At 41.1% G+C, this 71,107-nt stretch overlaps 1 protein-coding gene across 1 annotated transcript; it reads left to right on the top strand.

Annotated features, from left to right (window-relative positions):
* Nucleotides 1-17,634: 17,634 nt before the first annotated feature.
* Nucleotides 17,635-28,579, top strand: LOC145399718 (glutamate receptor-like). Its single transcript, XM_080272265.1, has 5 exons — nt 17,635-17,750; nt 22,078-22,237; nt 23,606-23,871; nt 24,968-25,105; nt 28,516-28,579. The coding sequence occupies exons 1-5, from the start codon at nt 17,635-17,637 to the stop codon at nt 28,577-28,579; spliced, it is 744 nt and encodes a 247-aa protein (XP_080128391.1).
* The last annotated feature ends 42,528 nt before the right edge of the window (nt 28,580-71,107 follow it).

Below are 71,107 nucleotides of genomic sequence, written 5' to 3'. Positions count from 1 at the left end.
TGATGTAAGTATAAGTGGCTGGGGAATGACTGGGAGAAGGAGGGAGATGAGAAGACAGAAAGAAATCAGTAGGATAGAAGTTATGGAAGCAATCAAGAAAGTTAAATTGGGGAAAGCCACAGGAATTGATGGAGTGTGTGGTGAAATGTTGAAGCATGGGGGAGAGATAGTAGTAGAATGGATGTGGAAAATGTGGAGATTGGCCTGGGAAGAAGGTAGAGTTCCGGAGGACTGGAAGTCAGGTATAATTATTCCCTTGTACAAAGGAAAAGGGGAAAAAGAAGTGTGTGGTAATCATAGGGGCATTTGTCTTATTAGTATAATAGGAAAAGTGTATGGTAAGATACTTATTGACAGAGTTAAGGAAATAACAGAGGAATTAGTTGGAGAAGAACAGGGAGGCTTTAGCAAGGGAAGAGATTGTGTAGTTCAGATATTCATTCTTAGATCTTTAGTGGAAAATTTTCTACAGAAGGGAAAGAAGTTGTATACGGCTTTCATGGATTTGGAGAAAGCATATGACAGGGTGGATAGACATGGGTTGTGGAAAGTATTAAGATTATGTGGAGTAGATGGGAAGTTGTTGAATGTTGTGAAGAGAGTTTATGATGGTGCTTAGGCTGCAGTGAGTGTGGATGGTGAACTAAGTGAATTTTTCTCTTTCAGGGTTGGGTTCAAAAAGAAATGTGTCATGTCTCCATGGTTGTTCAATCTGTACATGGATGGGGTAATAAAAGAGGTACAAGGTAGGGTAGTGGATGTTGGAATGGCCCTGGTGAGAGAGGATGATGTTTGGAAACTCCCTGTACTGTTGTTTGCAGATGATACTGTGTTCTTGAATGAAGACGAAGGGGAGCTGCAAGGCTTGGTGGATGAGTTTGGGAGAGTGTGTAAGAAACGGAATCTAAAGGTGAATGTAGGGAAGAATAAAGTGATGATCTTTGAGAGAGGTGAAGTCAGTGAATATAGAGTGAGGTTGGATGGTGAGGAATTGGAAAATGTGAGTACGTTTAAGTACTTGGGTAGTGTGATGAGTAAGGATGGAGGTTTGGAGGGTGAAGTGCTTGAATGGGTACAGCAGGGAAGAAAGGTTGCTGGTTCCTTGAAAGCAGTGATAAGAAACAAGGAAGTGAGTATGGAAGTGAAAAAGTTACTACATGACAGTATTGTGATACCAACTCTAACGTATGGAAGTGAAGCTTGGACGTTGTTGGAAGGGCATAAGTCAAGAGTGAGAGCAGTGGAAATAAGTTATATAAGAGGAGCCTGTGGAGTCACATGGAGAGACAGGCTGACAAATGAGGATATAAAGGAGCGTTCTGGTGTGGATATGGATGTGATAGGAAGCGTTCGGATGAATACACTGAGGTAGTTTGGCCATGTGGAGGGGATGGAGGATGAAAGACTGACTAAGAGAGTGTATGTGAGTGAGGTGGAGAGGGGGAGAGGGAGGGGGAGGCCGAGGATGAGATGGAGGGATTGCGTGGAGAGGTATATGAGAGAGGGGTGTGTGAGTTGGGAGCAGGGCATTGAAATGGTGGGGGACTGGGCGACTTGGAGGCGATTTGTTTGTGGCCACCCCAACGGGATTGAGGCGTTTTGCAAAATATATATATATATATATATATATATATATATATATATATATATATATATATATATATATATATATATATATATGCAGTATATATATCTATCTATTGCCAGACGCCTCAATCCCGTTTGGGGTGGCCACAAACAAAACGCCTCTACGTCGCCCTGTCCCCCGCCATTTCACTGCCATGCTCCCAACTTACACACCCCTCTCTCATATACCTCTGCACCCCATCCCTCCCTCTCATCCTCGGCTTCCCCCCCCCTCTTCCCCTCTCCACCTCACTCACATACACTCTCTTCGTCAGTCTCTCACTCTCCATCCTCTCCACATGGCCAAACCACCTCAGTGTGCTCCTCATAACGCTTCCTATCACATCCACATCCACACCTCAATGCTCCTTTATATCCTCATTCGTCAGCCTGTCTCTCCATGTGACTCCACAGGCTCCTCTTAAATAACTCATTTCCACTGCTCTCACTCTTGACTTGTGTCTTTCCAACAACATCCAAATTTCACTTCCATATGTCAGAGTTGGTATCACAATACTGTCATGTAGTTACTTTTTCACTTCCATGCTCACTTCCCTGTTTCTTATCATTGCTTTCAAAGAACCAGCAACCTTTCTTCACTGCTGTACCCTTTCAAGCAATTCACCCTCCAAACTTCCATCCTTACTCATCACACTACCCAAGTACTTAAACGTACTCACATTTTCCAATTCCTCACCATCCAACCTCACTGTATATTCACTGACTTCACCTCTCTCAAAGATCATCACTTTACTCTTCCCTACATTCACCTTTAGATTCCGTTTCTTACACACTCTCCCAATCTCATCCACCAAGCCTTGCAGCTCCCCTTCGTCTTCACTCAACAACACAGTATCATCTGCAAACAACAGTACAGGGAGTTTCCAAACATTATCCTCTCTCACCAGGGGAGGTACCCTACCTTGTACCTCTTTTATTACCTCATCCATGTACAGATTGAATAACCATGGATACATGACACATCCCTGTTTCAACCCAAACCTTCAAGGAGAAAAATTCACTTAGTTCACCATCCACACGCACTGCAGCCTTAGCACCATCATACATGCTCTTTACAGCATTCAACAACTTCCCATCTACTCCATATATTCTTAATACTTTCCACAATCCTTGTCTATCCACCCTGTCATATGCTTTCTTCAAATCCATGAAAGCCGCATACAACTTCTATCCCTTCTCTAGAAACTTTTCCACTAAAGATCTAAGAATGAATATCTGATATACACAACCTCTTCCCTTCCTAAAGCCTCCCTGTTCTTCTCCAACTAATTCCTCTGTTCTTTCTCTAACTGTGTCAATAAGTATCCTACCATACGCCTTTCCTATTATACCAAGAAGACAAATGCCCCTATACTGTATATATATATATATATATATATATATATATATATATATAATGTAGAGAGAAAAGAGAATGAATCAGCTCTCTCTCTCGTTTAAAAGTGACAACCTGGACACGTACGACTTGGTTGTGCAGCAAGCATTTTTCACGCAGCCAAGGAAACAAATAGTCTGACAGAGAGAGAGAGAGAGAGAGAGAGAGAGAGAGGGAGGTGGGGGTCGGGAGGGAAGGAGACGAGAGAGGAGAGAGATGAAGAGGAAGGAGAAAGATGGGGGAAAAAGTGATTAGAGGCTGGTCCCTCTCCCTTCCCCAACACCCAACCCACTCCCCTCCAATACCCTTCCCCCTCACTGTCTGTCTGTCTGTCTGTCTCTCTAGACTGATGACAAATTTATGAGTAGCCATGGCCCGACTGCCCAGTTTCTTTCGGAGCCAACTGTGCTTATCAGCAGACGATGCAAGAGGCAGGGGTCTCACCATAGCAACTACAATATGAGTAAATGGAGGGTCAAAGGCAGGAACGAGAATGAGAGGCGATTTGGTATGCACTGATTAGGCTTCCCCACCAGGTGGCAAGTATGGCGGCATGGCATGAACTGGGCTACATCTGCAGTCATGCGCGGCCAGTAGAACTCTGCATGTACACACTCCAGGCTCTTCTTCATGCCCTTGTGGCCTGAAAAAGGGGTACAGTGAGCCAACTCCAACAATTCCTCCCTACAAGCACTGGGGACAGCAATCTGATGACAATCCCACACTTCGTCGTCAACATTAGCATCCAGGGGATGCCAGCACCTCCACAATACTCCTTCCTTCACTTAAAACCAACTACCAGTTTTTGACAGTGCAATCTTTCAATGTAGCTAACTTCAGTTTCTAAATCTTTGGGTCATGTGCCTGCAACTCCTTCAGTCTCTCAACACTCACCTCAGCGGGAATGGGAGAGTTAATGTCGGGTACCTTCGTGAACGTATCTTCCAGAGGCTAGCAATTGTTGGAGCATATCTCGTCCGTGTCCTTATTCACTGTCTCCGGGCAAGTTTTCACTTCTGTCGCAGGATCACCAGACACCCCTTAGCTGAGTGGTATGTTGTCTGTGGGCTGCTCTGCCTGTGCCATGGACCTGGTCACTGCACACGTGGGAAAAACATCCACGTTCTCTTTATAAACCTGTATGAGATCATCAGGAACAGACATCTCGGACAGTACAGGGACAATACACTTATTCTCACCCGCCAAATCATTTCCCAGCAACAGGTCAACCCCTTGAAAAGGGAGACAGTCAACTAGTCCAAGGCGTGCTGGCCCATCAAACAAGTTACACTTCAAGCCTCCAGTCACAACATGGATAATCGTTGTGCCAGTTACACCTTGAATCAACACAAGCTCCTTAGTTCAGGGCTTGCCTACAATACAGTGAAGCACCAGTGTCACGTAGAATTCTCACAGGAAATTCAGTTCCATCCAACAGTACCATGCCAGAAAACAAATATGGAACAAAGGAGGAGACAGGGGCAGTGCTGCTGTCACCTGGACAAAGTCTCCAGAAAGTAAAGTGGCATTAGGAACGGGCACAGGCATACAAGCTCCCACCTGCAATTCAATAGTGGGCTTCTTATCCCCAACCTCTGAAACAAAAAGATGAGAGGAGGAAGAAACATAAGACTCTTGAGCCACCTTAGGCCTGTAGGGCAAACAGAAGTCACCACTGGTCCACCTCGAACAAGGTTAACAGACTTAGATGGAACATTCTTCTTAACCCCTTAAGTCCTAATCACATCAATTGATGCGATTTGAGTTTTATGCCAAAATGCCTAATGGCATCAATTGAAGGAGGCCTGTAAAAAACTGCAGAGCACTTGCTCCACCCCGATTATGACGTACATGGCTTCAGGCCAATGAGAACTCGCCCCTGGTGTGGCGTGAGGGGGGGATCGGACCAACCCGGGCAGTGGGGTGGTACCCCCCTCTCGGCCGCCTCCATGCCATCCTCTACTCCACTCCCTCACGCCCTCCTTGTCCCCCATCACTCTCCCACCCCTCCACGCAATAGCATCTCTCCTCCCACAACAACCTGCATCCCTTCCCACCCTCTCTTGCCCCTCCCTCCCTCCTAGCCTCGTCCCTCCCCCCAAACCCCACCCCATCTCTCCCTCCTTGTCCCTCGCTACTCTTCCAACCCCCAAGAGGCCCCCGAGTGTCAGGCCTGATGTACGTACCTATTTCATATTATTTCTACTTCTTTCCAAATTTTTACACCTCACTCTGTTCATTTCTCACTTTGTACCTATCAGTTTATGCACATACGTAGTTAGGGAATGCTGTATGTTGTACTACAAACGACGCATCCTATTTTTTTTTTTTTTTTCATTCTCCCTACCTGCCCAGATTAGCACCTCTGAGTAGTGTCCGTCTGTGTTAGTTTCGAAAGACTATGAGGCCTTGTAGGGCTACTCCCCACACCTGTTTCATCTCTCCACACATACAAACACACCCGTTTTCATGGCTGGTGTGATAAATTCCAATGAAATGGAGAGTTTCCACAACAGAATTTGGTTGTTGCTGAAACTGTAATGCTAAGTTTGATGAAGTGAAATGATGTGATAATTGTAATGGTGTGATAAATGTGCAACGAGAAGTTGGGAAAGTGAAAAGAGAAATCGGAAACAATTTTTTTTTTTTTTTTTTTACCTTTCTGATGCATGCTTTATAGCATTATTCAACTTTATTTTGATGTCCTTGATGGTTATAAACATTTATTTGCGTCTGTGTTAGTTTGGGTATGACTATGAGGCCTTGTAGGGCTACTGCCCACACCTGTTTTATCTCCCCACACCTACATACACATTTGTTTTCATGGTTGGTATGACAAATCCCATTGAAATGGAGGGTTTCCACAAGAGAATTTGGTTGTTGCCAAAATTTTTCTCCCCAAGTACCACCAACGCCTTGTAGGCCTACTCCTCACACTAGTTATCTCCCCACACCTACATACACACCTGTTTTCATGGTAGATGTTACAGAACACAATGAAGTGTTTTCTCCATGTGAAAAGCTGGTTATTTCCAACCCCCGTACTGTACCTATGTGCCTACTGTCCACAGCCTACTTTATCTCCCCACAGTCTAGTAATCTCCCCACACCTACATACACCTGTTTTCATGGTTGGTGTGACAAAACACTTTGAAATGACCTGTTTCAATAAGAAAAATAGGTACTTATCAAAATTTTCAGGCTTTCGATTGTTTTCGAGGGGTAACTATCATAAACTTTTTTTGAACTTTGACCCACGATTATGCGGTAACCATTAGGCTTACGGGGATACGGATTGCGTTGTCAGGTGTGTAAATTCTTCCTCTTTAGCCAGAACACAATCAATTTGCCCCTGGTGAAAGTCGCCAAAACACCCTCGAATTGCGGTTGTGGGAGGTACCCTGCCTGAAACAATTGCGGTCTTAAGGGGTTAAAACACTTTCCAACATTGTGACCTTGACGCATACAGTTAGTACAAAAGTGACAAAGGCACTTGGAAGAACTAGATGAGATATTAGAGGGTGCAGAAGAGGGATTATGTTTGGAATTACTGGCTAAGTCTGGCTTGCCTGAGTGTTGGTTGCTCTGCTGAGGGGTATACTTCTTAGAGGGAAAATTCCTAGAGAAATCCTTAGGTTTAAGACCATATATGTGCAATGCATATTCATCAATGATGACAGCTGCTTCAAAGACTGTGATAACATTCTTGTCTGATAAATGAATCCATAATAAATTCACCATCTAATTTATCCATGAAATTCCCAAGGATTACATTATCCCTCAACCTTGTACAGCTTGAGTTATCACAACTTGTCACATTTTCACTGCGGATCCACTTATGGAAAAGTGTCAGTCACATGTCTAGCAGATTCAAAGTTAGACTCCTGAGGGCACTTCTTAACATTCCTAAACCACTAACGGTATGCCTCAGGTCTTAGTTCATAAGCGCGTAAAATTGAACTCTTCAGAACTTCATAACCTAAGCATTCTACAAAACTTAAACTCTCAAACACTCTGAGGGCCTTGCCTTTTATGAACTAGGGTAGGTGATCAGTCTTTAGACCACTTTTTCGCGACAGCAATTTCTTCAAAACGGGAAAAGAACTCCAAAACATGGGTCTCGTCAGTAGGAGGTACTAATTTAGTGGGACCACTAGGGTTGAAACCTGAGAAGGAGTGGAAAGAATTTGCCTGGCCTCCAGAGGGACTCATAAGGTAATAAAGTTTCAATTGTTCTAACTTTGTCTCTTCTCTGACCAGTTCTGTTTTTGCCTGCTGCTCCAACTTTGCCTGTTCTCTAGCTTGCTCTATCTTTGATATCTCTAACTCTACCTTCATTCGCTCTAACTGAGCCACGGGTTTCCACTTAGCTTGCTCAGATTCGACATCCTGGAAATATATATTAAGGAGAGGGGAACCCCGATCTTCTAGATTATGCTAATGGGAATGAAGCTCTGACTTTACAACACCCACAAGCACAGGTGAGGAATTTACATAGGCATGGGCATCCTCCTGCAAAACAGTATAGAGAGGAGCAGTGGGAGAGCTGAGGGTTATTTACTCCATGACAGGTAAAACTTCAGGAAGCGGTGGCTCAATCGGTAGAGAGGTGGCCTGAAGTCCTTACGGGCCCAGGTTCAAATCCCTGCTGGGGCAGAGAACAGTTCAAGGATTTGAATTTCATGAAATCAGACTTTACTGATCAGCCAGAAGACCCACCGACATGTAAAAATACCCCTGCTAATGGCAACACTCCTGTCCTGTATGAGACAGCCCTAGCATGTATTCAGTATGGACGGTGGGTGTTAGCACCGAAGTGGTGACATATAGAGGTGTATGGTATGTAGAATGATTACTGGGTCTTGGGAGCAAGCGGTAAAGCCTATGCCCAGAGTAGGACCCATAAAAAAAAAATAGTAAATATACGGCACTCAGGGTATATGACAGCTTACAAAAACTTGGCTTAAATTCTACAAAACCCAGAATGGATAATCCGGGCAGGAGATTGCCACTCTGTTACGACGAGGTGCGTGAAAATCAAGATAAAGTGCACAACTGAAATTGGTAGAGTCAAAGACGGGATTAATCACATCAGGTCGTAAGCTCAAAGAGGGGGAAACATTAAAGTCCAAACAAATAGCAATGATAAAATGGGGGAATGAAATAGGCAATTTAAAAAACTTTCTTTATGTAACTAAATGAAAGTTACAACAACATAATCATACAAGTCAGAACAGGATTGTCGAACTAAGACTTGCAGAAATTATCCTAAGTTCCAAACATCTATAATAATGGTATACAAGAACACTGAAACTAGCCTCTGAGATCTTAAACAGCTGGAGACACAATAAAAAGTATAAAACTGAATATACAGACTCTTGAAATTTGAATAAAATGGATGACTTTAACAGGAATAACTACAATGACTTAAAATTAGCAAAAATGGTACACATTCTATCCATTTCTCCTTTCTCTAAAATCTCCATTCTAGGAGATTTCAATGTTCACCAGCATTTTGGCTCTTCTCTCCTTTCACTGATCCACCTGGCAAAGAAGCCTACATAATTTCCGTTGACCTAAAGCAGCTTGTACAGCACCCTACCCGTATCCCTGACCACCTTGGAGAGACCTCCAACATACATGACCTCTTCCTTACAACTAATCTTTCTACGTACACTGTTAATCTTTCTTCTCTGGTGGGCTCGTCCGATCACAACCTTATTACTTTAACCTGTCCTATCTCTCAGGTATAGCTTACGGACCCCCCAAAGAAACGTCGACTGTGGCACTTTGGAGCTGCGGAGTGGGAGGCCCTCATGCAGTACTACTTTGATTTTCCATGGAATGATTATTGCTTCCTTTGCTGGGAGCCATCTGAGTGTGCCTTGAGCATTATGGAGGTTATTCTCTTGGGCATGGAAGTATTCATTCCCATCTCATATCCATTGACTAATGCATGAAAGCCTTGACTTAATCACACTTGTTCTAATTACTGTCCACAACATTGAGAGGGCCTAAAAAAGGTACCTGAGCCAGCCCACTCCTGAATTTGATCTCTTTTATGTTACTGTTTGGAATTGCACTAAGTCTGTTCCTCGCTATGCTAAAAATAATTTTATTCATACTAAATGCTATGAATTCTCCAACTCAAATTTTTGTTGCTCCTTCTGGCACCATGCCTAAAGTCTTTCTATCAGCTTTTCCCCATCATCCTTCCCTCCTCTTTTCCACTCTGATGGCTCTGTAACAATTTCTTCTACTGATAAAGCAAATCTCTTCACTCAGACTTTCTCCTCCAATTCCACCTTAGCCTTGACGATTCTGCTGGTGTTCCTTAATCACCTCCCCCCCCAGACATCCTCATGGTTGACATTAAAATTTCTTCAGCTAATATATTTTCTGCCATCACAGGTCTAAATACTAACAAGGTATATGGGCCTGATAAAGTCCCTCTTGTTGTCCTGAAGAACTGTGTGTCTGTGCTTACACCCTGCCTAGGTAAACTCTTTCGCCTTCTTGCTGGAAGTTTGCTCTCTTTCAGCGAGTCCCAAAGAAGGGTGACCATTCCGAACCCTCTAACTATAGCCCAATTGCTTTAACATCCTGTGTCTGAAAAGTTTTCGAGTCTACTCTTAACAGAAAATTTTTTAAGCATCTTTCCTATCAGAACCTTCTTTCTAATCATCAGCATGGGTTCCGTCAGTGATGATCTTCTCACCTACCTTTCAGATTCCTGGTCACCCTCCTTTCGGGACTTTGGCAAAAGCTTTGCTATTGCACTTGACATCTCAAAGGCCTTTAATCGAGTTTAGCATAAATCTTTAACTTCCAAACTCCGCTCTTGCGATTTCTATCCTTCTATCTCTGCCTTCATGTACAGCTTTCTTTCTGGTTGTTCTATAACCACTGTTGTAGATGGCTATTGTTATTCTCCTAGATCAGAGGTCGGCAACCTGTGGCTCAGGAGCCGCATGCGGCTCTTTAACCCACCTCGTCCCGTCGATGTATGGGTACGTTGCAACATTTTGCATTTGCCAGTCCCGGCGACGAACCGGTACATCATGCAATTGCAAGGTCCCCAATTTTCAATTTTGGTGGGTGATTTTTCGTACGTATACACGGGACACCTTCCTCTATTCCTCTACAAGATGCCAAGCAGGGACAATGCCTTAAACTGCATAACCTCCCCCCTCCCCCCCTCATGCCATTGTCTCAGCAATTCACCTGTTACCTGTGACCTGACCAGTAAAGATATTCAGGGGCCAGAGTGATTCCCCAATCGATGATGATGTGGAGGACAAAGTTTATATAGCATTAGAAGAAGAAACAGTCAGAAATAATGATCAGGTAATGTGGCAAAAAAAGGTCAGGTATGGTGATTAGTTAGTGAGTTAAACAATGCTTATAATGCCTATATTACTGCTTGAAAACCAATATACTCTCATACTACATAGAAATTTGTACCAAGTAAATAAATAAATACCGTTTATGAGTTGTGTGAAATAGTTACCCTCTCATAGAACTCGTTTTCTTTGGTGCCAGCATGTTAGAAAACCCAGTCAGGTAAGGAGGAGCTCCTACCTGGATCGAGTATTTCAAACCTCAGGTGAGCGATTTCTCTATGAATTTTTGATGTTTCTCACCAAAAGCGGGAGGTTTTAGCCAAAAAATTTTTTTTTCGAAAACACCTCGGGATTTGGGGATGTCGGATGTGCGGAAAACCTCGGGACGTGACAGGTTAAGGACACTTTGCGGCTCCGGGAGCTTCATAAATAATCTTTTATTCTTTCAGAATGAAGACATCATATAACACATGCAAGGCAACATTAGATTGTTAATTTAGTTTTGAAACGATCTATACTATAAGCAGATCAAACAATATCGCCGCAATGTTGGGTTTAGATTTAGATATACTGCAGATTTCGGTTATGAGACAATTTTTTGTATTGCGGCTCTGAGAGTATTACATTTTTATTAACCTTTAAAAAAAAAGGCTCTTCTAGTTTTGAAGGTTGCTGTCCTCTGTCCTAGATCTATCAACAGAGGTATTCCTCAGGGCTCTGTCCTATCACCAACTCTCTTCCTTTTATTCATCAATGACCTTCTGCGTTATACTCCTAACCCCATCCACTCATACGCTGATGACTCCACCCTACACCTTTCCATTCAGTTCCCGCAACGTCCATCTCAGCAGTAACTGTACTTCAACAAACAAGGGATGGGGCTATGGCACACCTAATGTCTGACTTGGCTCGTATCTCTGACTGGGGTAAATAAAATTTTGTTGTTTTTATTGCAATATTCTGGTTAATCCTGCATCATCCTTGAACATGCATGGGGTTTCATTGACTCGGGACTTATCTTGGAAAGATCATAATGCATCTTTTGTAAAATCTGCTCCACGAGATTAGGTGTGCTAAGCCGACTCCATTCCTTCTTTACCCCTGCACAGTTGTTGACTTTATACACGGGTTTTATCTGCCCCTATGTAGAGTACAACTCTCATGTGTGGGGAGGCTCCCCACATACAGATCTTCTCAATAGGGTGGAGTCAAATGCTTTTCGTCTCATTAACTTTCCTCCTCTTACTGGCTCCCTTTAACCTCTGCCTCTTCGCCACACTGTTGCCTGTTTATCTCTTTTCTATCACTACTTCCATGGTCAATGCTCCTCTGAACGGTCTGCTTGCATCTCTCCACCTCTAGGATGGACGTGTAGCACCCATCTAGCAGCAAACTCTCATCCCTTTTCTGTCCAACTCTAATGCAGAGTTAACCGTTACTCCATTCTTCATTTATGCATCAGGTCAAGTCTAGAACTGTCTCCTTCTGTATATTTCCTGCTAGCTACGGTCTCCAGTCTTTCAAATGCAGTGTGTCCAGAGTGAAGGAATTCTTTAGTGATTCTCATGCAATACACACAGAGATGATCGAGGGAAAAAAAAAAAAAAAAAAGGGTAAAATTATATACATTTATTTACATTAATAAATAAACACCAACAGTTCAATAGAAACAATATTAAATAATTCCCAGGTCCCTGCCCATACTTAAAGGAACGCAAGATAAACCTCGTTAATACATCCCGGGAGATTTAGACAGAGTCCTCCACTGGAAACTAAACAAATAACACCAGACATGGGATTAAATAAAAGTTGTGGCCGTGCATACACCAGATATATCCTCCGTTGTGGAAGGGGTGCCAAACAAAAGACACGGCCTCAGTAGGGGAACTTGGCGGAAAGTTTAGTGCCTGGACACAAAGTATAGAGCCACATCTCTGGGAACTTAGATGACCAGTGAATCTCTTCTCCTAATCTGAATGGATTCCTCTCCGGCCCGGCCCTCGGCAGGAGGAGGATCCTCAACCAAAAAAAAAAAAAAAAAGCAACAACAGTGTAAACAACAGAAACCATGTACATTTAAATATTTAAACAAAACAAAATATACATATATACACCATATATATAAAAAAAATATAATTCAAGTACTAGTCGTACCAGCCAAATTATTAAAAGTATAATAAAGTATCCATTTACCTTGTTGGCTGGTGCTTGAAAGTAGAGTGAAGAGAATGCCTTACCTACCGTCTAATATAGGGGCAGAATGAGGCCTCAATACCCCAAACAACACAGCAATGAGACTTCCAAAAATTTTACAAAGAGTTTGAACTATCTCAGTAACTTCAAATGAAGCTTTGGACAAATGAAGCATGAAAAGTGAGTAACAACTTTTTTTAACATATGTACACATACATTTATATCTATATTTATATATAAATATACACATACAATAATTACATACAAAATAAAATCCGAATGAGAAAATTAACATACAGTCTAGCCCTTACATGGCTCCCCTCCTAAAGTATCTATCCCGAAGGGTAGATACCTTTACAAAAACTCAGAATTAACTTTGTACAAGTACACCTGACGATTACAAGAATAATTATAACAAAACCCAGATTAAATTAAGAATCGACACCGATTTTGATTACGTTCTGACCTAGGAAATGGTGAGCCTCCTAAAATGTACGGATGCCCGGGGTAATTAGTGCCAGAGACAAGGCCAAAACTTACAAAATCGAACACATGAAAAATAAGGGAACATTATGAAGCCCAAAGTTAAAGAACACTGTCTTTCGAAAACCCTCTTGTAGCTTACCACAGGACCAGTTTAGCCATCTACTCTGCTTAGGAAGTCTGCACCGATGTTATCTTGTCCCGCAATATGGACTAGTCTAAATTTATAAGGTTGTAAACTTAGTGCCCACCGCTGTAGTCTGCTGTTATTGCCTTTAAATTTTCTTAAGTAAATCAAGGGCTTATGATCCACTTCTAGGATGAATTCTGTTCCCTGGAGGTAATAGGTGAATCTTTTTACTCCACATATTATCCCCAAACATTCTCTCTCAATGGTAGAGTATTTGCATTCTCTATCAGAAAGCTTCCTACTGGCATAGGCAACAGGGAATGGCATGTTGTCTACATATTGGAGCAGAATTGCACCCAGTCCATAATTGGATGAGTTAGTTCTCAGGACAAATGGTGCAGAGAGATCGGGAAGTTTAAGAACAGGACCTTTTTCTAAACCCAACTTAAGTTTCTCAAAACATTCAGTTGCTTCACGACTCCATTCTAATGGCTCTTTTACCCCCTTTTTCAACATATCTGACAATGGGGAAGTTAGGGAGGAAGCATGATCTATGAAACTCCTGTAGAACGATATCATACCTAGGAACGACCTTAGGGTTTTCTTAGTCATGGGAGGAGAAACATTTAGTATCGTCTGAACTTTGTCATCAATAGGTTTTAGGGTCTTTCCATCTATCACAAAACCTAAATACTCGATGGACTGGAACCCAAATCTACACTTTGTAGGTTTTACAGTTAAACCATGCTCACGGAGACGTTCTAGAACAGCCCGTATAGCTCTAATATGATCTTCCCACGAGTTAGCATAAATAAGTACATTATCAAAATAAAAGGAGACATTATCTAACCATGCTAACACTATGCGCATTAGTCTGATGTAGGTGGCACAAGCTGTAACTAGACCGAATGGTAGTCGACGAACTCCATTAAACCTTTATGTGTAGGAAAAGCTGTTACAGGTTTAGCTCTTTCTGTAAGAGGGACTTGATAATATGCTTTGGTGAGATCCAGTTCAGTAAAATATTTTGCCCCAGTAAATTTATGCAAATCGTGCTCTAAATTACACATTGGTTCTGCATGGAACTCAGTCACAGAATTGAGAACCCTGTAGTCAATGGCCATCCTATAGCTACTATCAGGTTTTCTAATCATAACCACGGGTGATTAATGAGGTGACTGCGAAGGTCTGATAATTCCTTGCTTAAGTAGATTTTCCATTTCCTTTTCAAAATGTGGTTGAAGGTGTACTGGAAGTGGATATAACTTTGGTTTTAGTCTCTCGGTAGTACATAGGGAGATATCATAACATATGGTATTAGTACACCCAGGGAGTTCTGAAAACACATCTCTAAATTCCTCAGTGACATTCCTAACATCCTCTTTCTGTTCATGTGTTAATTCATTGCATATCTCCAACTCTTTATTTTGTGTGGGCGAGCAAAGATCTTGAGAATAGTAAACTTCTAATTAAGTGTCAGTGTCATCTCTCTCCACACACATTTAAGCAACCAAAGGCTGATCGTTAAAAGTCAACCGTGTCAGCTTGTCCAGAACATTAGCCATGGATACCTGGGCTCTACGAAAATACTGCTTTAACAGGTTAGCATGGTACAGTTTGAGTTTACCATTTTCATTTATCAAATAGTTAACTTTATTCCTACACTCTACAACTTTATAAGGTCCTTTCCATGCCAGAAGTAATTTTCTGTTGTCATCTGGGAGCAAGACAAGAACTTCATCTCCGGGCTTATATTTCCTTTCTTGAGCCTTCACATCAAAATAAACCTTAAACTTTTGAGAACTGACAGCAGCATTGTGAGCCGCAATCTTAGCACAGTCTTCTAATTTGTCTTTTAACTCAAGTATATATTGATAAAGTGGCCTATCATCGTTCTTCACAGTTTTGTCCTCCCATAAGTCCCTTAACACTGACAAGGGTCCTCTAACCTGCCTTCCATAAAGCAACTCAAAGGCGGAAAATCCTGTGCGATCGCTTGGTATTTCTCTCATGGTAAAGAGTAAGGGAACTAAATACCTGTGCCAATCTTTTGGTCTATCTTCACACACTTTTCCAAGGGAAGCTTCTAAGGTCGAGTGAAACCTCTCTATCCTACCATTTCCACTAGGGTGATAGGGAGTGGTAAACAGGGGTTTGACGCCTAACAGCCTATGCAATTCTTTCATTAGCTCTGATTTGAATTGTGCCCCATTATCTGAGAGTATTTCCTTAGGAATTCCTACCCTGGAAAAGATAGTTATCAGAGCTTCGGCTACAGCTGTGGAAGAAATGTCTTTAAGGGGCATGGCTTCAGGGAATCCAGTTGCAAAGTCAATTAGGGTAAGTATGAACTGATGCCCTTCCGATGATGGTGGATTTAAGGGGCCTACCAAATCTATTGCTACCCTAGAAAAAGGTTCAGTCATAATGGGCATTTGTTTGAGTGGTACTGGTTTCACACGTCCCTTAGGGGCCATGCGTTGGCACTTATCACACGATCGACAATAGTCTCTGACATCAGATGCGAGACGTGGCCAGTGAAACTGCTCTTTAACTCTGGCTTCAGTTTTCCTGTGAGAGAAATGATCTGCTAAGAGACCCTCATGGGCTGCAGACAAGACGAATTTCCTACACTCTAGAGGAACAACTAGAGTAAGCTTTCCTATCATACCAGATTTCTTTGATTTTACACACTTACGGTATAACAGGCCGTCAATGTCATCATACTTAAATATACTCCCATCCTTTGTCTCATCCTTTTCACCTGACAAGCACTTCTTCCTGACCGTCTCTAAGCTAGAGCACTTCTGTTGTAATTCTGAAAACTGCTCAGGGGTGACATTCAAGGGCTCTATAGAAGGTACTACAGGAGGATGGAGTTTCTTGTTCCTTGTGGATCTGGTCTGAACTGCTTGTATCATCTCTCTTTTATTGCCAGAATTCATGGGAGAACAAGACTGTCTGTTTGGTAAAGGCTCAGAGGAGTCACTCGAACTTTGCGCCTCAGTATGTTTGATAGGATAAGGTGGCATATCTGTAGGCAGGGGAAGGTTAGTTGAACCCTCGAGTGAACTATTAAAATCAGGATTACGGGCTCCAAGAACGTTCCCTATCATGACACTACAAAACTTAATGGGAGGCCTGATTACATCTGCCCAACCTTCATAGTAAGGGCAACGAAGGAAACACCTAACTTGAGGGAAGCTATTAACCCTACCTAGGTAATCCGCAATTTCCACCTCCTTACAGCCTGTCACATCAACATCAGGAAGAGCTTCTTCAGACACTATAATACAGGTACACCCTGTGTCTCTAAGTATGGTAGATACCCAAGCTCCATTGACAGTACCTGAAGCCATGTGTTTGTAAATATTGTTATTTCCAAGGCAAAATCCTATTTGTTGGGTGCTAGAGGAAATATTACTTTTAAACCTTAAAGGATTCTTTGGGCAGATAGGGCGAATATGGCCTCTGTCACCACAACCATGGCAGATCACATTACTATAGTCAGGTTTCCCTCTTCGATTTTGTGGAGGTTTACTAGCTCCGGAATTTTGTGGAGAACTTTCACTGGGCTTAGGTTCGTTGTTCTGCTTCCTCGGTTTAAATACAGTCGAGGAGGTCTTAGGAAATGCACGGTGAGCCGATGACCAACTGTCTGCTAATTTAACAGCTTTGTCTAAATCCTTGACATCATTTTCCTTCAAGTAAGTCCGCAACTCTGGTGATACTGAGGATATAAGCTGGTCTAAAATGATAAAGGACTTTAAACATTTGAACTCTTTCTTTACATCACAGGCTTCTACCCATTGATCAAATAAACGTCCCAGCTTGATAGCAAAAAGATCATAAGTTTCACCCTCCTTAATTCGAGCCGATCTAAACTCATGTCTATAAGCACCTACAGTCTTATGGAAGCCTTTTAATAAAGCCTTCTTTAGTAATTCATAGTTACTGGTAATCTCATCAGATAGAGATGTATAAATGTCAACACATTTTCCACTAAGAACACTACCTAACCTAGCAGCATAAGTATCTTCAGGGATGTTAAGCAATTTGGCAATCCTCTGGAATCTAATCAAATATGATCCGATATCTTCCCCTTCACGATATATAGGCAAGGTAGGCTTAGTGGCATAGTCGGGGTGTTCGATGGGCTTACTAGAATTCGCTTTTAATTTACCTAGCTCTAACTCATGTTCTCTTTCTCTGGCCCTTTCTTCTACCTCTAATTTCCTTCGCTCCAGTTCTCTTTCGGCTTCTCTTTCTTTTGCTTCATGTTCTCTAGCCTTGTCTCTTTCTTCTGCTTCAAGTTTTTGTCGTTCGAATTCCCTTTCCCTGGCTCTTTCTTGTCTAGCTTGATTTTGGGCATTAATAACATATTTGGGTATGTCTTCTCCGACGAGACCCAACATTACAGCCTGTTTTAAGAATTCCACCGAAGTATCCATATTAGCGTTTTAATGACTCTACAAAAACTGTTAAACCCAGCTCAACGAAAGGTTGTCTTTGCTAGACACCTCTTACCAACAGTTCAAGCCGGGGGTTTGTCACTTCTGGGCCCCAAGGACAGTGACAGGTCTGATCTGTTTACCAGACCCTCAAACTTTCAGTAAATATATATTCAAATTTTTGATTTCCTCGACCTCAAGATGTGAAAAGCACGAGAATCCTACTCACTGCGCCAGTTTTGTGAAGGAATTCTTTAGTGATTCTCATGCAATACACACCGAGATGATCGAGGGAAAAAAAAAAAAAAAAAAGGGTAAAATTATATACATTTATTTACATTAATAAATAAACACCAACAGTTCAATAGAAACAATATTAAATAATTCCCAGGTCCCTGCCCATACTTAAAGGAACGCAAGATAAACCTCGTTAATACATCCCGGGAGATTTAGACAGAGTCCTCCACTGGAAACTAAACAAATAACACCAGACATGGGATTAAATAAAAGTTGTGGCCGTGGATACACCAGATATATCCTCCGTTGTGGAAGGCGTGCCAAACAAAAGACACGGCCTCAGTAGGGGAACTTGGCGGAAAGTTTAGTGCCTGGACACAAAGTATAGAGCCACATCTCTGGGAACTTAGATGACCAGTGAATCTCTTCTCCTAATCTGAATGGATACCTCTCTGGCCCGGCCCTCGGCAGGAGGAGGATCCTCAACCCCCCCAAAAAAAAAAAAAACAACAGTGTAAACAACAGAAACCATGTAGATTTAAATATTTAAACAAAACAAAATATACATATATACACCATATATATAAAAAAAATATAATTCAAGTACTAGTCGTACCAGCCAAATTATTAAAAGTATAATAAAGTATCCATTTACCTTGTTGCCTGGTGCTTGAAAGTAGAGTGAAGAGAATGCCTTACCTACCCTCTTATATAGGGGCAGAATGAGGCCTCAATACCCCAAACAACACAGCAATGAGACTTCCAAAAATTTTACAAAGAGTTTGAACTATCTCAGTAACTTCAAATGAAGCTTTGGACAAATGAAGCATGAAAAGTGAGTAACAACTTTTTTTAACATATGTACACATACATTTATATCTATATTTATATATAAATATACACATACAATAATTACATACAAAATAAAATCCGAATGAGAAAATTAACATACAGTCTAGCCCTTACATCCAGGCATCTTGAAATGATCAGATCTTGAATTTGGCTCTCTCATATATTTTGTTTTTCTCTTGGAAGGAACAGTTTTTGGGCTCGTGGCCTTTGTTTCCTTATTCCTAGCATAAAAAATAATCTTATATAGTAAACTATTGTAATATCACTAAGCACAACCTGATATGTATAGCACGTGATGACACTCTTAATTTAGCCCCTAAACTACTAATAGGATCGATCGATCCTTTTCCAGAATTTGGCTTGATGCCGAATAGGATCGATAGAGGAGCCTTTGTAAAAAACTGCAGACACTAAGCTTCGGCCCGATTGTGACGTATATCGGTGCAAACCAATGAGAACTAAGTCCTGAGTAGGGAGGGGGGAGGATCCGGGGTCTTACCCATAGTGTGGGAGGTGATTCCCCCGCCGCCCTCTCGCCACCTTCCTCTGTCCCAGTACCTTTGTTCCCTCTCCCCCTCCCTCGCCTCTGATCACTTCCTGCTCCCTCCCTCTCCCTCCCTCATCATCCTCCATCACTCAACAGTGGTCCCCGACCTTTCCCCCTCTCCCTGTCTCCCTGGGGAGAGTTATATCCCTCCTTTCCATCATCTGCACCCCTGCACTCCCTCTCTGCTTTTCCTCTTTGTCTTGTGGTGTCTGTCTCCCACTTCTACACCCCCATACCACCCCTCCAGGCCTCTCCCCACCCCACCCCCAACTCCCACCCCCTGTAGTATTTAATGTGTTGTGATTGAAATATTTCCTCCCATAACGGATTTATCTGGTTTGTCAAAAAATTCAGGTGTGTAGAAACTTCGTAGCTTCTTGTAGTTTGTTTTGTAGATCAGTTATACATATATTAGACTCGTGGGCAAGTGGCTGTTATATGTGAGTAGTTTTGTAAGTAGGTAATCTTCGTTCCCTTTTGTCATGACAGGAGAGGTAAAGATTAGTATGGGACTATTTTTATTTGTCTTGGAAATATTAACAAAGTCTCTCACACACAAGTGAAGTATAGAGTAGAGTCCCGCTAGCTGCCTCCCTGTCTCACTTTATCTCTCTCTGCCACACTCTCGCCCTTGTTGCTAGCCTCCTTCTCCCTACTACCTGTCGGTTGTATGGCTCGCCCCTTTCTGAGCTCTGATTCCTACATTCTCGTTTAGCAGGGGTCGTGTCACGTGTTCTATACTGTCGTGGAAGCTTCTAAAATAATGTATGTCTGTGTGTATGAAGTGCTTCCGGTGCACGACCAGCGTTCCTTCACTTAAAGGGTTGCAAGCTAATTTCCTTTTCCCACACCTTGTCTGGGGCTCTACCAATCTATCTGTCTACCTATCCATCATGCTATCTGTTATGATTCATATTTATAATATGGAGTCCTAACAGGTGGCTCAGCTTGTAGCACGCTGTGGTAGAGTGGCATCAGTGCCTGACTTCCCTCTAGAGGTCTGGGGTTCGATTCCCGGTCAGGAGCGTAAAAAAACATTTGTACACACACGTGTAATATATGTTTCCCCAACTTATAATGACACTTGTGTTGTGTCTGGGATAGATAAAAACTGCTCTGTTACTTGACGAGTTGCGTGGGGCTGAGCAATAAACATAATGTGTTGTGACAAATGTATCCTCCCATAATGGATTTACCTGGTGTGTCAAAAAATTCAGGTGGCTTAGCTTTTATCATGCCGTGGTGGAGTGGCATCAGTGCCTGACTTCTATCTAGAGGTCTGGGGTTCGATTCCCGGTCAGAAGTATAAAATACATACATACAATATATATATATATATATATATATATATATATATATATATATATATATATATATATATATATATATATATCCAGACAACATAATCCCGTTAGGGGTGGCCGTTTGTCTTTGAGTTAGTTGTTTTGCCGGGATGGGGCATTAACCTTTTGCCAACCCACTTGTTGTATTCAATATGGACGGTGGGTATTAGCGCCTAAGTGGTGACATATGGAGGTGTATGGAATCTCGGAGGACTACTGGGACTTGAGAAGGTGTTATGAAGCCTATGACCAGAGTCGGACACATAAAAAAAGGTAAAATGAGCGCGCAAAGAGACTCGTGGCAGATGATCCTTCCCGCCTATCCCCGGGAATGAGAAAGAGTATATATATATATATATATATATATATATATATATATATATATATATATATATATATATATATATATATATAGTATATCCGCGATATATATATAATGTAGTTTCTGAGACTTTGCAACAGTAACATCCAGTCATATTATAAACATGGCAGGTATACAGGCCCAAGTTTCTAATATCTTAGTCCATATTATGTAACTGTTGGTAACTGATTTATGGCCTTGATGACAACCCTTGATGGAATAACATTAGTCTGCCTCTTGACCAACTACATCTATGTGATCACCACATATTTACTTAATTTACCTCTTCAGCACTTTTGAACACTGAACCACTACCAGTCATGCTATATAAAATCATAGCATTACCATCAGTAGAATGTAGTATGATCTTGATGTGTTAATAACTGAAGATATTCGGGTATGTAATATTATGAAGTGTACCGTATCAACCAGCAACTGACAATGGATACCCTAGCTTCGGGCTCCTACACCGTAGTGACCGTACGTGGAGGTGCCATCGGAGTGTTATTTATTTATTTATTTATTTATTTTTAATGTCTATTTCTTGTGGATCATCTGACTTACCTAAATATCACTCCCAGAGAAATGTATATATATAATTACTTACTTTTTAAGTCCTTTTCATGAATTTTGCAGGTGACACATCTGGTGGAGGTTCGGAAATCATTCATGACAGCAGTAATTTATGGTGTACTCCCAAATCGACTTCAAAGGCGAGTTAAATTTATAGAACTGAATTTAGTAAAGCAAAACATCATGATTGCATTGTAGACTGAACTTTGATCTATAAAAGGGTAACAACCTGCACTGCATACTCAATGCTCACATTTCCTGAGGAGTTAATGATACTCTTGCATTCAAAAATATTAGTACACAAGTGGCTTGTTGCCAAATGTAGTGTTCACGCTTTTGGTATATGGAGCTTTTCCACTTACACTGATGATACGTGGACCAGGGTGAAGGAGAAATAGTTCCACATCCAACAAGCAATGGACACTACAATAGACAACACGATTACATGTGTATCTTTACCTATGAACGCGACTGTACACATTTACATGACACTGTGCGGTCGCATCCCATGTATTTACAGACTTTTCAAAGAAAATTTTTAGGTGGGATTTTACCTATGTCTTCGAACAAAGTGGCTTGTGCTTTGTTATGGCCACCCCAGTCATAACACCCAACTGGCTGAGCTTCTACTACCCACTTGGCGGCTATGTGTGGATCACCATCCTGGTCTCGACACTGGCTGTCTGCATCACACTTGTCCAGGTGGGTACGGATCGAGAAAATGCTGTTGTTGGTTTTAAGGTCACAAGATCATTTGGACGTGAATCCACGGGAATGAGAGCTGAGGTTGCTCTTCTGTAGTCCCCAGTATTCCTTTGAGGCTAAAGGAGGGAACTGAAGGGCATATGTATAATCACACAACGAAGCCCATGATTTATGGTATACAAATACCACACGTGACCGTTTCCTTCTTCGAAAACTGGAAAACGAAAATGACTGCAAGATCCATATTAGGACACAAATGATTCCCTTTTTTTGGTTGTACAAGTCAGTGTTGCTAGATTTAAGGTCAGAAACGTGGGAAAAGATAATGTCATATGATTCAACAGAGGAGCTGAATGAGAGCAAAGGTAAACTTCAGGATTAATATTGCTAAACCATATACTTAGTATTATTTGTGTAAAGTAATGCAAAGTTTTCTTGGGTGATGGAAATGACAGCAGGTATGGAGAATGTGAAAAGCGTGGTTGTTAGATGGGGAGTTTGTATGAATGCGATACATACGAATTTGGGATTTTAGTAATGTTAGAAGTTTTTGTTCAAGTACGAATTAGTACCATGTGAAGCACTGTATAGAAAACTATTTGATTATACGAAAAACAGTGTTTTTAAGTTATGGCAGAGAGAATCTAACTTTTCTGAGGGACACATTCTATTGCAAGGGAAGAGGAAAATTGTATAATGTCGGGGATCAGGATGATGAGCAAAGATGACAAATGAAGCGTAGTAATAGTTCCAAATAGTCAGTATGCCAGTCAAGGTTTCAGATCATGGTTAATGAGGAAAGGGAGAAAGTAAAGGATGCAATGTTTACTGAGAAGACGCAATAAAACAAAAATATACCTAAAGCTGTTATACTCTTATTTCCTTGCACATAGTACGGCCTGATATGTTGGCTTCTGAGTGTACCATGGCAGTTCAGAACTTAACAGCATGACAACATAATTTGCAGTTTCATTATTAAAGAAATTACTCCCTTCCACGGTATATTATTACTGTATCCAGACGGTATTGGAAGGATGTATGGACGAATGAATATAACAGTGAGCAATGTGGCGTGGAGGTTCATGTAGGAAATATACAGAAGCATTTTCAGGTGGTCCTTCCATATGAAACTATTGGAAAGAATGAAACTTGACTAGGTTAATGTATGAGAGTGGATCTTCTTGGAGGAAGTGAGCAACAACGACTGGAGGGACAGGTTCAGGGTGTATATAATGGAAGGCAGGGTCACTAATGGGCTAGGAAGAAAATGCTGAGAGATCGTTCCATCAAATCTACCGCAAAAGGAATTTGATGTCATACCTGTAAAGAAATTACATGTGTTCAACAGTTCACATTACTTCCCAGATTACAACTACCAAGATGTGGCAGAGGCGTCATGGAGTCCTGAGTATTGGATCTGTGGTAATGGAGGCTGTGGGCTGTCTGCTAGGTCAGGGACTCTACGGCCGCTTGTCAACCAGCCATTCCAACCACATCCTGGTGGGCATCTGGCTCTTCTTTGGTGTGGTGATGGGCACAGCATATCGCGGCAGCCTCATCGCCTCCCTCACCGTTCCCAGGCTGCCACCAAGGCCGGAGACTGTAGAAGAACTCGTCAAAGCCGTGGATAGGTGAGAATTGGTTAGTTTACTGTATGTACATTAAAGCTTTTTGGGTTATTGATGAAAATGCAAGCTTGGACGAATGAACAGGGAAATGGGGATTTTATGGCGCGTTTAACATCTGTGTGATACTGCAGGTGTCTTTTTTAAGTCTTCTCACCACACACTCGAACTGAGTCCATTTTCACTGATTTTCCACAAGGAGAATGAATGAATCAAGGAAAGCATACGTGGTCACACATCATGTCACGTCCAAAGCAGCCCCTTACTTTAACTCCTCTCATCCCAAGGATAATAGTCCAACCTTCTCTTACGTCAAGGATGACCCTAGTGGCACAGAAAATTAGACTGCAAAGAGCATGCATAAAAATGAAATGAAGCACAACCTAGTTTTCAGCCTTTTAATGCCTACCATGGAAATAGTACCCTCTACCCAAAGGCTCAGTTCAGACTGTCAAACAACTGTACACCTAAAAAAAAGCCCGGGAACTCATATTTACAAAGCAGCTGTTCTATAAGGGTAGCCTACCAGTTGACTTTTTATGTAGGGATAGCTCAGATGTACTCATAAGCTTTAAAAAGTAAAAATCATTCGTAACTCCACAGAACATTATACCGGTATGTATATCTAACCTTAATTCTCGTGTATGTGTACGTAAAATATAACTCACAATGTAATAAAAATACCATGGTTAAATATTAAATCACAATTCGATATCTTTTTTACATTATTTTTGTTTTCTTTCATATGCTTTAGTTTCTTGGTCGTTTGAAAACCAGGGCTAATACCTTTTAGAGGAATTCAGCCCTCCTATACTCTAAGAATACAGACACACTTACTCTGTTTTTATATATTGCCTCTATATTGCAGTAAATAATGTGTTAATAAATATATCATTCCGATGATCACTGTCTGCAGAACCCGTGGGACCTTTATGAATAACACTTAAATTCTTAAAAATGGAATGTCTGCTCCTACAAACGTGTAAAATGTCTAATAAATGATATAACTGTTGACAACCTCCATTAAAATTTTGCAGAGATACACAGACTTTAAATGACCATTGTATCTCTGAAGCTGATATTACCTCATCCTCTTCTGTAGGGTGACGATGGAGTCATTTGGCGCTGATTATAAGAAGTTTTTCTCCAACTCCAACTCTGAGGCATACAAGGCACTAGGGGCTTTAATGCACATGGGAGGAAATTTGATGGAGGGACTCAATAATACTCTTAAGAACAGGTGAGTTTGGTAGTCCATGGAACTGTGTTTGATTGGTCATAAGTATGTACAATCGATCAAAAACATATGGCTCATGACAGGGTCGATGGTATCCAAAATTACCAATATAGAAAGATTGTAAAATCCAAAGAGAATTAATGTACTATTGTCTGGATCCGTATATATTAATAGTAACCAAATGAAATGTCAAAAGCCAGTGATATATGACATTGCCATCAGACCTGGTGTACAAATGAGGTTAAATAATCGAGTATTTTCCAGTTGGCATCATCCGTGTTGTCAGGTTATTTAATGTTTAATGTGCAGAGACAGTTTTTTGATCTTCTGTACGTACTTTGGTTGAATACTAACCCTTCTCAGTCTTCTCAAACACAGTATCATTTATGAACTTTTTTTTCCCCTGATAGGGATATTCATACACTTTAAACGCTTACGAAATCTACCACATCATACACTTCAAAATCTTTTGTTTTTAATCATTCTCAAAGTTTTCTTGGTCCAGGCATTGCAATATAACCATTGTTTTTTTCGTGGGAGGGTTGGCAGAATCATGCAAGGAGGATGGAGGAATGTTTGAAATGTATTTTGGGATGTGGCCAGACAAGGTGACAGACACACTGCGAATATTTCGCCCTCAAACTCTGAAAGCGAGTACTGTATGTTGCTCGTAGTCGTACTGGGTGGTTTATATGGCACTGAGGAAGTTAATGCGTTCACTTGTAAGAATTTTGATGTGGGCAAATAATGTTTAAAAAAAAATGTATTCAGTGGGAAATGTGTTAGACATTCTCCTTTTTATTGCCATCTCTCCAGTTAATTACATGAAGCTATGGAGAACCTTTTTCAATAGGAATGGTTGGAAATAGCCTTGAAATACCCTTTCAAATAATGGCCTCATTAATTCGTGGGTAGTAGTCAATGAGTATATAGAAAAAGTTTATCCTCATATTATCTCCAGATGATTATATTTAGCTGCGGAGGGATGTTTCGAACTCGAGAGGGTTAGATTTAGCCTTCGGTAAACCTTCTTCATCAATGAAAGTCTATCATAAGCTGACTATAATCATCAGGTTGTAGCGAGAATAAACTAAACAAGGCATCACCGTATTGAAAGGATGAACTAATTCAACCCGATGACATACAGTGTACCCCGAAATAAAATGCCACAATTCTGAATGATATATATATTTTTTTTACTGCAAGGAAGAAGGAACCAAAGGCCAGGAGCCCGCGAGCCGTTCCTTCCAAGAAAATAACAAAAACAGTACGAAAGTGAGCTAAATTCAATATCTGTTCATTTCGAGAAAGACTGGAGGTCATAGGAAGTAGGAAATACAGACAGAGGGAGACAGTTACAGAGTTGACCTGTTGCTTAAATGAAGGACTGGGAGTAACGGTTAACTCTTGCATTAGAGAGTTGGACAGAAAAAGGGATGAAAGTTGTTGCAAGATGGGTGCTACGCGCCTGCTGTAGAGGTGGAGGGATGAAAGCAGACAGTTCAGAGGAGTAGTGACCATTGAAGTAGCGATAAAAAAGAGATAAAGATGCAACAGTGCGACGAAGAGACAAAGGTTGAAGGGAGCCAGTAAGAGGAGGAGAGTTAATGAGATGAAAAGCCTTTGACTCCACCCTATTGAGAAGAGCTGTACGTGGGGAGCCTCCCAACACATGAGAGTTGTACTCTACACAGGGGCGAATATAACCAGTGTTTAAAGTTAACAACTGTGCAGCAGTAATGTAGGCACGGAGTCAGCTTAGCACACCTAATCTCTTGGAAGCAGATTTTACAAGAGATATGATATGATCTTTCCAAGATGAGACCTGAGAGAATGAAATCCCACGTATGTTTAAGGATGATGCAGGATTGCTGGATATTATTAAACATTAGTGGATACTCCTGTGGATGATTTTGTCGAGTTGATAGGTGTAAGAACTTAGTCCTTGATGCATTAAAAATAACAAGATTATGTTTTACCCCAGTCAGAGATTCGAGCCAAGTCAGACATTAGGTGTGCCATAGCCTCATCCCTTGTTTGTTGAAGTAACTGCTGAGATGGACGCCGCAGGAACCGAATGGAAAGGTGATGGGTGGAATCATCAGCGGATGAGTGGATAGTGTTAGATGTATCGCTTAGAAGGCCGCTGATGAATAAAAGGAAGAATGATAGGACAGAGCCCTGAGGATCACCACTGTTGACAGATCCAGGAGAAGAACGATGGCCGTCTACAACACCAGCTACAGTACGACCAGAAAGCAAGCTATAGATGAGGCAGAGATAGGATAGAAACCTTTAGAAGCTAGTTTGGAAATAAAAGATTTATGCCAGACACGATCGAAAGCTTTTGAGATGTCAAGTGCAATGGCAAAGCTTTCGCCGATGTCCCGAAAAGAGGACGACTATACCTCATACCAATTACTTTGGCCAGGCATGTATGGTAACACTGTTCTGCCCGAGACTTTGATTGGCTGGAGGTGTTTGTTCGATTTCGTTCTTGCCTTAACCGATACACTCTTTATTAATAGATGTGATACTGAGTTTTTCGACGGGACAATCGTCAAAAGCAATATGAAATCCGCTATATACTTAGCAACAATGAAATTTTCGCAGGAAGATAGAGATAATGAGTCAACAAAGTGTTACATTACAGTCCAAGCCAAGGTCAGCATTCGAACAATTCCTTTACGTTCCAGAAAATCAGTAAAATTACAGAATATCAAGGAAACCTGCTTAATCTAAGCGTTGCTATAACACATATTTAAATTATAAGATCAGTCCGCACCCTTAAACCGTGCCACAACTCTGAATAATTAAAAAAATTCAAATGAAAATACGAGTTCTGCGGGGAGGGAGGCAGCTCAATCGAACAGCCACTGAGCGACAGCTGAGTGAAAGCGGGACGCAGAAGTTTTTTTTATTTATGCTTACCGTTTTTCTTTATCATGGAGAGCTCTTTGCCCCCCTTCCCTTACGACAGCATGCTCTCTCGTCATTCAGTCAATGTAAGTGTTTATATTAGGCGTTTGAGCTTTTATATACTGTGATAATAGAGAAGTTTTAATGAAACAATTATCCTTTAGCCTATTCTGATGTTTAGCGATGTTTTCAAATTGAACTAAATTGACCGAGTTTGAGTGTATCATGAGAGAAGTCATTACTAAATCCTTCAGTGCGATGCTGCCTTTCTAACTTAGTTCAGGCTATCTATAGACGATTTTGTTTTAAGGAAAGGTGGTGTAGAGGTATACTATAGAGGCGAGTAAACAGGCTAGATATTTTTACCTTTTAGCTATACATCGCCCCTTAGTTTCGAAAATTACTTCTCTTGACCATAATTATTTTAAATGACATCGTATCGGAAAGGTTATGATTATGTTTCCGAGTTTACTTACATGTAGGTTTGCTGGCAGGTATGTTTGGGCACGATCCAGCCTGGCTGTAACAGTATGCCTGGCAAAGACAGACCGTCGTTGAAGGACAGAGTTAGGCATCGGTATGCACCCACCAAGTACTTAGCTCAAGCAAGGAATATCATCCACAATGTCCACCAGTATTTTGAAAGTGAGGGATCATGTCTAACTGCTGCACATGCCGTTGAGAAAACGTCAGATGCAACTGGGGCTTCTGAAAGGACCGTCAGGAGGATTAAGAGTGAAGTTTTAATGTCACGAGATGGAATTATACACACACCACCTCCACGTTCAAGACTCTCCACTGTGGTAGGACAGACCGATGACTTTCAAAAGGACTGTATCAGGAGGGAATTACTTTCCTTTTACGAGCGAGGTGAACTTCTATCATTGACGGAACTACTGAAGAGGGTCAAGACATCACCCATATCCTTCAATGGATCAAGGACTTCTCTACACAGAGTTGTGAGGCAGATGGGCTTCAGATACAAAAAAGCAGAAAGTGGGAGAAGGATATTAATGGAGAGAGAAGACATCGTAACTTCAAGAAATGCGTATCTGAGAAAAATAAAAGGTAACAGAGATAGTTCTCATCCTCGCCCTGAAATCTACCTAGATGAGACTTGGATTAACCAGAATATATGCGTTGAGCGATGCTGGACTGATGGTGATGGGGTAGTTGGGCCTAAACTTAAGACAGGGAGAGGAGCTCGATTCATCATCCTACATGCTGGTGGCCAAAATGGTTTTGTGCCGGGAGGACTCTTGATGTTTCGATCAAAGAATGGAGCAAAGGGAGATTACCACGAGTCAATGGACCATCAACGGTTTAAGCAGTGGTTTCAGGAACAATTACTTCCAAACATCCCAGAAAGATCCCTTATCATAATGGATAATGCTTCCTATCACTCAAAAACCATCAATAAAATGCCAACAACCAGCAATAAGAAAGGCGATTTAATTGAATGGTTGTCATCTGCCAATATCACATTTGATCCATCTCAAACAAAGAAGGAACTGTATTTTGTCTGCAAACAACATAAAGGCAAACAAGAATATGAGATAGACCAATTGGCCATGGAAAAGGGACATATAATACTCAGACTGCCTCCTTACCACTGTATGTTCAATCCTATTGAATTAATATGGGCACAGCTGAAGAGCGAAGTAAAGATAAAAAAAACTCAAACGGAGATCAGTCCCTGAAGAGAGTTGAGGAAATTACTCTCGAGGCTATGAACAAGATTACCCCTGAAACTTGGCGTAGTTGCATCAGCCACACGAAGAGAATCGAAGATGAATACCGTGCCAAAGACATCGCACAAGACCATTTGTTTGAGGAATTTGTTATTAACATAATTTCTGATACAAGTGACGAGAATGAAAGTGAAGATGACGCACATGGAGAAAGAGCTTAATATAGAGCACGAGTACGTAGCCTACACATTTTTTCAGAACATCCAATAAATCACGCTCTCGTTTTATTTTTGTATTGATAACCTATTATGCCTGTTGTTTTAGCTTCGTATTTGTGTGTGTGTGTGTGTGTGTGTGTGTGTGTGTGTGTGTGTGTGTGTGTGTGTGTGTGTGTGTGTCCTTTGAGAGAGAGAGAGAGAGAGAGAGAGAGAGAGAGAGAGAGAGAGAGAGAGAGAGAGAACAAAAAAGAAGATGAAGGTGGATATGATTATTTGTACTGTACATAGGCTTGCAAATAAACTGGACAGTGACGTATATGTTATTAAATTCACGAGTAGTAAAAAGTGGAAATACCCTGTACTATTTTACATTTTAAATATGGATGCACGGGACTAACATCGAATATGAAGTAAAAATGAAAGGAATGGTATAGCCTATCACTTCATGAAGAAGTTCAGAGGGGAGAAATTTTTCTGCATCTTTCGCATCCTCATACTTTCTAAATTAATCAAGTAATCAAATATCTATAAAGTAAACAAATAGAAAACTTAATATAATTTGTACGTGAGAGGGTACATTTGTTATTACCACGATGTATAGTTCGTCTAGATATCGTGGTTATTACATTACGATAACCAGTCAGGTTAAGATCTCTGAAGTTTAAATAGTCCGCCTTCACTCAGCTGTCGCTCAGTGGCTGTTCGATTGAGCTGCTTCCCTCCCCGCAGAACTCGTATTTTCATTTGAATTTTTTTAATTATTCAGAGTTGTGGCACGGTTTAATGGTGCGGACTGATCTTATAATTTAAATATGTGTTATAGCAACGCTTAGATTAAGCAGGTTTCCTTGATATTCTGTAATTTTACTGACTTTCTGGAACGTAAAGGAATTGTTCGAATGCTGACCTTGGCTTGGACTGTAATGTAACACTTTGTTGACTCATTATCTCTATCTTCCTGCGAAAATTTCATTGTTGCTAAGTATATAGCGGATTTCATATTGCTTTTGACGATTGTCCCGTCGAAAAACTCAGTATCACATCTATTAATAAAGAGTGTATCGGTTAAGGCAAGAACGAAATCGAACAAACACCTCCAGCCAATCAGAGTCTCGGGCAGAACAGTGTTACCATACATGCCTGGCCAAAGTAATTGGTATGAGGTATAGGAGTCTGAAAGGTAGGTGAGAAGATCGCCAGTGGAGCGTCCCTGACGGAACTCATACTGACGATCAGAAAGGTCATGGTAGGAAAGATTTATTAAAATGTTTCTGTTAATAATAGACTCAAAAATTTTTGAGACACAGGATGTTAATGCAATTGGGCGATAGTTAGAGGGTTGGTAATAGTCACACTTCTTTGGGACTGGCTGAATGAGAGCAAACTTCCAGCAAGAAAGGTACAAGTTGAAAGACAAAGGCAAAAAAGTTTACTTAGGCAAGGTATAAACACAGAAGCACAGTTCTTGAGGACAACAGGAGGGAGCCCATCAGGCCCATATGCCTTGTTAGTACTGAGGCCAGTGATGGCAGAAAATACATCAGTTGAAGAAATTTTAAAGTAAGCCATGAGGAAGTCAGAGGGGGGAAGTGATGAAAGAACAGCATCGGAATCGTCTAAGGTGGAATTCGAAGAGTAAGTCTGTGCGACGAGGTCTGCTTTATCAGTAAAAGAAATACCTCCAGCAACATCACAGTAGAAAAGAGGAGGGAAGGATGATGAGGTAAACTTGTTAGAAAGGTTTTTGGCAAGGTACCAGAAGGAACGGGAAGAATTGGAATTGGAGAGTTGAGAGCATTTAGTACTGACGAAATTACTTTTAGCACAACGAAGAACAGACTTAGCACGATTCCAGGCAGAAACATAAAATGCTGTGATTCAGGGATGGGTTGGCTTTGGTACCTTTTATAGGCCCTCTCCTTGTTGTGGACAGCATTAGAACAAGCGTGATTAAACCAAGGCTTTCTTGCATTAGTCAAAGGATATGAGAAAGGAATGTATGCGTCCATGCCCGAGAGAATAACCTCCATAACGCACAAGACACACTCAGTTGACTCCCGGCCATGGAAGCAATAATCATTCCACGGAAAATCAAAGAAGTACTGCCTGAGGGGATTCCAATCACCAGCCCCAAAGTGCCACAAGCAACGTTTCTTTGAAGGGTCCACAGGACGTACTGGAGCGACAGGACAGGTTAAGGCAGTAAGGTTGTGACCAGAGGAGCCCAACGGAGTGAAAAGATTAACTGAGTAAGAAGAAGGATTTGTTGTAAAGAAGAGGTCAACCAGTCAGAGATACGAGTAGGGTGCTGTACAAGCTGCATTAGGTCATTAAAAATAGAAAAGATGTAGGTTTGTTCACCAGGTGGATTATTGAAAGGAGAGGAAAACCAAAGGTTGTGGTGAACTTTGAAATTTCCTAGATTGAAGATGTAAGTGAAAGGAGAAATGGATAACATGTGTCTCATCTAAAAATAAGACAGACAAAGAATTTTTCATAGCAGAATAAGGGGATACGTAAGTAGCACAGACGTATTTAGGTATACAAACATGGATCCCATTTTAACACTTCTGGAACTACAGTCATTGATGACCTTTTGGGAAATATTTTTTTTCCCCATGGTCCTCCTTATATGGTTTACAGTAACCGTAGCTAGGTAAAGGTCCTCAGTAACTTTAGCTTTGTAGTGGTTTAGAATTGAAGCCATGTAGATCAGCATTCCTTAGAATTCATCTATCATTTCTCAAAGTTATGCCCACATTCCAAAATACCCTGTATATATATTTTGTTTGTCTCACACCTGCCAGACGATTACAGTCAATTTAGCACAACTTCCTAGAACTCAAGTTTGTGAGAGCTATGTCTAACTTCTTGCGCTGAAAGGTCTCTAAGGTAAATAAAGGTGCTAGAGAGGGACACCTTCATGTGGATGCACGGATATAACTGAGCTGCTCCACTGTCCTGTTACATAAATATCTTTCGGCTCCCTCCCTGTCTCCTGAAAAGAAGAGAGTTGGGGGGGGGGAAATCTTAATCCTGCAGTCCACAGGGATCTCATTTCAGACGAACCTGGCTCCAACCAAATAAATTTGGCTAGAGCTGGGAAGAACAACAAACAGAAAAGGGTGTCATCATATAGGAAAAAACTTAGGATGTATGCCTATCGACTCTTCGGGGGTCATTAAAGCAGACAGGTAATATTTTACTAAGTTAAAATCTTCCGGTATATTCTGTTTGTTACTGGCCGCTGCCCAGCCACTTATTTGGGGTTTGACCTTTTGAAGTGACAATGTGAAGACCTGGATTTTTTTTACCAGTAAGATGGAACGAAAGGCTAGGAGCCCGCAAACAATTGCTTCAAAAAAAAAAAAAAAAAATACAACAGTGAGGCAAATTCAAGATCTGTTCATTTCGAGATGTTTGGACACACTACGTTTGAAAGACTGGAGATCATAGGAAGTAGGAAATACAGACAGAGGGAGGCAGTTCCAGAGCTGACCTGTTGCATAAATGAAGGACTGGGAGTAATGGTTAACTTTTGCATTAGAGAGTTGGACAGAAAAGGGATGAGAGTTTGTTGCTAGACGGGTGCTACGCGCCCGTCGTAGAGGTGGAGGAATGCAAGCAGACAGTTCAGAGGAGCAGTGACCATGGAAGTAGCGATAGAAAAGAGATAAAGAGGCAACAGTGCAGTAAAGAAACAGAGGCTGAAGGGAGCCAGTAAGAGAAGGAGAGTTAATGAGACGAAAAGTCTTTGACTACACCCTCTTGAGGAGAGCTGTATGTGGGGAGCCTCCCCACACATGAGAGTTGTACTCTACACAGGGTCGAATATAACCCGTGTTTAAAGTCAACAATTGCAAAGGGATAAAGAAGGTAGGAATCAGCTTAGCACACCTAATCTCTTGGAAGCTGATTTTACAAGAGATGTAATACGATCTTTCCAAGTTAATTCCCGAGTGAATGAAACCCCAGGCATGTTCAAGGTGTTGCAGGCTTGAGCTGGATATTATTAAACATTAGTGGGTACTCCTGTGGAAGATTCTGTAGGGTTGATAGGTGCAAAAACTGAGTCTTTAATGCATTTAACCCCTTAACTGTGGGGCGTCACTTTCGTGACGCTCGGCCACAATGGATCATACCGCAGGGCATCACTTTTGTGATTTTGTGTTATTTTGAATTATCCCGGGCTCTCAAGTGGTGGCTTGTATCATCTATCAGTACTGCCAATGTCCAACACTAGTCTGCACTCCAAATCTCATCTGTACTCCCATCCATTGTTGACAATTTAGCGTTTTACCCCCTTCGTGACTCCCCTCCCTACCTGCCCTCCATTACCCTGTCCTCTCACCTCCCACGTCGCTCTGCGCTATGCAAATTTCCCCCGGATTTTTCCACAGATTTCATCCATTGAAATAAGCCCTATGCCCTATACTTATACAAAATAATATATACCAAAAAAAAAAAACAGGTAAGTGATAGTGTTATACACCAGAAATTGGCTAATTATCACCTGACAAAACCTCACGTGCATTCATTCGCTACATTACCAAGGTAATTTCTCCTTTGATTTATGCCTTGTAATCGATGTCTGTAATAAAAATATATATATCAGAAAGGAAGGGAGAATCCTAATTGACATTTACATTCACCTGGAACTACCTATTTCTTTATGTATTGCCGAGATTTTCTACCTATAAAAAATTAGCCTGTAAGTTAGTAGCAGTCAGCCTAAAGTGTCATTGTCAACCCTTCCCTTCTCAGATAAGCCGTGGCATTTAGTTCCTTTTCCTCCGCTGTAGAGAAACGATGTCGCACTCGCGCCCCGCCATTCCTGCCGCTTCTGCGCCCATTGCAAAGGGGCCCGTGACCTCTACTCCTAAGAAAAGTAGTGAGGCAAGCAGGAAAGGCCTTAGTGACTCTGCAGTGGCACATGAACTGGCAGAATTGTCCATGATTATGATGGACAGTGACTATGACGATTCGGGTGAATCTTGTGATGAGCCGGGTGAGGTTATCGTGCCAGAAACAGCAACAACGAGTGCTACAGTGTGTGAATCAGTGTCTAGCTCCAAGGGAAAGGAGCCTTTAGTGCAGCAAGGACAGGAATTTGGGAAGGGAGTGAAAAGGTGGCATGTTAGCCCCAGAACAATGCCCCCACGTGACCCAGCCCGCCATGAGTCACGAGTGCATTGACCTCCCCGTTCCCCAAGCCCCACTTCACTCATTTCTTCATCATCGTCGGCTGAGTTATCTCCGGAGTCTTCGTCGTCGGAGTCACCACCAGCATTAACAGTGAAGGCAGGCCGTAGAGGTAGAGGTAAATCAAGGAGAGTGAAAAGTAGTGTAGCTAGTAGGGTAAGGGCTGCTAGTGCTGTACGGCAACCTAGGGTCAGTGCGAGTGACCTTGAACGAGATAAACCTCCCTCACAGCCAACCTCCACCACCACCACCACCACCACCCGCCCTACACCGCCACGACAGGGAATCCTGGACGCCTTCACGTGGACGGAAGGGTCAGATTTTGTGCCAGAAATCTAGTTTTTGATGAGAGCTCCTCAGGAGTTCAGCCTGCCTTCACTATGGACGAAAATGCTGAGTGTGTCGACTACCTTTTGGCCTTCCTAGATGACGAAGTCATGCAGCACATATGTGATGAGACCAACACGTATGAATCACAACATGCTGCAAGTGGTACAGGTGCAGCCAAGATGCAACAGTGGTCCATGCTGGGAGTGCAGGAGCTGTATGTGTTCTTTGCCCTCATGCTTCTCATGCCACACTCCAAGAAGCATGAGTTGGAAGAATACTGGTCCATGGACCCCTTACTACCCTCACCCACCTTCAATAAGTACATGGCCAGAGATCGCTTGCGGAACATCATGGGAAACCTGCACTTTGCCAACAACGATGTACCTTCCCAAATCGACCCACTCTGGAAGATCCGGGAGATTCTGAGCAGAATGAAGGATAAGTTTGTGTCATTCTTCCACCCCTTTCAGAAGGTTGTCATTGACGAATCCTTGGTTTTGTTCAGAGGACGTCTTATGTTTGTTCAGTACATTCTAAGCAAACGCCATCGCTTTGGAATTAAGTTCTTTGTACTGTGCAACTGTATGACGGGGTACATCCTTGACTTCGTCGTATATTCAGCCAGCACTGTCGATCTGGATAAAACACACCCCCTTGGCTTCTCAGGCTGTGTAGTGAAAGTGCTCCTAGAAAAGTATTTTGGTGGGAATCATGTGCTGTATACAGACAACTACTATACAGCACCGAAACTTGCCAAATACCTTTCTGAGCACGGCATTGGCTCCTGCGGCACTGTGAAAAGTAATCGTGACCACTTCCCCAAATTCCCAGCGGCGGGAACCTCGCAGCGAGGAGACGTGCACCTATGCAAGTGTGAGAAGGTGCTGGTAATACGGTGGCATGACAAGAGGGTCATGCACATGCTCATCACCGTACATAAGGGGGAGATGAGAGACAGTGGGAAGGTCGACCGTAGGACAGGCGAACCTGTGATGAAACCTGATGCTGTGTTGGACTATAATATCAACATGCGGCTGGTGGACAAGTCCGACATGATGATTGGTGAGATCGACTGCCTCAGGAAGAATACTAGGTGGTACAGGAAAGTTTTTCTGCATCTCATAGATATGACGATGCTGAACGCCTTCATCCTGTACAAGATGAAGGTCAAGCCACCCAAGTCCTTCTCCCTGAGGTTGTTCGCCAGGACTTGTGTCCAGCAGCTGCTGGAAAGATATGGTAGGGTGACAGCAGCAACTTCAAGGCGCCATCCAGTAACACTTCCCGACCGACTTGAGCAGAGGGCGTATATAGATCGGCACAGACTTGAGCTTATGCCCGCCACAGGGAAAAGGAAGGCTGCGATTCGCAGGTGTCAGGTATGTGCGCATACCACCCGCCGCACACCTGAGCATAAACGCACCTCTTGGCAGTGCGCTGAGTGCCAGGTTCCCCTCTGTGTTACCTGCTTCTTCGATTACCACAGCCAGAAGCAGTTCTAACAGTGCAAGTGTGGAAGCAGAATGATTTGGAAATAATGTGTAAATAATGTGTAAATAATGTGTAAATAGCAGGTGAAAGCAATGGATGTTCAGTTCATATTATTGAACAGTGTATTATAGTTTTATCTTATTGACAGTGACAGTGAATAACATAGTGTAAGTAAAATAGAAGGGTAAATATTGAAAACAGAATAGAAAATGTAAATAGTAATGTAAGTAATTAGTAACATAAGAATATGAGTACAAATAATTTATGTTATAACAGTGAAAGTGAATCCATGGCTCTCTACGTATTTTACTGAATGAAAAATTAAATGACTTCAGTGACAATAAACTAGTACGACTGAAGGAAACTTATGGAGAAAGACTCCAGATATATATAAGTGTGATATAGTAATAGAAATATAAAGTGTGAGGGGTTTTATGAATAATAATTGACAGAGTACCTAGAGCGAACTAGCGCAAGTGCGACGATCAGACGCGCTCGTAATTTCCATTGCTTTCACAGTGTTTTTTTTTTTGGAGTATGGATCCCAAACTACTTGAAAATTATAGAATAGTGTTTATAGTGTTTGTATCTGGCTGTGGTAATCATATTACGGGTTGTCGGGAAGTGTAAAGTGGAGACTTCGTTACCCTACTTCAGAGGTCTCCACAAGTCCTACGGTAACGGATGAAGGCTCAACAAACATTCCAGGAGAAAGCTGAAGGTATGTGCCATAAGCATATTTAATTTTATTATTCTAGGACTAATAACTGATTTTTGGCAAATATTTTTTGAGAGTCTGTCGGAGCCCGAATAACCCCGCGGGACACGCAAAACATTGGTAAACAAGCCCGCGGTGTAGGGGTTAAACAAGATTATTTTTACCCCAGTCAGAGATACGAACCAAGTCAGACATTAGGTGTGCCATAGCCTCATCCCTTGTTTGTTGAAGTTGGGATGGACGTTGCAGGAACCGAACGGAAAAGTGAAGGGTGGAATCATCGGCGTGCGAGTGGATAGGGTTAGATGTACACCTTAGAAGATCATTGATGAATAAAAGGAAGAGAGTTGGTGATAGGACAGAGCCCTGAGTAACACCACTGTTGATAGATCTAGAAGAACAATGGCCGTCAACAACAGCGGCTATAGAACGACCAGAAAGGAAGTTGTAAATGAAGGCACAGATAGAAGGATAGAAACCGTAAGAGGGCAGTTTGGAAATTAAAGATTTATGCCAGACTCGATCGAAAGTCTTTGAGATGTCAAGTGCGATGGCAAAGCTTTCGCCAAAGTCCCGAAAGGAGGATCATCAGGAGCCTGAAAGGTAAGTAAGAAGATCACCAGTGGAGCGTTCCTGACAGAACCCATACTGACGATCACAAAGAAGGTTGTGATAGGAAAGATGCTTTAAAATTTTTCTATTAATAATAGACTCGAAAACTTTTGAGACACAGGATATTAAAGCAATTGGACGAAAGTTAGAGGGTCGGGAATGGTCACCCTTCTTTGGGACTGGCTGAATGAGAGCAAACTTCCAGCAAGAAGGAAAGGTACAAGTTGATAGACAAAGGCAAAAGAGTTTACCTGGGCAGGGTGTAAGCACAGAAGCACATGTCTCGAGGACAACAGAAGAGACCCTATCAGGCCCATATGCCTTGTTAGTATTGAGGCAACTGATGGCAGAAAATACATCAGCTGAAGAAATTTTAAGGTCAGCCATGAGGAAGTTAGAGGGAGGAAGTGATAGAGAAACAGCACCAGAATCGTCTAAGGTGGAATTCGAGGAGCAAGTCTGAGGGAAGAGATCTGCTTTATCAGTAGAGGAAATAGGTACAGAACCATCAGAGTAGAAAAGAGGTGGGAAGGATGATGAGGTAAAGTTGTTAGAATGGTTTTTGGCAAGGTGCCAGAAGGAGCGAGAAAAATTCAAACTGGAGAATTGAGAGCACTTAGTACGGATGAAATTATTTTGAGCAGAGCGAAGAACAGACTTAAGACAATTCCAGGAAGAAACATGAAAAAGACGTGATTCAGGGGTGGGTTGGCTTTGGTACCCTTTATAGGCCCTCTCCTTGTTGCGGACAGCATTAGAACAAGCGTGATTAAACCAAGGCTTTCTTGCATTACTCAAAGGATATGAAAAAGGAATGTATGCTTCCATGCCTGAGAGAACAACCTCCATAACGCGCAAGGCACACTCAGATGCCTCCCGGCCACGGAAGCAATAATCATTCCAGCGAAAATCAAAGAAGTACTGCCTGAGGGCCTCCCAATCTGCAGCTCCAAAACGCCACAGTCGACGATTCTTTGGAGGGTCCACAGGCCGCACTTGAACGATAGGACAGGAAGCAATAATCTTTTCCCAGTAATAAGGTTGTGATCAGAGGAGCCCAACGGAGAGGAAAGATTAACAGTGTAAGCAGAAGGATTAGTTGTAAGGAAGAGGTCAAGTATATTGGAGCTCTCTCCAAGGTGTTCAGCGTTATGGGTAGGGTGCTGTACAAGCTGCTCTAGGTTATTAAGGATGGAAAAGATGTAGGCATGTTCACCAGTCAGCTTCACTACTGACTCAACTGTAACCCGGTGTGGAGCACTGCATATCAGATATAACGTGGATCAACCAATGTCGAATTACAGAGAGAGAAAGCAAGTGAAGTCGAAACCATGAGGACCACCCACAATGAATGCGGCAGCCAATTCCAGTTGAACAACCTGGTGTTACCACCCTCTCGAGGGATTGTTGGAAACATAGAATGATGTTCTTCAGATAGGTCAGGGACAGAAATGAGGCATAGTTACTGGGGTATATGAACAGCGGCTAGATGTTGAAGAGCACTTCTCATTCGATCCCTGTCTCATAAATCCCTCTCTTAGTTAATGATTTAGTGTAAGAAGTACTCCAAGACAATGAGCCGTCAGTTTTTTTAGAATTTGAATTTAACTTGTGCATAGCAGCCTAGCAATGTAACTGTTCCTATTGAGTACTCTGTTAGCTGAAGTGTCTGAGGGATCTTGTTTGAGTAGGTTTGTAAGTGATTCTGATTAAATTAGAGGAGTCCCATAGTGCGGATGTTTATTATATAAAAGAATCATATTCTGTTATTGCTGTAGAAAAATTTTATAAGTAAAGTAGAGTATTTTTGGTTAAGTGTCAGTGTCTTTTATTTGACCCTCAGAGCCAGAAATCTCCTAGGCCAGTCCATAACAGAATTAAAATGGCGGCCTTTGTCAGGATAGCATAATGATTTTGGTCTGAACCTAAATACATAATTACCTATCACAGTGCTGACGAATTTTGGTGATGTAAGAGCATTTTTGCATACTGACCCTCCACAATCTGACGTGGAAAACCTTACTAAATTTGAGTTTAAGAAGAATGCTCAGGTCTTATGAGTGAAATTTCTCAGTACTAATAATCAGCCTGATTTACTTAGCTTGATTCAGGACACAATGTTTAGGGTGAGTCAAGATGTTGAAATTGATTATACCACATCTGGTCGTGATATTAGGGACCTAGAACAATCTGTTCACAGTGATGATATTACTCAGAATCCTGAGCATTTGTACCGACAGCCACCTCTTCAGTGTGATACCACTCAGAAATAGATGTTAATACCCCCAATACTAATGTCAGTGGCCAAACTTTAGTTGCAAATGACACAATTTCGAGCACGAGAGAAGCTACGTGAACTAAATCATGAGCACAGACTGAGGTAGCTTTGCGGTTTCCCTAGTCATTGTGCTGCATCTGTTAGTGACTCTTTTGGTGTTGCCGAGGACATTAATTTAGTCCTTCCCTTTAAAAGTAAGATGTCACTAAATACTTCAGAGTGTACTTCAGGGTAAGGCTCACGTGTCCTATATTGCATTATCAGTTAACCAGTGTACTGATTATGAGGTGGAAAGGGATGCAGTTCGTAGGGTTTATGAACATGTACCAGAAGCTTACAGACTCAAGTTTAGAGCAACTTACAGACAAAATGATCAGACCCATGTGGAATATGCAAGTTTACTTCAAGTTATAATTGATCCGTGGCTGCACTTTAAAAAAAGAAAAAATAACAAGAATTTTATTGTGTTGAGAGAACTTTTACTCTTGGAGAACTGCATTAAGAATATTGCCAAGAATGTTGCTACTCACGCAAGTATGAAGAAGGTGGATAACTTGATTGAGGGAGCTGTTGTGGCAGATTTTTATAGTATTGTCTGCATATATGACTGTAACGCTGATTCATTTGGTAGATATTGGTGAGTGGACCAATTAGATGCTATACACCCATCCTCTTGCAAAGCAGGTAAGATTAAATTAGATGACACTTGCTGGAAAAAAAATGTAACCCCAGAGCATGTCAGTTCGACCAGAGAGAGTGAGAACATTGTTGCTAAAGGATCAGTAAAAAGTTACAAGTTTTCTCAGTACTGTAGGAAGGGTCATGTCGAAGATGCAAGGAAGTCATAGAGCTAAATCCATTGCTCTGATGAATACTTAGGGTAATGATAATAACGAAGTTGAGCAACCGCAGGTCAGTAGACTTAATAGTAGTCAGACACACTTCAGCAATTGTTTAATGAGTATGAAGCCAGACTGGAGGAGTCAGTCGTTGAAAGTCAAACAATTGTAGAGTTATCACTGAACGTTAATGACACTGGGATGATGCAGCCGTCAGGAATCAACGAAAGTGGTAATACGACTCCATCAGAGCATCCTTCTTTAGCAGTGAGCAAAATGACTCCTTCCAGGACACCCTGTTTACCAGTCTAATTTATAAAGGGCTAATGACAACTGATGGCGAAAATACTAAGGAAGTCACAATTCTCCGAGACAGGTACTCCACGGTCCCTTATGCTGAACCTAAAGGAAGTGTCACGTTACAGGGAATAGCTGATTTTGCGTTTCTCCCCCTGGCTGAAGATGAAGTCAGTCAGAATTAGTTACATGCCCAGTATGTGTGGGCGTTGTTAACTAGTTTCCTGTGAAATGGGGTCCTTTTCCTTTAGGGTAACGACTTAGCGAAAGGACGGTTGAGTGTAGTTCACTGTGTATGAAAAAGTCCCAGAAGTGAGGAGAGGACAAAACAAGAAGGTTTAATGCACTTGACTATGCCCCGCCTGTGCTGTAACTAGAGCATGTCAGCAAAATTCCATCTTGTTAATGATAATAATCATACTAATGGGGTCCCAGGTATTATTTGTCTGGCTGATACTTTCTTTTCCTAGTTGACTAACTCTGAGGTTGAAGACTCCTCACATAGTAGTGAAAGTGTAGCTAGGACTGGCTGAGATATCGTTCAGAGAATGTAGCTTTGAATGACTTTGCAGTGAGTGAGGATGAATATATGGCTGAATTGTCTGAGTGTTTCTATCTAAGAGTGAATGGTATGTTGATGTATTGGTGGAGACCCGCCCCCTCCATGCTGCTTATAATGATGCATAGGAGAACCTGCATCAAAAGGTTGTTCCAAAGTAATTGAGGCAAGGGATTACAACAATAACTGCTCATGATTCTGCTTTGGCAAAACACTTGGGAGTGAAGAAGACTCTGTCCCGCATCTCGCAAAATTTCTACTGTCCTAGAATTTGCTGAGATTTTTCCCAGTATTGTACCTCATGCTACACCTGCCAGCTGATCTGTAAGAGTTATAAGCCTATTCTTGTAGCACCACTGGTTCCTCCTCCTGTCTTTGATGTCCCATTCACTAGAGTTGTTGTAGATATTGTCAGGCCTCTGCCAAGGACCTCATCAGGCCACTGGTATATTCTATGTTGGACATGGCTGCTAGGAATCCTGAAACCATCTCCTTGAGAAACATTTCAGATAAGGCAGTGATAAGGGAGATAAGTAGGCGATGTTAACTATGTTAAATAGGCCAAAGACATGAGGGCATAAAGGTTGTGCCTTGTCAATCTGCAGAAAGAGTATTATGGGCAAATGGATGCAGGACCACCTAGTGCTGCATATGTGGTGTCAGCTGCACAGACAGTAAATGAGCCAGGTTGCCCCTTGACGCTGGGCCAGAATGCCAGCTGGAGAGAGAACTAGGAGACATGGCTAAAGTAATGGAAACACTCTCTCACTTAACAGCTGAACGATGTAATAACCTGGTCATCTTTCTAGGTTAGTGTCTTCGTGTTTTCCAAAACACCCCTGAGCTGAAGGATGCAATACAGCATGATGTCGATGTTGTTGACGCACTTCATGTGAAACAACCGCCCAACTGTGTGAGTCCACAAACGTAGTCCATTCTTCTGCAGGAGCTGACTTATATGTTGCAGCAGCGGTTGACTGAGCCATGGCAAAGCGAATGTTTCTCCCTAGTCACCTTACATCCAGTATCTAGAGTGTCCTATCGTTTTTGCATAGAACACTCTTAGGTAAATTCCCTCACTAAGACTGACACCTATCCACTTTCTAGAGTACAGTAGATGACTGAATTGACAATATAGGCAGTATAAACTTCATTACCAAAATTTTTTTAGGGGATACTGGCTAGTTCATCTTACAGAAAGGTTCCAAGAAACTTTCATTTTGTGGCTTGTGGCCATACTTACAAATGCAGTCATGCCATGCGGTATGAAAAATGCTTCCGCCTCATTCCAGAGGCTAATGAACAAATTTACTAGTGATATCAAGGAATGTCCCACATGCATTGATGATTTATGTTCAGTAACTCCTGGAATGAACACGCGATCCAGCTAGATGCCATGCTTCGGAGACTATCATCTAATTATCATAGTCTTCAGCGTAATGAAGTGTGACTATGTAATGGCACTGGTTCAGTACTTAGGATACATGGTAGGAGTGGGTAGAGTAAGTCTGCCTAATGGCATAGTTGTTGTCACTGTTAAGTTCAAGCAACCCAAGAACAAAAGGGAATTGCAGAGATTCCTAGGTATGGTGAGTTACTATCAGAGGTTCGTCGTAAATTTTCCCTTATGTAGTTTCCCTCACACTTTTTTTTTTTTTTAATGTCAAATATGGGTGGCAGGAAGAATATGAAGAGGCATTTTCAAAAGTCAGAGTGATTCTGTTTAGGCAGCCTTTGCTCCTAGCCGCTAATTTCATTAAACCATTTAATTAAGCTGTTGATTCTAATGATGGTGCTGTTGGTGCAGTTCTTTTATAAGATAAAGATCATGTTATGAACTACGTGCTTATCACTTTAGCAAAATAAAATAAGTGTTGTCAGAAGAATTACTCCACCATTGAAAATGAATTCCATCCACTTAAATTTGCCCAGCAACATTTCTAAGTGTACTCGTATGTTGGTTCAGGTTCAACGCCTATTACTGTGTATGCAGACCATCGCCCACTAAATTTTTAGGAAAATTTAGAGATATGAAACAGTGCTTAACCTGCTGGGCTGTATTCCTACAAGAGTATGCCCTGAATGTCCACTGTGTCAAAGAGGAAAGGAATATTTTGGCAGACGGTTTGACTAAGATGTAACCTTGTGCAACGTAAAGAAATTTCTCCCTGTAAATTTCTTTCTTTATGTAAGGTGTTACTGGCCACTGCTTGGCCACTACCAGTGGTTTGGCCATGTGAAGTGACTGTATGATGTCGTCCTACCTTGGCTGACCCTGGCTCAGTTTACCATCAGTACTGACTCAAATACGACCCAGTTTGGAGAACAGCATTATAGCAGCGATAAGGATCAACCCATTGTTAATCATAAGGAGAAAAAGCGGGCAGACACGAATCCAAGTGATGAAGACGCTCTCTGCAGAAACAATGTGCCAACAACCCCAGCTGAAAAACCTGATGGGATTACCCTCTCGAAGAGAGTATTTGGAACAAATGTAATACTACCGTTCAGACTGATGAGTGGAGGATAAAGAGACGTGGCTATTACGATACATGAAATGAGGCTAGAGATGGAAGAGCATTTCTGTCTCTAATCCAGTGTTCTCTAAGTCCCTTTCTGAGTTTAGTGTGAGAAGTACTCTAAGACATCGAGTTGTAAGTTAAGGCTTTGTATTTAACATGGTCATTGCAGCCTATTAATGTAACTGATCTCATTTAGTTCACTGTTTCTTGAATTGCATGGCTGATCTTGTTTGAGTAATTTGTAAGTCTATCTATCTATCTATTGCCAGAGGCCTTAATCCAATTCGGGGATGACACAAACAAATCGCCTCCATGTCACCCTGTCCCCCGCCATTTCACTGCCCTGCCCCAAATTCACACCTCCCTCTCTCATATACCTCTCCACTCCATCCCTCCATCTCATCCTTGGCCTTCCCCTCCCTCTCTCCCCCTCCACCTCACTCACATACACTCTCCTTGTCAGTCTCTCACTCTCCATCCTCTCCACATGGCAAAACCACCTCAGTGTGTTTCTCCTAACGCTTCCTATCACATCCACATCCACACCATAACGCTCCCTCACTTCCTCATCTGTCAGTCTGTCTCTCCTTGTGACTCTACAGGCTCCTCTCAAATAACTCATTTCCACTGTTCTCACTCTTGACTTGTGTCCCTCCAACAAGGTCGAAGCTTCACTTCCATACGTTAGAGTTGGTATCACAATATTGACATGTAACAACTTTTTCACTTCCATGCTCACTTCCCTGTTTCTTATCACCGCCTTCAAGGAACCAGCAACCTTTCTTCCTTGTTGTACCCTTTCAAGCATTTCACCCTCCAAACTGCCATCCTTACTCATCACACTACCCAAGTACTTAAGCGTGCTCACATTTTTCCATTTCCTTCTCATCCATCCTCACTATACATTCAATGACTTCACCTCTCTCGAAGACCATAACTTTACTCTTCCCTACATTCACCTTTAGATACCGTTTCTTACATACTCTCCCAAACTCATCCACCAAACCTTGCAGCTCCCCTTCGTCTTTACTTAACAACACAGTATCACCTGCAAACAGCAGTACAGAGAGTTTCCAAACATTGCCCTCTCTCATTAAGGCCACTCCAACATCCACTGCCCTACCTTGTATCTCTTTTATAACCCCATAAATATACAGACTGAACAACCATGTAGACGTGACACATCCCTGTTTCAACCCAACCTTTTAATAGAAAAACTCACTCAGTTCACTATCCATACGCACTGAAGCTTTAGCACCCTCACACATACTCTTCACAGCATTCAACAACTTCCCATCTACTCCATATGTTCTTAATACTTTCGATAATCCTTGTCTATCCATCCTGTCATACACTTTCTCCAAATCCATGTAGGCTGCATACAACTTCATTCCCTTCCCTAGAAACTTTTCCACTCAAGATCTAAGAATGAATATTTGATCTACACATCCTCTTCCCTTTCTAAAGCTTCCCTGTTCTTCTCCAACTAATTCCTTTGTTATTTCCCTAGCTCTGTCAATAAGTATCCTACCATATACTTTTCCTACTACACTAAGAAGACAAATGCCCCTATGATTACCACACACTTCTTTTTCCCTTTTCCTTTGTCCAGGGGAATAATTATACATGACTTCCCATCCTCTGGAACTCTACCTTCCTCCCAGGCCAATCTACACATCTTCCACATTCATTCCACTACTATCTCTCCCCCATGCTTCAGCATTTCACCACACACTCCATCAATTCCTGGGGCCTTCCCCATTTCGACTTTCTTCATTGCTTCCACAACTTCCATCCAACTGATTTCTTCGTGTTTTTTCACCTCCCTCCTTCTCCCAGCCATTCCCCAGCCATTCTCTATGTTCAACAATTCATAAAAATGTTCTCTCCATCTGCTCACATTTTCTCCCTTCTCAACTCTTAATCTACCATTTTTATCTTTCACTCCCATACTAACTTCATTGCCTCCCTGTCTGACTCTCTTTACCTCTTTCCACAACATTTTCTTACATTCCCTCCACTTGACACTCAAATTCCTTCCAAATTCCTCATCCACTCTCTTCTTACTCACTCTTACCAACCTTTTCACCTCTCTCTTCCTTTCTACATATAACTCTCTCTTCCGTCTCTCAACTTCTTCGACATCCCTATTACTCATCCATTCATTGTATGCGTTTTCATTTGTGCCACAGCCTGCCTCACCTCTTCATTCCACCATGCTGCTCCTTGCACCCCCTTTCGTCTTCTCTTCACCCCACACACCACCTCATATGCTGCACATATTTCTTCTGCGAATATCTTGCACACAACTTCCACGTCCCCCATCTGCTCCAATTCATATTTACCCAACCGTTCCTCCACTTCTCTCTTATATTCTGCCTTTTTCTCATCCTCTTGTAACCTTTCCACTCTCCTTACATCTACTCCTTCCTCCCATCCTCCCCTTCTTTTATTTCTCCATTTTAGTTGGACCTTGATTCTGACCAACACCAAGTGGTGGTCAGAAAGTCCTCTGCCCCATCCTCAATATGCTCCTGCATTCATTACTCATCTTTGCATCCTTTCATCCACACACACATAATCAATCATTGCCTTCCTTTCATTCAATTCACCAACCACCCTTCTGATCACTCGCCATGTATACCTGTGGATCATTTTGTGCCTCAAGAGGGTATTGGCTATCACCAACCCCCTCCCTGCACAAATGTCCACTAAAGCACTGCCATTCTCATCTATCTCAGCAGGCACACCCCACTCACCAACTACTCCATCTACCTTCACATTACCTCCTTTTCCATTCATATCACCAATCAAAAACACTCTCTCATTCCTTTCAAACTTTTTCATGCACACTTCCACATTTGTCCAGAACTCTTCTCTCACTCTGCTTGCACGATCTTGCATTGGCCTATACACGCACACAATCGGCCACATTTATAGTCCAACTTTCAGTCTTACCCCTGTTTATTATATAAAAGAGCCTAATTCTGTGATGTGGTATAAAGATTTTGTAGGCAACGCAAGATTTACTTGCGTAAGTGTTATTGCCTTTGATTTGACCCTGAGTCGGAAATCTCCCTGCATGGTGCGTAACAAGTTTAACTTGGCCCTGATTTTAATCATTTGCAGCTTAAATCAAGTTGTTCAGTGGCAGAAAAAGACAATTCTACGACCCTACATCTTTCCCTTAACACCTAATGACTAACAAGATATCCTAGTGTTCGCCTATTGCACAATTCTGCATTCAAAACAGAGACAACATTTCTGGCCCAAGTTAAAGTAAAAGAAATATACCATAAGCTTCCATGCAGCCGAAGTTACTCTCCTGTCTCCAGTTGTACAGCTAAGGGAGAAGCAAACTGCTTTGAACAGTCTGACCGGCCCCAAAATCAAGGAAGCTATTTATCTCTCTATTGCCAGACGCCTCAATTCCGTTCGGGGTGGCCACAAACAAATCGCCTCCACGTCGCCCTGTCCCCCGCCATTTCATTGCCCTGCTCCCAACTCACCCCCTTCTCTCATATACCTCTCCACCCTATCCCTCCATCTCATCCTCGGTCTCCCCCTCCCTCTCCCCCCCTCCACCTCACTCACATACAATCTCTTCGTCAGTCTTTCACCCTCCATCCTCTCCACATGGCCAAACCACCTCAGGGTATTCCTCTTAACGCTTCCTATCACATCCACATCCACACCACAACGCTCCTTTATATTCTCATTCGTCAGCCTGTCTCTCCATGTAACTCCACAGGCTCCTCTTAAATAACTCATTTCCACTGCTCTCACTCTTGACTTGTGTCCTTCCAACAAAGTCCAAGCTTCACTTCCGTACGTTAGAGTTGGTATCACAATACTGTCATGTAGTAACTTTTTCACTTCCATGCTCACTTCCTTGTTTCTTATCACTTCTTTCAAGGAAACAGCAACTTTTCTTCCCCGCTGTACCCTTTCAAGCACTTCACCCTCCAAACCTCCATCCTTACTCATCACACTACCCAAGTACTGAAACGTAATCACATTTTCCAATACCTCACCATCCAGCCTCGCTGTACATTCACTGACTTCACCTCTCTCAAAGACCATCACTTTACTCTTCTCTACATTCACATTTAGATTTCGTTTCTTACACACTCTCCCAAACTCATCCACCACTGTTTATCTTTCCCGTCATGAGTTCGACGGTTTCATCAAAGAGCCGTCGGCTTCCCTTGTATTGTAGTGGTAATAGTTGGAATCCCAGGCTCATCTGAATATATTTAAGCCATGCAGACCCCAGGCTGAAGTTGCCCTCCTCCTGCAATATGCAAACCTCTTTTTGGAGATTGTGAGAAGACGTTTTTATAACCAGGCAGCAGAGCTGACTAGTTTTATCTGTGTCACCGATAGAGGGCGTCCATCTCCAGTTCCGACTTCTCTTGTAGAAGTAGTATTATAAAATAATACATTATTGTACTGAAAAATAAAATACATACCAAAAAAGTCGACATAATTTTGTTCATGCAGTCTTTTACTGTTCCACCTGGTCCTGGAGAAAGATGCTTTCACGTGGTGGCACTGATATGACCAGGTAGTGAAGCTTCCCAATTTTACAAACATCCCTTACTCAATTTTCTATCCCCCCAAAAATGATGGTGGACTGCAGGGAAATGGAAATTCAACGTGCAAACCAGCGGGTTCACATCAAGATGAGCATATGTTTTCAACTACTACAACTGCTGAGATTGTGGCGGATGGAAGGGTGCAAGGAATAAATGTGTTGGGAGAGTTGAATGATTCTTTGATCAAGAAGGAGGAAGTGGAGAAGGCAGCAAAGGAGATGAAAACAGGGAAAGCTGCAGGTACGGATGGGTTTGCTGTGGAATGCCTGAAGGGCGGTCGAGTGACTATTGTTGACTGGTTAGTAAGATTGTTGAATGTGTGCTTTGTGAAAGGTATGGTGCCAATTGACTGGGCAAGTGCTTGTGTGGTCCCGTTGTATAAAGGCAAGGGTGATAAGTATGAATGTACTAGCTTTAGGGGTATAAGTCTGTTGAGTGTTGTAGGTAAGGTTTATGGCACAGTGTTAATTATGAGAGTTAGAGAGGGTACATAGGGAGTGATTGGTGATGAGCAATGTGGCTTTAGGAGAGGGAGGGGATGCGTGGATCAGGTGTTTGCTGTGAGACAAGTGTGTGAAAAGTATTTAGTGAAAGGCAAGGATGTGTTTTGGGCATTCATGGATTTAGAGAAAGCGTATGATAGAATTGATAGGGAAATTTTGTGGACTGTTTTAAGATTGTATGGACTTGATGGTAGGTTACTAAAAGGGGTGAAAAGTTTTTATGTAAATAGTAGAGCGTGTGTAAGAGTGGGAAATGCTGTGAGTGATTGGTTTCCTGTGAGAGTGGGGCTGCGACAGGGATGTGTGATGTCGCCTTGGTTGTTTAATATTTATATGGATGGTGTTGTAAGGGAGGTGAATGCAAGAGTTTTAAGTGGAGGTCTGAGTCTGGTGAATGTTGGTGGAGAGTGGAATCTGAAGCAGCTGCTGTTTGCAGATTATACTGCACTGGTGGCTGATTCAGAGGAGAGATTGAGACACTTGGTAGAGGAGTTTGGAAGGGTGTGTGAAAGTAAGAATTTGAAAGTAAATGAGAATAAGAGTAAAGTGATGAAGTGTACGAGGTTGGTAGATGGTAGGGGGATGAATATAGTTTTGACTGGTGAGTTGCTTGAGGAGGTAGAGTGTTTTAAATATCTAGGGTCATATGTTGCTGTGGATGGAAGAATAGATGCAGAAGTGAAGTTTAGAATAAATGAAGTAGGAAAGGTGCTGGGAGGAATGAAAAAAGTGTTTAGATGTCGTTCGCTTAGAATGGATGTAAAGAAAAGGCTGTATGAGGGTGTTGTGGTACCGACTGCGTTATATGGGGCTGAAACATGGAATATGGGTGTAGCAGAGAGGAAAAGTTTGAATGTAATGGAGATGAGGTGTCTGAGGAGTATGTGTGGAGTGACGCATATGGATCGAGTGCGAAATGATGAAGTGCGAAGGAGAACTGGAGTTGTTCAGGAGATGGCTGATAGAGTTGAGCAGAGGGTGTTGCGATAGTTTGGGCATATGGAGAAAATGGATAATGAGCGATTGGTGAAAAATATAACTAGGTCTGATGTGAGAGGTGTAAGGCTGAGAGGAAGACCACGAATAGGATGGATGGATAGTGTGAAGAGAGCGCTGGATGTGAGAGGGATGTCTGTTGAGCAAGGAAGAGTGGCTGTGCGTGACAGAAATAAATGGAGAGAAATTGTGAATGAATAAGTGATGACGCAGCCCTGAGGGGATATTCTCCCGCATTTGGTCTGATCAGCTAGTCAGGTCAGGTGTGGGTAAGGGGATGGGTGTGTTATGATGTGGCAGGGGCAAACCAGCTCTGCTGTCGGGCCCTGCTGCGGATGTCACTGATTGCATTGTGCAGTTGACCCTTGTGCGGTGTGGTGCGGTGAGGATCTGTCCGTTTTCCCCTTTGGGGCTAAGATGCGAATGAATGTGTTTGAATGGATGAGTAAATGGGGAGTGTGTCGTCCTGTCTCGGCTACCTCCCTTTCCTTGGGGGCAGCAGCCTAGGTATATAGATAGATAGACAACTGCCCCATCAGTTGGGTATGAGCTCGTGTAAAGAACTTACTCCAGTGCATTAATGTGGAGAATTACCTGCTACGCTCTTTACCTGACCTAAAATTGGGATCTTCTCACTTTCTGTACTGAGCTTAAACAACAGACTGACACGAGAATCTAAGGCTGCTCACAAAAGATGCGGAATAGAAGGCATGTAGAGCCATAGTGTTGTCGTTTTCTACGACTGAGTCTCGTGAAATAAGGTGCAAAGAGACTAGAATTTTAAACTAATAAAAAAAATAATAATAATTTCACATCGCATCAGGAGGAGTGCGCACGTCGGAGGTTTCCTAAACGCCCAGCTGACAGTGTCCAAGAATTTCGGAAACTTAGACGGAACCACGTCCTTGTATGTGGGTAAGCAGAGTTTACTGGAAACGCTTTTTGCCTGGAAACTACCCGCTGATGCCCCATTCAAGCCAGCAATGGATGATGTTCTGAGAATTGTAACACAGGTGAGGAGTAACACTTGTTGATGATTATAAAATAGGTAAGGCTTATAACGCAAGTAAGGGTTTAACAAGAGATTATAACGTAAGTAAGGATTCTGATACACTTTGTGATTATTACATTATATAATACTAGTGAGGATTAAAACACACTGAGGATTCTAAAGCGAGAGAGAGCTATAACAAGTGAGAATTACAGTATACGTGAGGATAATAAAAAGTTGCAGTTGATTATAACGTTGGAGAGGATTATAACACAGATGATGGTTATTATACTGGTAGAATTATAATACATGAATATAACACTAGTGAAGACTAAAAAGTAGATGAAGGTTATAACTGGCGAGGATTATGACACTGGTAAGAATCATAACAGATGAGAATGATAACACTCGTGAGGATTATAAAACAGATGAGGATTTTAACACTGTTAAGGAGTATAACATACGATTATAACACTAGTGACGATTATAACACAGGTGAAGATTATTACATAGGTGAGGATAATAACATAGTTGGGGATTATAAAAAAAAGGTGTGGATTATAACACAGGTGAGGGGTATAATACGGGTAAGGAGTATAACTTGGGAAAAGAGTATAACTCATGTGAGGAGTACAACACTGGAGAGGAATATAACTCAGATGAGTCTACTGATACGTCCAAGATTTTTTTTTTTTTTTTTAAGAAGGAACGAACCAAAGGTCAGGAGCCTGCACGCTTATTCCCCCCAAGGAAAAACAAAAACAAGATAACAGTGAGCCAAATTTATTTCCAGATCCATGGACACACTGCATTTGAACGACTGGAGACCATAGGCTGTAGGAAATCCAGATAGATGGAGACAGTTCCACAGTTAACCAGTTGCATACATGAAAGACTGGGATTAATGGTTAAATCTTGCATTAGAGTCCTGGAGAATTGGTTGTTAGGCTGTTGCTACGCGCCCATCGTAGTCGTTAAGGGGTGCAAGCAGACAATTTTAGAACAACAGTGACCATTGAGGCAGCCATAGAAAAGAAATAAAGATGCAGCAATACAACGAACAGAGGTTGATGAGAGTGAGACGAAGAGAGTTAATGAAACGAAAAGTTTTTGACTTTACTTTCTTGAGAAGAGCTGTGTGTGGGGAGCCTCCCCACACATGAGAGTTGTACTCTTCCCAAGGGGCGAATAAAACCCGTGTATAAAGTCAACAACTGAGAAGGGATAAAGAAGGCACAATGCCGACTTAGCACACCTAATCTCTTGGAAGCTTAGTTTACAAGAGAGGAAATATGACCTTCCCAAGAAAAATCCCGAGAGAATAATACCCCGAGTATGTCTATAGATGATTCAGGATTGAGTTGGGCATTATTCAGTATTAGAGGATACTCCTGCAGATGATTCTGTCGTGTTCAAAAATGACTGAATTGAGTTTGTGATGTATTAAAAACAAGATAACTTTTACCCCAAGCAGAGATGTGAGCCAATTTAGACTAGGTTTGCCATAGCTTTATCCCGTGTTAGTTGAAGTATTTGCTGTGATGGACGCTATGGGAAGCGAATAGGAAGACTGTGAAGGGTGCAGTCATCAGCATATGAGTGGATAGGATTAGATGTATAATGTAGAAGGAAGAGAGTTGTGATAGAAGAACGGTGGCCGTCAACAACAGTGGCTATGGAACGACGAGAAAGGAAGCTAGAGATGGAGAAATAGATAACAGGATATAGACCGTAGGAAGGCAGTCTGGAAATAAAAGATTTATCCCAGACTCGATCGAAAGCCTTTGAGATGTCAAGTGCAACAGATAAGCTTACGCCAAAGTCTCGAAAGGAGGTTGACCAGAACACTGCAAGGTAAGTGAGAAAATTACCAGTGAAGCATCCTTCGAGGAACCCAGACTGACGATTGAAAAGATGGTTGGGATAGGAAAGGTGCATTTTTTAAATAGTAAACTGAAAAACGTTTGAAGTACGGGGTGTTAAAGTAACTGGGCGATAGTTAGAGGCCTGAGAATGGTCACCCTTCTTTGGGACAGGCTAAATGTCAGCAAACTTCCGGCAAGAACGAAAGGTACAAGTTGACAAAGGCAAAAGTGTTTACCTAGGCACGGTGTAAGCACCGAAGCAAAAAAATGTCAGCCTTGATATCAGGGAGGGTGGGGAGTGATGGAGGAACAGCACCTGAATTATCTAAGGTGGAATTGGAGGAGAAAGTCTCATTGATGAGTTCTGCTTTATCAGTAGAAGAAATTGCTACAGAGCCATCAGAAAGGAAAAGAGGAGGGAAGGATGAAAAGTAAAGTTCTTAAAAAGGTAATTGGCAAGGTGCAAGAAAGAGTGGGAGAAATTTAAGTTGGAGAGTTCAGAGCATTAAATACAAATGATACTGTATATATATATATATATATATATATATATATATATATATATATATATATATATATATATATATATATATATATATTAGAAAAGCAAAGAACAGGACATTATTCGGGGCAGAAACATAAAATGAGATGAGATTCGGGGATGAGTTGGCTCTGGTACCATTTGTAGGCCTTCTCATTGTTGTGGACAGCATTAGAGCAAGCGTCATTAAACCATTTTTTTTTTTTTTTTTTGCATTACTTACAGGAAATGAAACAGGAATGTATGCTTCCATGCCAGAGAGAATATCCTCCGTATTGAGCAATTCACACTCAGATGGCTATCGGCCATGGAAGCAATAATCATTCTAGGGAAAATCAAAGAAGGACTGCCTGAGGGTCTCTCAATTAGCTGCTCAAAAGTGCCACAGCTACTGCTTCTTGGGAAGGTCCACAGGCCTTACTGGAGCGATGGGACAGGCTAAGGCGATAAGGTTGTGATCAGAGGAGCCCAGCGGAGAGAAAACATTGACAGTATAAGCATAATGATTAAGAAAGAGGTCAAGTATGTTGGAATTCCCTCCAAGGCGGTCAGGTATATGTGTAGGGTATTGTACACGCTGCTCCAGGTCATTAAGGATAGAAATGATGCAGGCTTGATTGCCAGGTGGATCAATGAAAGGAGAGGAGAGCCAAAGGTGGTGGTGAATATTGAAATCAGCTAGAATGGAGATTTCAGAGACTGGAGAAATAGATAGGATTATTTCTATCATACAAGTAGGAGAGTTGAAGAATTTTTCATAGTTGGTAGCTAGTAGGATAAATCAACAACACTGATATATTAAACCTGAAAATGAGAGGATAGCTGAAGCCAGAGAGTAGAATTCAGAAGATTCAAGTTCAGAAACAAGAGAGGAAGATATGTTGTTGCGCACATATGCACAACAGCCACCTTTGACTTGGAAGTGAGTACAAAGAAAGTTGAAGGTTAGGTTTAGAGGAGGAGAGGTGGTGTTCGACAGAAAGTTGGAGGAAAGGCAATGAATGTTGCAGAAATGAAGATGCAAGTCAGACAGTGGTTCCAGGTATCTCACTTGATTGTCGTCGTGAAAGGAGCAGAGAGAAATATCTGCTAGATCAGTCTGTATGGAAATTAGTTCTTTGTCCGTACCAATGTAATATTTGGTTAGGCAGAGGGATTGATAGATACACAGACATGGATGAATGGACAGACTAATGTATATACAAACTGATATGCGGATAAATAGATGGTGTGATAAACAAATGAAGAGATAGATTGAATGGTTGACCACAAGGACACATTTCAAAGGAATTATATACAGTACCAACAATAGCAATAATAATATCAAGAACCTAGATAGATAATCTGGGGTCTCAGAATCCCCAGTCCTCGAAATTTGATTTTTAAAAATATGAGCATAATGTCTACAGATCTGTCCGTCTCATTACCTTCCTGACTAGTGATGCTCTTCATGGGGATGATGGGGTAATAGCTATATCTGGCTCTGATTTTGCTCTATATAGCCATTGGGGTATGTTAGACCCCCAGATTACCTATAATGTAACTTAGTTGAGCCCTCTTGTGATTTTTTTTATTTCAATTTGCTGTCTTTCTCCTTTTGTATACAGAAGGTCCCAACATCGGTCTACTGCAGGCTACCCAAGGAATCATGATATTACTTTTCAATTTTGCAAGATTTAATTTTAAAATTTGCATACCTAAAATTTAATCACTTTTGTATAAACTTTAAAAATATATATATATTTTTAATTGAACTTTATTCTTTCTGGCCCTATTTAAAGATAAGGGGTTGAATTATTTGTGTATTGAAGCATTTTGAGATATCTCAAACGGAAGTTTTTTTTTTTTTTTTTTTTTCCCGTGGGGTCCATCAGACCCCATGTTACCTAATATGTAACATTTTGAAGATTACTATAGAATAACAACAACAAATAATAATAATAATTATAATAATATCATTAACAATAATGTTGAAAAGTGGGATTTGCTAGTTAGTTAGTACTGGAAGGTTCTCAGTAATTCTAGTAGTTTGGTTACATGTCAGTTGCCAGTTAGCCTGCTGTTTGAGAGCAGGAGTATTTTGTAAATGCATATATATTATCAGGTGCGGGTAAGGGGATGGGTCTGTTGTGATGTGGCAGGGGTAAACCAGTTCTGCTGTCGGGCCCTGCTGCGGATGTCACTGATTGCATTGCGCAGTTGACCCTTGTGCAGTGTGATGCGGTGAGGATCTGTCCGTTCTCCCCTTTGGGGCTAAGATGCGAATGAATGTGTTTGAATGGATGAGTAAATGGAGAGTGAGTCGTCCTGTCTCGGCTACCTCCCTTTCCTTGGGGGAAGCAGCCTAGGTATATAGATAGATAGATAGATGATCTTTTTCTCTATAATGTTTTATTTATGTGACTGTTAAATTATGTAACTTCAATACAGTTTGTATGCCAGATGATTATGTATGTTATTTAGTGCAAGAAAACTCTGGATATTTTGGATATCTCCAAGTTGGTAGCTGTTGCTTTTCCGAGCCTGTAGTAGTCTCTCATTTATCAAGACATGTTTATTACGTGACATTGAACCTTGGCTCTGTTAAACCATTATCCGAATTTACTTGCTATTATCTAGATATAAAAGTCCCTGAGAGCTTCGGCCGGTCATCCGATATGTTCAAACATTCGGCACCATGGCCGCTGGGCTCCAGCCATGAGTGGGAAGTAGGCTGTAATCCACAACCAGAGCTAAAATATCCGTCCATCCCTGTACTGAATCGTCAAAGTCGTGCGCTCATCTGATCACTCCCAATGAACCTCCAACAAATGGGTGACATGACTGTAATCCACAAGTGGTGTCGAAATGTCCGTATGCATCACCAACCAATGTTCAAAGTCACACAGCCACCAGGTTAACTCATTCCCAACTACCCCTGACACTGTAACACAGACCACAAGCCACAAGTACATGTTCGGTGACAGCGGCTGTCTGCCTCTCTACAGAACACTGAAAGTTGCCTGGTCACTGTGGGTTGTGTTTCTGCAAGTCCACTCAGCAGCTAACAGATTGCAGGCCACAAGTAAATGTATGGTAAAAGTGTCCATCCACCTTGTGACGGAAGGGGGAGAATCCTGCCCACAGCCATGCTTTTCCCCCCCTTCCCGTCCCTCCTTCATAGCCTCCCGGCTCCCCCATCACTCCCTCAGTCTCTGCCCACCTGTGTAGTGATAGCATTGACTTGTGAGTGTTTAAATTGTTTTGGTGATTTATTTGACTACTACTGGTCATATCGAGATTCAGCAAAATCCACGAGAAAGCTCATGAAATTCTGCATCTAGACATATGCTTAACTCTTGGAAGGTGCTGGCTAAATTTTGCACTAGGATAGTGGGAAGTAAAATGAAGGTAAGTTTTACTTAGGAACATTTTATTCTCATTGCACTTCTGGACTTTTACTTAACAGTTTTATGTGTTCTTATTAGCATATAGTATTGTTAAGAAGCGAGATTTGGTAGTTGGGTAGTCTCGTAGCTTCTTGACGTTTCTCGATTTTTACGGTAGCTGGTTCTGGTACGAGTCAGAGTTGCCAGTTTGCCTGCTGTTTGTGAGCGTAGTTATTTCGTAAGTTATGCATTAATTTTTTTGCTCTTTTTTCTTTATAATGCTTATGTGATTGCTTGTTAATTATGCAGTTAAAGTAGTATGCTACATAATTTACAGTGTTATGTAATGTAGGAAAACTCTGGCATGTTTTGATGACTCCTAGTTGGTCACTGATGCAGGACCAGCACGTCCTAGAATGTTGGAGAAGTAGATGATTCTAGTGTCATAAATGACTTTGTGTCATAAAATACTTTGTGGTTCTTTTGTGGTTGAGTTGTAGTTGAGTTATATATATATATTTTAGACTTGTGGTCGAGCGGCTTTTATATCTTGTAGTAGCTTCCCTTTTGTCATGTAGTGACAGGAGAGGTAAAGAATAGTATGGGACTATTTTTATTTGTCTTGGAAATATTAACAAGTCTCTCACACAAAGCGGAATATGGAGTCTCGCTCCCTCTCTCTCTCTCTGTCTCTCGAGTTGCTAAGCCCTCCTCCCCTTCGACCTGCCTCTACTATCGCTTGTCCCCATCTCGACCTCTCTGTTCTATAGCTAACCTCCGTCTGCTTCTCTCTTTCCTAAATTCTGGTGTAGCAGGGGTGTGTCACGTGTGTTCCTCGTGGATGGACTAGGTCTTTGTTCACGAGAGGACTGCTGACAGCTAACTGCATCATCTCCTTACTGGCTGCTGTCGTCAGCTTTCCTCAGTGTAACTTGCAAACCTCATTTCCATTTCCCAGGCTCGCAGAGGGCTGTCTATCTATCTATTTATCTATCTATCTATTATGATTTGCAATTATAATATGGAGTCCTACTACACTGCTCGGCCGCGCAAAAATGGCGTACCATCGACATTTAATAGTCATAACATATTAATACATATTATATATACATTATAATGAACTTATAAGCTAATTAAGTGAAATACATAATATTGTAAAGTAACTTAATTGTATGAATATTGTATACATATATTATTCATAGTAAATAGTGATTATTCAGTAATATTACATTTTAAACAAGTTGTATACATATTTGAATAAATGCAATGGTTGTTGTATAACACTTTGTAAGACGTGCATGTACAACAGACGTACGCATATAATTGTGCAATGGTAATACTGCTAGGTTATACATTACATATTTGAGTTATCACTTTAGTAATGTCTAATATTTCACCTAACTTGTATGATGATACTGGTAATATAGAATTGTGCTATAATTGTATGACTTATAATATTGTACTAACATTGTGGTACTACATAATTGTAACATTATATGAATTGTTACAAAATATTGTGTTAATGCATAATTGTGTTGGCCTTATAATTATAGTTACAATTTGTTAATGCAACTGTTACAAAGTGTCTTGGCCTTATAATTGTAGTTAAAGTTACATAAAAATTACATCTTGTTAATGCAACTGTTAATTGGCAAAGTGTAACATAATGCAATCGTTTGTCGTTACATAATTGTTACATATCGTTTGTAGTTACATAATTGTAGTTAAAGTTACATAAAAGTTACATCTTGTTAATGTAACTGTTACATAAATGGTACATATTGTTTGTAGTTACATAATTGTAATAAGTGTAACATAATGCAATCGTTTGTCGTTACATAATTGTTACATATCGTTTGTAGTTACATAATTGTAATAAGTGTAACAAAATGCAATCGTTTGTCGTTACATAATTATAATATGGAGTAACATAATTGTAATAACTGCAGTCCTAACATATGCTGCGGTCGATGATAGTTAATGATGTGTCATGCCACTTGTTTGTGGAGACAACAATTTGCTTTTTTGTTTGTCGTTTATGTGGTATTTTGACTTATGTAGTAACACTTACACTTATTTTCATTTGTTTGTTATGTGATCTTACTCTATTTCTCTTTTTTCTTTCTTACTTTTCTTTCTTTCTTTCTTTTTTTTTTTGTATGTATTGATTTTCTATAGTTTGTTTTTCTTAGCTTGTGTACGCTTTTTCCATGTTGTTCATGGTTGCATAATTGCTGACTAATTTCCTTGAGATACATTGTTAAAGTTTAGTTTATATTGCACAGAGATTATAAAATGATATTATATAGTCCCATATTTTGTTATTTTATATAAAAAAAATATATATACATATATACAGTATTAACTATATGCACTGATTTGTGGTTCACTTGTACCTATCGTGGGTAATATGTGTGTCAGCACTGTGTGGAAATCTTTGTCTTCACGATTGTGTTGAAGATGTTCACTCTTGCTAACGTCATTTGTGTTGGCCATTTTTTCTTTTCTCTAGTTTACCCTGTAACTTAATTTATCTGTTTCCACTAGGTAGCTTTAATTAATAAATGTTAAATACAGTTCTTTTAATTGCTCACTGAGTAACTGTGATGGTATATTTTCTTTATTGCTTTGTAGATATAATAATGTATAGTTGTATGTATGAAACACGTATTTTATGTAGGTATAAATGGTAACACTCGTTGGTAGTAAATAAATGTTATAATAAATGAATGAATATATACAGTGTAAAATATTTATTGTTGGTGATTATTAAGTGTTTGAGTTATGCAGATAACTGAAGTAAGTATGTGTATTTAAGCTGTAACTATACAGCACGTTTTATATGTTTGTGCAGAAGCTTATTGTCTATCACTGTGTATTGTATAAATGAAGTAACTATGTAACTCACTAATTTTTACCATGGTGGGAAATGGTGTGAGTGGTGTTGCACGTGGTGATAGCGTTGTCCTTCGCGGGTTGATTGGCGTGTTGTCGTCTCAGCACATGGTGACGTCGGCTTCCCACACTGCTAGGTGTGGTGAGTGAATGAGTAGCGGTGAGTAACTTCAGTGAAGATGAGTGAGTAAGATGAGTTATGAGTCGTGTCTCACTCTTCGTTTGTTTGTTCCGTTTTTCTATGTCGATGTTTTCTCGGTCCTTTTCTCTAGTGATTTACTCGTTGTGGGATGAAGACTGCCACTTCTTGTAGGTGCGTGTAGAAGATTATACAGACGACATAGAGTTGTTAATTGTAGACTTGTAGACTATTTGCATTGTAGGCTGCATTTTGTAGGAATTCACTTGTAGACTGAAGCTAATCTTGTAGAGTATCGGTTGCTTTTGTAGAAATTTGCTTTTAATCGGAGACGATGTCCGTAGATTCGCTGGTCCGTCGTAGAAATTGTAAGATCGCATTAATATTTTGTGAAACTACTTGCAAGGCGTCATGTGATCTCTTGACCTCTGCATCAGCATGATGATCTGGGAGACGGAGGGGGCTGGTTGGAGAGAAGTGTCAGGAGCTGGTTGTGTTGTTGGTTGAGAGAGGTATTCTTGTTTTCAATCTTGGTATTTTGTAGGAATTTAATGTTGATTCGTAGACGAGGTTCGTATACGTTCGCTGCTACCAAATGTCATAAATGACTAAATGTCATAAAAGACTGTGTAGGTTCCCACTGCTGCCACCAAATGTCATAAATGACTTTGTGTCATAAAATTCTTTGTGGTTCTTTTGTGGTTGAGTTGTAGTTGAGTTATATATATATATATTTTAGACTTGTGGTCGAGCGGCTATTATATCTTGTAGTAGCTTCCCATTTGTCATGTAGTGACAGGAGAGGTAAAGAATAGTATGGGACTATTTTTATTTGTCTTGGAAATATTAACAAGTCTCTCACACAAAGCGGAATATAGAGTCTCGCTCCCTCTCTCTCTCTCTGTCTCTCGAGTTGCTAAGCCCTCCTCCCCTTCGACCTGCCTCTAGTATCGCTTGTCCCCTTCTCGACCTCTCTGTTCTATAGCTAACCTCCGTCTGCTTCTCTCTTTCCTAAATTCTGGTGTAGCAGGGGTGTGTCACGTGTGTTCCTCGTGGATGGACTAGGTCTTTGTTCACGAGAGGACTGCTGACAGCTAACTGCATCATCTTCTTACTGGCCGCTGTCGTCAGCTTTCCTCAGTGTAACTTGCAAACCTCATTTCCTTTTCCCAGGCTCGCAGAGGGCTGTCTATCTATCTATTTATCTATCTATCTATTATGATTTGCAATTATAATATGGAGTCCTACCACACTAGTACAATGCAAGCTTATATAAGGATTGATAAGAGACTAGAACAAGTTCAGTCAGTTTTCAGATCAGTTTGAGTGCAATGCAGTGTCACTGCAGAAGTTTGTATATTTTCAGCACTTGTGTGATAACAGTGAAGTGTTGTTAAGCATTAAGTGTAATAACAGTGAAGTGTTCTCAGGCATTAAGTGTAATAACAGTGAAGTGTTGTAAAGCAGTAAATGTAATAGCAGTTAGCATGTATAGCTCCAGTGATTGTAAGAACAGTGAAGTGAAGGTGGCAAGCATTAAGTGTAATTATTTAGAAAACAGACAGTGAACTTTAAGAAGCCAGTGTTTATTTTCACCTCAGCTGATCTCGTGTGCTGGACACCGAAAGACTGACCATAGGAAGAACAACTCACTGGGCAGTGTCCTTCCTATACTGGACTACTGCTGTTGGAGCCTGTGGCAGTGTGGGGTGGGGATGCAACAGTATAAACACCACTGAAGATGATGGTATACAATTTATAGCAGTACAACCAATTTCCGGTGGTTTATTTGGCCGTGGATTTATTTATTTATTTATTTTTTTGGAGCCCCAGGAGCAATCACTCGTTACAGGTAACTGATTTTCAAACTGTCTTCAGGCTGTTTGTGGATTTTTGTTGTTTATGCATTGTTTTCTTGATGTTTAGCATTATTATGGATAATCCTAGGTGTGTTTTGATGTCTCAGTATGGCAGAATGATCGGAAAACAGTGCCAAAATTAGTAGGAGTACTGTATATACAGTAGTGTATAGGTAGGATGTTTTTTGGTTTTCAGTTGTTTTTTTTCAATGGTTTCTTGGTGTCTGGCATTACTCTGAATATTCCTACGTATGTTTTGATGTCTAAATACGGCAGATTGACATGAAAACAGTGCCAAAATTAGGAGAGGTACTGTACGTAAATTAGTTAATACGTGGGGTGTTTTTTGGTTCTCAGTGTGTGTGTGTTTTTTTTCTTATGGTTTCTAGGTGTTTAGCATTACTTTAGATATTCCTATATGTGTTTTCATGTCTAAATGTGACAGATTGACCTGAAAACAGTGCCAAAATTGGGAGGGATACTGTGCATACAGTACTGTATTGGTAGGGTGTGATTTGGTTTTCAATGTTTTTTTGTTTTTCATGGTTTTCTTGGTGTTGAAAAGTGTTTTGGATAATTCTATGTATGTTTTGCTTTGCGTGTGGATGGTGAACTGAGTGAATTTTTCTCTTTGAAGGTTGGGTTGAAACAGGGATGTGTCATGTCTCCATGGTTGTTCAATCTGTACATGGATGGGGTAATAAAAGAGGTACAAGGTAGGGTAGTGGATGTTCGAGTGGACCTGGTGAGAGAGGGTAGTGTTTGGAAACTCCCTGTACTGTTGTTTGCAGATGATACTGTGTGTTGAGTAAAGACGAAGGAGAGCTGCAAGGCTTGGTGGATGAGTTTGGGAGAGTGTGTAAGAAACGGACTCTAAAGGTGAATGTAGGGAAAAGTAAAGTGATGGTCTTTGAGAGAGGTAAAGTCAGTGAATGTACAGTAAGGTTGGATGGTGAGGAATTGAAAAATGTGAGTACGTTTAAGTACTTGGGTAGTGTGATGAGTAATGATGGATGTCTTGAGGGTGAAGTGCTTGAAAGGGTACAGCAGGGAAGAAAGGTTGCTGGTTCCTTGAAAGCAGTGATAAGAAGCAGGGAAGTGAGCATGAAAGTGAAAAAGTTACATGACAGTATTGTGATACCAACTCTAAAGTACAGAAGTGAAGCTTGGACGTTGCTGGATGGACACAAGTCAAGAGTGAGAGCAGTGGAAATGAGTTATTTAAGAGGAGCCTGTGGAGTCACATGGAGAAAGAGGCTAACAAATGAGGATATAAAGGAGCGTTATGGTGTGGATGTGGATGTGATAGGAAGCGTTACGAGGAATACACTGAGGTGGTTTGGCCATGTGGAGAGGATGGAGGGTGAAAGACTGACGAAGAGAGTGTATGTGAGTGAGGTGGAGGGGGGAAGAGGGAGGGGGAGGCCGAGGATGAGATGGAGGGATGGAGTGGAGAGGTATATGAGAGAGGGGTGTGTGAATTGGGAGCGGGGCAGTGAAATGGTGGGGGACAGGGCGACGTGGAGGCGATTTATTTGTGGCCACCCCTAACGGGATTGAGGCGTCTGGCAATAGATAGATAGATAGATGTTTTGTTGTCAAAATATATCAGAATGACCAGAAAATACAGACAAAATAAGGAGTGGTACCGTTCGGTACACATGGCAGTGTATCGGTAGGGTGTTTTTTTGGTTTTCAGTGTTTTTTCTGCATGGTTTTCTTGGTGTTTAGCGATTACTTTGGATATTCCTATGAGTGTTTTAGTGTCTAAATATGCCTGAGTGACCGGAAGACACTGTCAAATTAAGCATATGTAGTGTTCAAATAGGTTAGGTATAGGTTGGAGGTTGGGTATACTGTTGGTTGGGTCATGGTATGGTTGGGGAATAGTGTTCATTATCTGGATGGTGCCACTACCTGGACATGCTTTTGGCTCTACTATGGCCACACAGATGCAGAATTACTGTAGATCATTCTAGTACAGTATATAGGGAGTTTATATAAGGATGGGGAATGGACTAGAGGAGTTTCATTTCAGTTTGAATTTAGTTCAGTGTCTGTTCAGTGTCACTGCAGATTATATAGCTCCGGTACTTGTAATAACATTGAAATGATGTTTGCAAGTATTAAGTGTAATTATTTGGAAAATAAAGACAATGATCTTAACCCGTCACGTCCCAACTGATTTTCCACCACTGACTCCCCCCAGTCCCGACCAATTTTGGAAAAAAAATTTTTTGGCTCCAACCTCCGCTTTTGGTGAGAAACATCAAAAATTCATAGAGAAATCGCTCACCTGGGGTTTAAAATACTCGATACAGGTAGCAGTACCTCCTTACCTTACTGGGTTTTCTATCAGGCTGGCTCCAAAGAAAACAAGTTCTGTGGGAAGGTTACTATTTCACACCACTCATAAACGGTATTTATTTATTAATTTTGTACTAATTTATATGTAGTACGAGAGTATGTTGGTTTTTAAACAGTAATATAGGCATTATAAGCATTGTTTCACTCACTAACTCATCAACATACCTAACCTTTTTTGGCGACATTACCTGATCACCATTTGTGACTGTTTCTTCCTCTAATGCTGTGTAAACGTTGTCCTCCACATTGTCATCGATTGGGGAATCACTCTGGCCCTGAATGTCTTTATTGGCCAGGTCGCCGATAACAGGTGAATTGTCGAGACAATGGCGAGCGGAGGGGGGGGGAGGTCATGTGGGGAAAGGCATTGTCCCTGCCTGGCATCTTGTAGAGGAATAGAGGAAGGTGTCCCGTGTATATGTACCAAAAATGACGCACAAAAATTGAAACTTGTGCAAATTATGAACCTTGCAATTGCGCAACATACCAGTACGTTGACGGGTCTAGCTGTGACAAAACGTTGCGACGTACCCACATGTCGATGGGATGCCTCGGGTTAAGAAGCTAGTGTTTATTTACAATGCCTGAGCTGATTTCGTTGTTGCACATTGAAAAGCTGACAATAAGAACAACTCACTGGGCAATACCCTTCCTCCTGTGAACAACTGCTGTTGGAGCCTGTGGCAGTGCGGGACAGGGACGTAACAGTGGTGCCAGGAGCAGGGATCATTAGAAAACTGCTGCAGTGAGTCAAACTTTCGACATGGAGGCAGAAAATGTTCAGAGAAGAGGCTAAACTAGGCAGGAGGAGGCATTTCTGGCAGCAATCATGGAGCTATTACAAGAACAGAATAATGGACAGAAAGAACGTGAAGGACAATTACAAGCACAGAATGAAGGACAAAAAGAACTCAAAGAACAATTACAGGCACAAACCAAATGGCAGAAGGAACTAAAAGATCAACTGCAGGCACAGAATGAAGGTCAGAAAAGCTCAATGAACAATCACAGGCACAAAATGAAGGACAGTGAAGAACTGAGAGAAGTGAGATTTACTAGTTAGGTATTCTGAAGGTTTCTCAGTGTTTCTGGTATTTTACCATGGTTCCACTACACGTCAGAGTTGCCAGTTAGCCTGCTATTGTGATTGTAGTTATTCTGTATGTTGTACATAAATTTTTTAGTTCTTATGTCTACAATGCTTCATTTATATGATTGTTAAATTGTGTAATTCAAGTTTTTATGCCAAATAATTAGAGTGTTATGGAGTGTAAGAAAACTCTGGCAAGTTTTGGATGTCTCCGAGTTGGTAACTGTTGTAACCCCTGCACTCTCTGGAATACACGAGAACTGTGGAAAAGTGTAGAACACTCTAGAGTTTACAGTAGAATACAGAAAGCTTGTATGAGTTTGGGAAGAGGCTAGAGGAGTTTCAGTCGGTTTTCAGTTCAGTTTCAGTGTAGTGCAGTGTCAGTGCAGTTTGTATATTTTCGATACTTGTGAAAATAGTGGTGTTGCTGGCAAGCAGTGGAGTGTTAGTGCAGTTTATGTATCTTTGGTGCTTGTGAAAATAGTGAAGTTGGAAAGCATCTAGTATAATTATTTGAAAAATAAAGTGAATTTAGTAGTCAGCATTTATTTACAATGCCTGAGCTGATCTTGTGTGTTTTACACTGACAGGCTGACTGCAGGAAGAAGAACTCACTGGGCAACATCCTTCCTATATTGCTCTACTGCCGCCGAAGCCTGCAGCAGTGTGGGACTGGGAAGTAACACTGGTGTCAGGAGTGTGGATTAGGTGCTGCAGTGAGTTTAATCTTCGACCTCAAGCAAGGGGGTGTGCAGACGAGATTCCGAGCTGGGCAGAAGGACGATGTGTCACTGGCTGCAATCATAAAGCAATTATAAACACAAAGTGTCCAAGTACAGGCACAGAATAAAGGACAGGAAGAACTCAGTGAACAATTGCAAGCACAGAGTGAAGAACAAAAAAAAAAAACTATGAACAACTCAAGAGATGTGGTAGGTCTCCATATTATAATTGCAAATCATAATAGATAGATAGATAAATAGATAGATAGAGAGACAGATAGAAGCAGGAAGTCAAATGATGAGAAGGTGTTGTGTCTGCGAGAATCGAGCAATGCTAAACATGCTTACACTGAGGAAAGCTGACGACAGCGGCCAGTAAGGAGATGATGCAGTTAGCTGTCAGCAGTCCTCTTGTGAACAAAGACCATGAGGAACCCCTGCTACACCAGATTTTAGGAAAGAGAGTTTAGAAGGAGACAAGCGACCCTAGAGAGAGGTCGAGACGGAGATTAGCCACCGAACAGGCTAGACAGAAGGAGACAAGCGACCCTAGAGAGAGGTCGAGACGGAGATTAGCCTTAGAACAGAAAGAGAGAGAGATAGCGAGACAGGGAGGTAGCTACCCGGGACTTATACTGTTATACCTGTTTAATATTTCCAAGACAAATAAAAATAGTCCCATACTATTCTTTACCTCTCCCGTCACTACATGACATCTGGTGGGGAAACTACTACAAGATATAAAAGCCGCTCGACCACAAGTCTAAAATATACTTCTCTACAAGTAACTACAAAGTTTTTATGACATTTGGTGGCAGCGAACGTATACGAACCTCGTCTACGAATCAACATTAAATTCCTACAAAATATCAAGATTGAAAACAACCAACAACATCAGCTCCTGACAGTATTCTCTCCGTCCTGCCCCCTCCGTCTCCCAGATCATTACGCTGATGCAGAGGTCAAGAGATCACTCGACGCCTTGCAAGTAGCTTAACGACAAACCAGCAAATCTGCGGACATCGTCTCCGAATTAAAAGCAAATTTCTACAAAAGCAACCGATACTACAAGATTAGCTTCAGTTCTACATTGAATCCTACAAAATACAGCCTACAGTGCAAATGGTCTACAAGTCTACGACGAATAAGCGAACTACAGCCATCTACAATCAACTACAATTAACAACTCTACGTCGTCTGTATAATCTTCAACACGCACCTACAAGTAGCGGCAGTCTTCATCCTACAACGAGCAAATCACAAGAAAAAAGGACCAAGAATACATCAAGAAAGAAAGAAAACATACAAACAAACAAACAAACAAACGAAGAGTGAGAGACGACTCACAACTCATAACCACCAGACCTCACTCTCCTCTCTCTGCTACATCCACCCAACCCCCAACGCTTACGCAGGTGTGAAGAGGTCAGGACGACGAAGCAAACACCAAGTCCATATTCACAACTCATCTTACTCACTCGTCTTCACTCAAGTTACTCATCGCTACTCATTCACTCACCACAGCTACCAGTGTGGGAAGTTGAGGTCATCATGCGTGCTTGCTGAACAGACGCCACGTCAGTCAACACACCACCTGCACCACCACTCACACCATTCCCACCACGGTAAAATTAGTGAGTTACATAGTTACTTCATTTATACAATACACAGTGATAGACAATAAGCTTCTGCACAAACATATAAAACGTGCTGTATAGTTACAGCTTAAATACACATACTTACTTCAGTTATCTGCATAACTCAATCATTAAATAATCACCAACAATAAATATTCTACACTGTATATATTCATTCATTTATTATAACATTTATTTACTACCAACGAGTGTTACCATTCATACCTACGTAAAATACGTGTTTCATACATACAACTATACATTAATTATATCTACAAAGTAATAAAGAAAATATACAATCACAGTTACTCAGTGAGCAATTAAAAGAACTGTATTAAACATTTATTGATTAAAGCTACCTAGTGGAAACAGACAAATTAAGTTACAAGGTAACCTAGAGAAGAAAAAAAAAATGGCCAACACAAATGCCATTAGCAAGAGTGAACATCTTCAACACAATCGTGAAGACAATGATTTCCACACAGTGCTGACACACATATTACTCACGATAGGTACAGGTGAACAACAAGTCAGTGTGTATAGTTAATACTGTATATAGTGTATATATATATATATATTTTATATAAAATAACAAAATATGGGACTATATAATATCATTTTATAATCTCTGTGCAATATAAACTAAACTTTAAAAAAGTATCTCAAGGAAATTAGCCAGCAATTAAGTAACCATGAACAACATGGAAAAAAGTGTACACAAGCAAAGAAAAACAAACTATAGAAAATCAATACATACAAAAAAGAAAGAAAGAAAAGTAAGAAAGAAAAAAAGAGAAATAGAGTAAGATCACATAACAAACAAATGAAAATAAGTGTAAATGTTACTACATAAGTCAAAATACCATGTAAACTACAAACAAAAAAGCAAATTGTTGTCTCCACATACAAGTGGCACGACACATCATCACTATCATCGACCGCAGCATATGTTAGGACTGCAGTTATTACAATTATGTTACTCCATATTATAATTATGTAACTACAAACAATATGTACCAATTTATGTGACAGTTGCATTAACAAGATGTAACTTTTATGTAACTTTAACTACAATTATGTACCTACAAACGATATGTAACAATTATGTAACGACAAACGATTGCATTATGTTACACTTTGCCAATTATGTAACAGTTGCATTAACAAGATGTAACTTTTATGTAACTTTAACTACAATTATGTACCTACAAACGATATGTAACAATTATGTAACGACAAACGATTGCATTATGTTACACTTTGCCAATTATGTAACAGTTGCATTAACAAGATGTAACTTTTATGTAACTTTAACTACAATTATGTACCTACAAACGATATGTAACAATTATGTAACGACAAAACAGTTGCATTAACAAGATGTAACTTTTATGTAACTACAATTATAAGGCCAACACAATTATGCATTAACACAATATTTGGTAACAATTCATAAAATGTTACAATTATGTAGTACCACAATGTTAGTACAATATTATAAGTCATACAATTATAGCACAATTCTATATTACCAGTATCATCATACAAGTTAGGTGAAATATTAGACATTACTAAAGTGATAACTCAAATATGTAATGTATAACCTAGCAGTATTACCATTGCACAATTATATGCGTACGTCTGTTGTACATGCACGTCTTACAAAGTGTTATACAACAATCATTGCATTTATTCCAATATGTATTCAACTTATTTAAAATGTAATATTACTGAATAATCACTATTTACTATGAATAATATATGTATACAATATTCATACAATTATGTTACTTTACAATATTATGTATTTCACTTAATTAGCTTATAAGTTCATTATAATGTGTATGTAGTATGTATTAATATATTATGACTATTAAATGTCGATGGTACGCCATTTTCGCGCGGCCGAGCAATGTGGTAGGTCTCCATATTATAATTGCAAATCATAATAGATAGATAGATAAATAGATAGATAGAGAGACAGATAGAAGCAGGAAGTCAAATGATGAGAAGGTGTTGTGTCTGCGAGAATCGAGCAATGCTAAACATGCTTACACTGAGGAAAGCTGACGACAGCGGCCAGTAAGGAGATGATGCAGTTAGCTGTCAGCAGTCCTCTCGTGAACAAAGACCATGAGGAACCCCTGCTACACCAGATTTTAGGAAAGAGAGTTTAGAAGGAGACAAGCGACCCTAGAGAGAGGTCGAGACGGAGATTAGCCACCGAACAGGCTAGACAGAAGGAGACAAGCGACCCTAGAGAGAGGTCGAGACGGAGATTAGCCTTAGAACAGAAAGAGAGAGCGATAGCGAGACAGGGAGGTAGCTACCCGGGACTTATACTGTTATACCTGTTTAATATTTCCAAGACAAATAAAAATAGTCCCATACTATTCTTTACCTCTCCCGTCACTACATGACATCTGGTGGGGAAACTACTACAAGATATAAAAGCCGCTCGACCACAAGTCTAAAATATACTTCTCTACAAGTAACTACAAAGTTTTTATGACAGAGACACTACAGGAGCAACAGAGGGAATTATAGCCGAGGATGCAAGGTCAGCTAGATGCTTTCATGGGGGAAATGAAGGACGAACAGCAACAGCTTAAGAAGGAAGTAGATGAAAGGTAGAGCAGCAGAAGTATGAGGTGAGCAATAATGTGATGGAATGCAGACAGCATGTAGATGACCAGTTGAGGCATGTAGATGACCAATTTAAGCATGTAAACGGCCATCTGAAGATTATTTGTGAGAT

This window comes from Coenobita brevimanus, chromosome 50 (assembly GCF_032717465.1).
Source record: "Coenobita brevimanus isolate Jiangsu-jjx chromosome 50, ASM3271746v2, whole genome shotgun sequence".
NCBI classification, from domain to species: domain Eukaryota; kingdom Metazoa; phylum Arthropoda; class Malacostraca; order Decapoda; family Coenobitidae; genus Coenobita; species Coenobita brevimanus.
Note: the sequence above shows the minus strand (reverse complement) of the source record. Positions and strands in the feature narration are given on the sequence as shown.

Coding starts and splice junctions, on each gene's coding strand:
- LOC145399718 (XM_080272265.1), top strand. CDS start 17,635: ATGACTCTACAAAAACTGTTAAACCCAGCTCAACGAAAGGTTGTCTTT. Junction 17,751..22,077: donor GGCCCCAAGGACAGTGACAG/GTCTGATCTGTT, acceptor GAAAATTTTTAG/GTGGGATTTTACCTATGTCT. Junction 25,106..28,515: donor AATAATACTCTTAAGAACAG/GTGAGTTTGGTA, acceptor GTTTGCTGGCAG/GTATGTTTGGGCACGATCCA.